The following is a 52,500-nucleotide window of genomic DNA, read 5'->3' as shown; positions in this document are numbered from 1 at the left end:
GGGCGTGACAGTGCCGCCTCAACTTTCACGAAAAGCCGGATATGACGTCATCAAAGACATTTATCAAAAAAAAGAAAAAAACGTTCGGGGATTTCATACCCAGGAACTCTCATGTCAAATTTCATAAAGATCGGTCCAGTAGTTTAGTCTGAATCGCTCTACACACACACACACACACACACACACACACACGCACAGACACACACACATACACCACACCCTCGTTTCGATTCCCCCTCGATGTTAAAATATTTAGTCAAAACTTGACTAAATATAAAAAGGGATATATATCGGATTTTTGGAAAACATGATTTTTAATGGCATCAACTAGATCCTTAGCAGTATGCACCAGCACATTTAATCTATGTCTTTCTTACTTCAGAAACACCGAGTTAAATACCCAGGTTTCTGGGAACTCAACTCAGAAGGTACGACCCCCCCCCCCCCCCCCCCCAAAGGTTGTCACACGTGTCTATACATCTGCAACGAGAGATTTCATGAAATAAATTGACTGACAGGGTAAACGGGTCAGTAGTCCGAGAGTCTTTTGTCTCACAACCTACATGTGCAGATTGATTGATTGAAAAAGAAGTCATTGATTTACCTCAAAGCACTTATAGTTAATGCTGAATGTAATGATTGACAAACATTTATTGATTTCGATTTGGGAACTTTTTCTTAAAGCTGATTAAATTGATTGACAAGAAACTATTGATTTAGCTTTGAGCATTTATTGTTAACCCTGAATGCATTGATTGACAAGAAACTATTGATTTACCGTTGCCATTTGGGACTTCGCTGTGTGAAATTTTAATGCAAAATATTGATTCGTGTTTAGTTTTGCATACTGGTCCTGTAAGGTTTTTTTCTCACAAAAACGGTCACGTTGACATAAGGCAAAGGGTATATGACGGATGATTACGAGCGAGTCAAGGTTTGATCAGGTTTCAGGTATCTGAGTTTAAGGCCAAGATACACGATCGGTTTCGCCCGTACGTTTGAGACCGACCGCCCGAAACTGACCACAAACCGATCGTGTGGCATCCGAACCGTACGTCTCACACGCTTGACAGCATTCGCCTCGGCCCGTCCGTTCGAAATACAGCTGGATCTATTCTTAACGGATGGCAAGCATCCTCCAGCCAATGAGCTCACGTCTTTCAGTCGACACCCACTTTGCAAATGGCGGTCAGTTCAGCATGAAAACTTGCTGATTCGGAATCGAAATATCTCATCAACCTGAATCTTGGCGACGAGTTGGAATCTATGGAACCATGGCAGTAAAAACTACAAAAACCAGCAACATCGAGACCTGTTCTTGCTGTCCAAACAGCAGACTTCCACGTCAAATGTGGGGTAAAACGACCTTCACCTCGTACGTCTCAGGAGCATGGTGTGGCAAGCGTTCCGTTCCTCTGAGACGATCAGGTCTGACCCGTCCGCCTCAAACGTACGTGCAAAACCGATCGTGTATCTTGGCCTTAATACAGACTGTGAAAACACTCTTAATACAGACTGTGAAAACACTCTGACACGTCCGTATAGCCAATTAAATTTTCGCTAAAAAAAATGTAGTCTAGACATGTCTGCATTTCATTTGACAAAGGCATTAATAGGCCATTTTGAGCCAGACGTAATCCTTATTGGATCAAGTTATTAAATCTGGGAAATCAACTAATGTAGCCATCGTCTTTTTCAAACAAAATTAATAATTTTGTTTATACTATAAGAATGTTACGGTTTAGAGTGATAGATAGCTCTAGGCTGTTGACTCAATTGAATGACTAACGCTTAAATGATTTTCAATCTCTTCACCAACGTAAGTTCTCGTTTCAATAAGTTTATTATTTTTCCTCGTCTCGGTAAGCATACGTGTAATTTTTTTCCCATGTCATACTTCCAATTGTTTTGAAAAAATAGGTTTCTTCTATCTGTCTACAATCGAACGTTTCATAAACTCATTTTTCTTGTTTCGTCAGTGATTCTCGGCAGATTTGCTGATTTTTTACCTGAAAATGCTCAAAGCAGATCCATCTCTTATGATGGCCTTACACCCCCTCACCCCTACCCCCCACACATACAATCATACCTCCCCGATTCGACACATACCTCATCGCTTGCGGTGATGAGTTGGAATTATTCGATGAAATATTTTCTTCAAAAGCTGCAAGTGGCTTTTACGAAATTGATTACTAGAAAAATCCCTTCTGAAAGCAGAGAGCACCAAGGTTGTTCATGTTTGTATGTGAACAAGTGGGGAGGGGTGGTTTTATCCCATGTAAAATCCTGACCAGATCTTCTTCTTCTTCGTTGATAGGCTGATCGTTTTTTCCCCGCCATTGTGGCAGCCACACGCCGCTTTCGGGGAAACACGCTTGGTATTTTCGTGTTTCTATAGCCAAACTCTGACATGGGGTACAGGATCTTTTCCGTGCGTACTTGGTCTTGTGTTTGCGTGTACACGCGAGGTGGTATATAGTAGCAGGTCTGCACATAAGAGAGATTGGAAAAATCTCCACCCTCCACCCACCAGGCGCGGCCGCGGGATTCGAACCCCCGACCTTCAGCTTGGGAGGCCGGTGTAACACGAAATTTTTACTCCACGAAAAATTTTCTCCGGAGTAAATATTTCGTACGAAATTCTTACTCTGAGTACACTTTTTGTACGAGAAAAGAACTCCCCAAGGCACGAAAAAATTACTCCCTCCACGAAATTTGTACTACCCATTTTTTTTACTTCCAGTAAAAATCTCGTACGCAAAAATGGGATGCGGGCGAAGGGTTAATGCCAATAAGTGATCTCGCGCACACGAATGTCGCGCTACCCTCCTTCCACGCCTTCCACCACCAAGACTAACAGGGGACAAGGGAGTAAAAATTTCGTACACCTGGCATGGGAAGTTAAAATGCTCGTGTTGGGGTGAAGTAATGTATTCGTTATTTATTCGTCAGGGGAGTAACATTTGTGTACGAAATGTTTACTCGGAACTCACCTGTCTTGGGGAGTAATTTTCTCGTGCAATGGGGGAGTGCTTTTTTCGTAAAGGGAGTAACTTTTTCGTACGAAATGTTTACTCCGGAGTAAAAATCTCGTGGGAGTCATTTTCTCGTGTTACACCGGCGTCTTATACACTTGGCCATTGGCCGAACTTTCATCACGGGAAGGGGTGTGCATTGAACACTCAGCGGCAGCAGGGACAGGCTTGTGGCAATTAATTACAGATAGAGTTCATTATCTCTCGCTCACTCGTAACAACTTAAATGAAAAAAACTTACACCCTGTCCAAACCATCATGCAAGACATATTCAACGCTGAATCTTGTAGTCTTGTCATCTTGTAATTTGCACTGTGTGGGTGGCGGTGGGGGTGGGGCGGGGTGTACACAAGTGGTAGTTGGTGTTTTGAAATAGTAGAGAATGCAACACTCATAACCAGAACCATCTTCCAAGGCGTGTTTAACGCTGAAATCTCTCACAGTGGTGACAGAAGGAAAAACAAGTGTTGGGACATGCATGTTTAACACCGAATTATATCCCAATGTGCACCCCCTGGGGTGGTGGTGAATAGGTTGCGCGCGCGTGTGTGTGTGTGTGTGTGTGTGTGTGTGCGTGCGTGCGTGCGTGCGTGCGTGCGTGCGTGCGTGCGTACGTATGTATGTGTGCGTTCGCGCGCGTGCGTGCGTGCGCGTGTGTGTGTGTGTGTGTGTGTGTATGTATGTCTGTCTGTGTGTATGTGAGTGTGTGCAAGTGTCTGTCTGTTTGTATGCGTGTGTGTGTCTGTGTGTGTGTGTGTCTGTTTGTATGCGTGTGTGTGTGTGTGTGTGTGTGTGTGTATGTGAGTGCGTGCATGAGTGCGTGCGTGCTGGTCTGTCTGTCTGTGACTGTGTCCCTGTCTGTCTAGATTTTTGTCTGTGTCTGGGCTCGTGGGTGAGTACTGTAGGTGGCTGCGTGGGTAGACCAAGGAGAAGGAGAGATGGGGGGAAAGGGACGAGGTTGTCGTCAACACACAAAATCCCGGGTGGCTTAACGCCCCAAAGAAGGGTGGAGAAAGGGGTGGAGCCAGACCCTACACGGGACAGGGTATGAAAAAAGTGCAGCGCAAGGCTGGGTTGGATAGGCGCTCCTGCAAACACGACCTATTCATTGATCATTGTGAGCTGCACAGCGCTCGACCAACATTCGATACGATAACCCACTGCGCTGTTTGCGTCCGTGTTGTGTCGTGAGCAAGACTCATTGTCAGCAGATTCTTTCAGCGGACGATATCTTCATATATCACCCTTTTGTTGGTGGAGGGATATTTGTATGATATTACCCTTTGTCCGGTTCAGAAGACAGTGACAGAGGAAGGGGATTATTACACTGTGGAAGTGATATAAGAGGTGACGAATATTGGGTCAGCGGAAGTTTGGGAAGCTTTCAGTTGTGTTCGGCTTTGGAAGTTGCTGTGTGGAGTGTTACGAGTTCGCTGGCGTTTCCACGGTAGGTTGACCACGATTTGTTTGTTTGTTTGTTTTTATCTATTTGTATATGCGTGGGTTTGTGCGTGCGTACACGTGTTTGTGTGTCTGTCTGTGTATCTGTGTGTGTGTCCGTCTGTCTATCGGTCTGTCTGTCTGTCAGTCTGTCTGCTTGCCTGCCTGCCTGCCTGCCTGCCTGCCTGCCTGCCTGTCTGTCTGTCTCTCTTTCTCTCTCTCTCTCTCTCTCTCTCTCTCTCTCTCTCTCTCTCTCTCTCTCTCTCTCTCTCTCTCTCTCTCTCTCTCTCTCTCTCTCTCTCTCTCTCTCTCTCTCTCTCTCTCTCTCTCTGCCAGAGAGAAAGAAACGAACAGACAGCGACGGAGAGAATGATATTGATTTTGCAATAAGTTTATCTCAGAAAACCGAGTTTGTTTCATGTTTGTATATTTGTACAAATTATGTTCGTGATTAATATATCAACAGTGGGCTCAAACTGATTTCCACCAAACTCGCTACACTTGCTTTATAGTCGCTGTTATAAGTGTGTCGAAATCCTACTTTGGCCTTTGGCCATACATACTAGTGTTATGTCGGATTAGGAATGAAAACAGTTGACTAATTATTTTGGGCAATCACACAAGCACGATGACTATTAACATCGGAGTCGTTGAACTTAAGTGTGGATCAAGGCCATCGAGTTGCTAAATCACTCTAGTCCCCAAAAAACATTTCTACACTCTATTCGCACAACTGACAACCAGACGTTGGGCTAACACACACAGCCATCAAAAATGTCCCTTTTTAACCTGTTAATGGTTTTGACAGCCTTTTTGTGATTTCCGGCGTGTGTGGGAAATTGTGACTTTTCCCATAGCGCGGCAGAAGAAATATCTCACTGAATCGCTGAATTGTGACGGCTAAATTTGGGTTAATAGTCAGTTTTCATGTCGCATGGAGGGGGCAGTTGTCTTAATGGTGAAAGTTTTCACATATCGTGCTGGCTGGCTGCATATGAATCGACGGGGAATTTACACGTTTGTGACGCTGTGAAATAGTGAAATAAACTACAGCAATGCAAAGAAAGAATCTTATCGATTTGGAAAACATTACATAGCATTGAATTTAGAGCCAAGCCCTACCTTTGATGTCTGTTTGCTTTGCCCTTAATAGAATGAGGCACTTTTTTTTTTTTTTTAATTCTGAGATTGTTTGCGCAACGTGCAACAGAACTAGTGTTAATATCTGCAGTCTTATCGATTTAATGAGATTCACATTGATTTATAAACTAATCCTTATCTTCTATTTTTGTTTCTTGCGCTTGTAAAATGGAGTGATACTGGAGTGTATTATTTTGAGATCCCTTACACAGCATGATTATAACCGTGGCAGTACAGAGGTAACAAGTAAATCTCATTTTCATTTCTGTAGAAATCGCTTGTGGCTTCGTGAAGTATTCTGACATAAATGGTGTTGAATGAATCGTGTCACTGTGTCATAGACAATAACTTGCGGAATCAAATATCCCTGCAAATAAAAAACACGGAACGCATGAAGTATAAGTACAAGAACAAGACTCGAAAAACCAGTGAGTGGAGTGTTCTTCTGTTTGTCGTCACCATGTGTCTGTTGTTTATCTTGTCAGTCCACTTTAAACTTGATAGATCGATATGGACCTGCTATCTGTGTCACTGCGCCCTAGATACCTGCCACGTGAGTTTGGACAGATATTCGTCACGGTTATTTATACACCGCCGCAGTCCGACCCTGCACGTGCCGCTTCACAGATCGCTGACGTAGTGCGCGAACTCCAGATGATCTCCCCTGATGCACCGAACTTTATTGCCGGCGACTTCAACAGTTGTGACCTTTGCACTTGTTTGCCCTCATTTCACCAATATGTCACAGTCCCTACACGCAAAGAAAAAACTATTGATCATCTGTTGTATGGAAATGTACCTGATGCTTTCAAATCATTTGCACTGCCCCCCATTGGTAAATCTGATCATGATTCTGTCCATCTTGTCCCATCATACACACCCAAAATCAAATCTGGAAATGTTGTGAAGAAAACCGTGAAAGTGTGGTCTGAGGATAGCATTGAACAGCTGCGTGGATGTTATGAATGTACTGACTGGGATATGTTTTTAGAGTCTAGTGACAGTGTGAATGAAGCAGCGGATGTGATTACTGACTACATTACTTTCTGTGAAGATACAGTTATCCCAACCAAAACTGTCAAAATTTTCCCCAACAACAAGCCCTGGATAACGAAGTCGTTGAAGGCCACGCTCAATGAGAAGAAAATCGCCTTTCAATCTGGTGATAAAGACGAGCGTAGGCGTGTGCAGGCAAAACTTAGGAAAGAAATTTCAGAAGCAAAAAAAGCGTACAAAGAAAAGGTCGAAGAGCAGTTTCAGCACGGGAATATCGCTGATGCGTGGAAAGGGTTGAAAACTCTGTCAGGTCAAACAAAACAGAAACCCAGTTGTACTCTCCCTTTAGAAGACCAACAAAACATGGCACAGGACCTGAATACGTTTTACTGCCGATTCGAACGCGACGATGTAGGGAGTGTTTTAGATGACACCATTCTAAACTTAAAAGAGAGAATTTCTGACGACGACGACTTCGAGATCGAGGGTGATGTGGTGCAGTCTGTTTTTCAGAAACTTAAGGTGCGTAAGTCTGTTGGTCCTGATGGTCTTGGGGGCAGGACCTTGAAGTGGTGTGCAGCACAGTTGTCTGTAGTTTTCAGTCAGCTTTTCACTTGGTCACTCAGGGACTGTATTGTTCCTGATGTGTGGAAAAAGTCAACCATCTGTCCCGTTCCTAAAAACAGTAGACCCAAACAGCTCAATGACTATCGTCCAGTTGCCCTCACTTCGGTAGTAATGAAATGTTTTGAACGCATCCTTCTGCCTCGTCTTCTCAACTGCACACAACCTTTCATGGACCCTTTTCAGTTTGCCTACAAGAAAAACAGAGGTACAGATGACGCCACACTCACACTTCTGCAACAAGCATATAGTCACTTAGAAAAACCTGGTTCCTTCGTCCGTATTCTATTTATAGACTTTTCATCTGCTTTCAACACAATACAACCTCACCTGCTTGTTCAAAAACTGCTTTCTTACAACGTCACTCCCAGACTCGTCCTTTGGATCACACAGTTTCTAGTGAACAGAACCCAGTCCGTCCGTTTCCATAGCGCACTTTCATCCATAGTTAGTACTTCTACTGGAGCCCCTCAGGGCACAGTATTGTCTCCAGTTCTGTTCACATTATACACTAACGATTGTCAAGGCACTGTTACGACCCCTCTTGTGAAATATTCTGACGATTCTGCCCTTGAAGACCTGTCTGACTCTGATTCTGTTTATTTTTCTGAAGTTCAAAATTTCAGCTCCTGGTGTAAAGATAACTATTTAGCCCTAAATGTAACAAAAACAAAAGAGCTAGTTATTGACTTTCGCAAAAACCCAGCTACAGTTTCAGATTTGTACATAGATGGTGTGAAAGTTGAGCGAGTGACTGAATACAAATATCTCGGAACAGTCATTGACAACAAACTAAATTTCTCCTCAAACACTAAAGCTATCCACAAGAAGTGTCAGTCAAGAATCTACTGCTTACAAAAGCTCAGAAGTCTGAACATCAACAGCCGCATCCTCCAAACATTCTATACTTCATTCATTGAATCCATTCTCACTTTCTCTTTCATCTGCTGGTATGGAGGTCTGTGTGTGAAGAGTAAGAATGTGCTTGGGCGGGTGGTGAACACATGTGGTAAGATTGTGGGGGTGAGACAGGAAGGATTGACTGTGCTGTATGAACGACGTGTGGTGCGAAAGGCCCGTTGCATCATCCAGGATAGTAGTCATGTGCTCGCTCACCACTTTGAGGTCCTGCCCTCAGGACGTCGCCTCCGCACTCCCAGATTCCGCACGCTCAGAAATAAGAACAGTTTTATTCCAAAGTCAATTGGCTTTTTAAATACCTAAGTTAATTAAAACTAGTATGTGTGCCGGTGAACATATGCACTGATTTATGTGATGAATATTTTTTTTTTTTTTTTTTTTTTTTTTTTTTTTATGTGCACCCTTATGCTGAGTGTGATAACCCTCGAATGACTAGTCCTGTGATAAATATTGTTCAATGACATATCTAGTCCTGTGATAATGATAGTTTTTAGCGTTAAACTTTTAACCTATTTGGAATCATGTTACTATTCCTGTTAGTGTACATATGCGTGCGCGAGTGTAGTATGCTTCGTATGGTATTTTTATCTGCTGTCTTATTATTTGTTTTGTCTTTTAATGTGCACCACACTGAAATTTCTCTGTATGAGATAATAAAGTATTCGTATTCGTATTCGTATTATGGAACGTTGAATTGACAAAACGAAGTATTCGCTGGAACCTCGATCCATATCGATCTATCAAGTTTAAAGTGGACTTACAAGATAAACAACAGACACATGGTGACGACAAACAGAAGAACACTTAGCTTCGATTGTTGGGTTTGTTTCTTCAAAGATTACAGGAAGCGCAAGAACCAACGCTAGGTGTTCCTTTCATTATTCAGGGCCGGACCTAGTTGACTTCTTCTTCTTCGTCTGCCTTCATGGGCTGGCTGAATTTCCCACGTATACTCTTGTTTTTAGCACGAGTGGGTTTTTACGTGTATGAACTTTTGATTACCCCACCATTAAGGCAGTCATACGCCGCTTTCGCGGACGGGGGAGGGGGGGGGAGGGGGGTGTGTGCGCCAGTTTACGAGTGGGAGGGGCTTCCAAAATGAGGCAGTGGCACAGGTGCAGTCCAGGCTGCTGTTGACAGGGGTATTTTGGGTCTTCTCCTTGAGAAAAGAAAGGTGCATTTTCTGGGTAAGGTGTGTGTGGGTGGGCCGGGAGTGGGCCGGAACTCAGTACCTCGACCCCCCCCCCCCCCCCGCTCCCCTTAGGTCCAGCGCTGTAATTATCATTTTTATGTTGCTTTAAATAGTGTTTTATTCAACCATTCATAGATACAAATATAATTAGCATTTTTAGAATCAACAACAAGCTATGCAGCTTATGGTGACGATCCTAAAAGAAGAAACAATATACAAACGACAATATCTTGCGGTGAGACTAACATTTTGCTCTTTAAACCAAAACATAAACACAATTTGACAAAAAGAGATAAAACAACGGGCACGTGGCATTATTCAGGGCCGGTGTAACACGAAATTTTTACTCCACGAAAAATTTACTCCGGAGTAAATATTTCGTACGAAATTCTTACTCCGAGTACACTTTTCGTACGAGAAAAGAACTCCCCAAGGCACGAAAAAATTACTCCCTCCACGAAATTTGTACTCCCCATTTTTTTTAGTTCCAGTAAAAATCTCGTACGCAAAAATGGGATGCGGGCGAAGGGATAATGCCAGTATGTGATCTCGCGCACACGAATGTCGCGCTACCCTCCTTCCACCCCTTCTACCACCAAGACTAACGTACAGGGGACAAGTGAGTAAAAATGTTGTACACCTGGCATGGGAAGTTAAATTGCTTGTGTTGGGGTGAAGTAATTTATTCGTTATTTATTCGTCAGGGGAGTAACATTTTTGTACGAAATGTTTACTCGGAACTCACCTGTCTTGGGGAGTAATTTTCTCTTGTAATGGGGGAGTGCTTTTTTCGTAAATGGAGTAACTTTTTTGTACGAAATGTTTACTCCGGAGTAAAAATCTCGTGGGAGTAATTTTCTCGTGTTACACCGGGCTTAGTTTATGCGTGGGAGGGAGGGGCTTTGCATATGTATACATTTTTTAGTGTATGAAGAATACAATATAATTGTATGTTGTAAACAGGGTTTTATTTACCTTAAAGATCGATAGGCTGAGGTTCTAGCAGGTTTTGTTTGATCAATTCCACGTTCGATAAACTTACCATTCTTTGTTTCTTTGATTTTGTTCTACGGATTTGTACCCGAATAACAAATGTTTTCAGACTTCCGGATCATATCTTTACCGACGTTCATCACACAAAAACGAGGTACTCAAACTGACTTTACTGACCTTGACCCAACCCCAACAGTGATGTAGGTTAGACAGGAATACAAGAACAAGAACAACAACAACAACAACAACAACAACAACAACAACAACAACAACAACAACAACAACAACAACAACAGCAACAACAACAGCAACAACAACAACAAGAACAACAACAACAACAACAACAACAAGAACAACAACAACAGCAACAACAACAAGAACAACAACAACAACAACAACAACAACAACAACAACAACAACAACAACAAGCCAAAATCAAATCTGTTGATTGTCTCAGGACGCCGTTCCGGTGAATACTTCGTTATTTTATGATTAAACGTTTTCAATAACTTTTTTTTTTAATTCATGGCTAAGCCTAGATTGTCGTTGGGTTTGAGTCAAGGTATACACCGTGGTTATACTCAGAAACGAAAATTCTGCACTAAATCTTTAGAAACAAGATCAATTCTTCACACCGTAATTCATATCCAGCAGCAGAAGCTTGCTATAAAACATATTAGGGGGGAATAAAGCTTGGTCTTTAAGCGCATCGCCAGTTAATGACCCTAATAGGCGGTTTCGAGGTCTGTCCCCGGACGGAAATAATCATGTCGGTTTGTTAGCGGGGTACTAAAACCGGTGTGAGTCCGCTGGAGCAAGGGGTACGAAAAGCGGTGTTAATATTCTTGAGCAAGGGGTACGAAAAACGGTGTGAATATTCTGGAGCAAGGGGTACAAAAAGCGGTGTGAATATTCTGAATTAAGGAAGGGGTACGAAAAGCGGTGTGAATATTCTGGAGCAAGGGGTACAAAAAGCGGTGTGAATATTCTGAATTAAGGAAGGGGTACGAAAAGCGGTGTGAATATTCCGGAGCAAAGGGTACGAAAAGCGGTGTGAATATTCTGGAGCAAGGGGTACAAAACGCTGTGTGAATATTCTGAATTAAGGAAGGGGTACGAAAAGCGGTGTGAATATTCCGGAGCAAAGGGTACGAAAAGCGGTGTGATTATTCTGGATCAAAGGGTACGAAAAGCGGCGTTAATCCGTTAGAGGAAAGGGCACGAAAAGCGGTGTGAATCTTTTTGAGCAAGAGGTACAAAAAGCTGTGTGAATCTGCTGGAGCAAGGAGTACGCTTGGAATCGATGCTCTATAGGCGACTGAAGAAACGCTAACAAGGAATTTCTCTTCTTCTTTTCTGACCTAGTCAATTGTTATCGGGCGTCGATTCAATTTTGTCTGTCTTCTTGCAACTGCATATGCATGTAAATATTTTATACTAACCGGTTAAACCTGCTTTCAACTGAAGCAGCAGTCCAATTGTTTCTTTATCTTGTTGTCGAGTCAGGGCGAACCCACAGTTACAGTGTTGTGGTAACCATCTCAACAGTTTTCCTCTCACTTTTTTTAAAACTCTTAATGGGGATGCCAGTTGTTTTGTTATTTTTGTTAGGGTTGTGTATGTAAAGAGTGGGCGATTACGAACGCCAGCGCTCCATGAACTTGTAATATTAACAGTTTTAATCTCTTGAAGCTGCGTGGTCTTACTTCTGCAAGTATATACTGCTTACAGTCTATGTGGACAGGCATCCGCCACCGCAGATTGTGTTTATATGTAAAGTGTGTATTAGGCCTGCATGTTAATTGTATGGGGAGATTTATATAGCGCTTGACGTGACGTTTTCTCTAAGCGCTTTACATATTAATTTCTGCCGTGTGAGATGGAATTTTTTACACAATATATCACGCATTCACATCGGCCAGCAAACCTCAAGCCTATTAGGGCGAGCATTCACCTTTCACGGCCTTTATTCCAAGTCACACGGGTATTTGGTGGACATTTTTAGCTATGCCTATACAATTTTGCCAGGAAAGACCCTTTTGTCAATCGTGGGATCTTTAACGTGCACACCCCAATGTGTTAATCATTCACAAACATTATAATCTGTTATTGCCATGTATCTCTGTTGTCGTTTTTATGTTAGTACACGACTCACAGCCTATGTTGGTATGCATCACAGTTCATGGGAATGTGTGCACTTTTCAAAAAGTTTCACAAGTGCTTTTTGTTTAGCTGTTGGTCCATATCACTTTGAGGGTAGCAACAACTACTACACACAGACAAAAGAGAACTCACGCAGGCACTACGAACTATAATCACTGGAAACAAAGCACAAATCAATGAAAATTACCATCACGGCTAACAAGAAACAAAGTAGCCACCTATATAATCAATATCACTCGTCCTTCTCTCTCTCTCTCTCTCTCTCTCTCTCTCTCTCTCTCTCTCTCTCTCTCTCTCTCTCTCTCTCTCTATCTCTCTGCCTCTCTCTCTCTATCTCTCTCTCTCCCTCTCTCTCTCTCTCTCTCTCTCTCTCTCTCTCTCTCTCTCTCTCTCTCTCTCTCTCTCTCTCTCTGTCCCTCTATCAGTACTGTAATCGGCGTGTTGTATGTTCCGTTATAACTTCTAGGTGAATGTTATGTTGTTTATATCTGTCTGTTCTGTCCTAATGTTGTGAAGTACATTAGTATGCCTTGTAGTTGTCACTTACATCAGAAAGATGTCTTTATAATGAAAATGTCAGAATGTATACCAAATGAGTGTGGTCAATTATGTATTTATATATCCGTAGATGCCTTTTATTTGTTTCATGGATCCTAATAATACAAAAGACTTTTGTGAGTGGTAAATGTTGAAGGATGAAAGAAAATATATTGTGAGTGGACGGATGCATGTTATTCATTAAAAGTCCCACAATGATGTGCTTGGCAACATAACAAAAATAAAAAAATATCGCTCTTCCTAGTTTCTTTCATGTTCAGAGACTGTGATGCTTTGCAACAGTTGTGCCTTTTTCTTGTCATTCAGCAACGTTCGATTCCTGGGGAATCACGTATGTAATATCACTAAACCAGCAGCATAACAAATACATTTTTGCAACAAATTGGTTTGTTTTTTGTTTTTTCCTCCCCGTCTTTACACCTGTTCCTTGTCCCGTTGTGTTCTCACGCCGCCCCGTCCCTGCATTTACTGCTCCATCCACATCTGAATTTTTTTCCGCTGCCAGACTTGTCGATTTTAAAGGCTGACATAGTCCTATTTAATAATTTTAATTACTTCCAGGGTTTTTCCCATCGTTGCGGGGATGTATAAATTAAGCTTCCTGCAAAGTTTTAGGTTTGAAGTCCTTACCAATTACGAAAAATAATTAATTCTTTATAAAGTTTATTGCTATGATTAGCAACAGTTCTCCAGGACTTGGGCTATTTTTAGACCGTCAACACAGACAGTACAGCTTCGTCAATCCCCGCGTGAAGGAAATCGCTCACCTTCCACGTGCAAAACGTAGTGATATTGACACGCCAGATTAGCCCGGTAGCGTATTGTGCTAAGCAGGAAAGTGCGCTTTTCTGTATTCTTGTTAACTTCGCAATTTCCGGAAAACATCCACTTTCACTTTGAGACTGTTTACATTCGACACTATCAACACCACTTTGCAATACTGAAATAATTTTTTCTGTGTTCGAAAGCTACAGCCAATCGTTATTATATAATAATAATAATAATAATAAGAACATTTATATAGCGCTAAATCAAAAACTTTCGTTAAAAAGGCTTGCTCCAAGCGCTTGACATCTAAACTAAAACGTCATTCACACTCTTTACAATGATGTACAAGAACTTCATGTCACACTCTTTTATTCAGTATAGCACCATTCACACAGTTGTTATATTATATCCCCTTAGGTACAGTTTTATAACATTATTGGCACATGTGAACAATAGGAATTAATTAATGAACGCTACGAAAAGGGCAGCCTTTAACACAAATTTAAAAGACGGTCAGAATGTCAAAGAAAGAGAAAACAAATTGCCCGCTACACACAGGTGATACTACAGTTGTGTCTTTTTTGTTATCCAGCAGAGTAGGCTGGGAAGCGTTTGGATGTGTGCGAAGTAATTGCTATAAATTTCATTTTAGGTGCAGTTGATTCATTTCAGTGTGCCTGCACACATCTAATCGAGTTGGCCGGGAAAAAACCATGCGATGAGTCCGAAATATCGTACATTTTATTTTAGTTTTCGGAGCGACAGTTTTTCACAAGCTACCCAAGGAAACTATTCAATAACATCACACGATAGCTTAATCAGCATGGCGTAAGCAGTTTATTGGTCTCATCTATGTATAGATATATTTGTTTGTTTCCCAGGGGCGCATTTCACTGCTCGCATTATAATGATTATTAGGCGATTGCAGATTCAGTCTTTGTCTATGTGCCTTGTGAAATTATGTCCATTGAGAACAACGTGGATCGTGCATGTGACTGTTAGGTAATACGTTTTTTTTCCATGTTCAGCTTCACCTACTTACGTTGCGTTTATTTATTAATCTGTGCATTTGTTAGTGGGTATGTACATGTATTTCTTTCAAGGTTACCTAACATTATATCAGTGCAATAGGACAAGCAATCATTCAGCTCAGTAGGCCAAACACTGTTATTGCACCATAGCAGTTTGCACTTGGCGTGCAAATGCACCGATCATTCGGTTCACGGTTTCTGATCGATACCCTCAGCCACCTTGGCTGTAGCTGTTCTTAAACAGAGGTACGGAAATTTGAACTGAATGCTGCGCAATCATATGGCATTGATCTCCCACCTACTACTGTGTATGCCTGCCTGTGCAGAAATCCCCGACGCAATGCAGTCTGTCACAGACGTTGCATTCCATTCTAGCGAGCAACAAACGCAGCACAAAGAGTTGAGCGTGGCAAGGCAGAAGCGAGATCACACAGACATTCAGCTGATCTTGAGATATCTGCTTGATAGGAACCCTTTCACTGTGGATACAGCCCTCCGATCCATTTCAAGCGGAAAAGAAGCTGAAGCTACTGTGAATGCAGAACAAGCAAAAGGCGTAGGAAACAAGATTCTGAGCAGCATGATCGGAAATAATGTTGTGGATTTCACCTTTAAAAAGAAGGATCAAGCTGTAACCATGGCTCTGAAAGCCAAGTCGTCCAATCTGCACGATGATCTAGTACATGTTCACTCCATGCTGTTGTTCCAGAGACTAGTGACAACTGTGAAGAACACCAACGGATGTCTTGAGGACGCCTTTGCCTTTGAGATGTGCAGTGTCCCAGCATCGCTGTTTGATTCGGGTGGTCTGCCAAGACAAGGTACCAAGGCTGCACTGGCAACTTACATCTGGACTTCAACAAAGCAGGTAAATGGTGTTATTCCTGATGATGTAACATATGTCATCGATGGTGGCTTGCTGTTGCACCTTCTGCCCTGGTGCCGTGGTTCAACATACAACCAGCTTACTCAGAGTTACGCAGACTTTCTCATTCGTCATTTTGGCAAAGGAACTATTGTTTTTGATGGATACAGCTGCGGACCTACCACCAAAGATGCAGCCCATTTGTGAAGAACAAACAGAGCCAATACAGCATGTGCCATCACTTTTGAGGGTGACATGGTCCTGTGCGAACCAAAGGAGCGCTTCCTGACGAATCCAAACAACAAACAGCGGTTCATCAACCTCCTTAGTTCCCGTTTTTCACAGCACGGCTTTGACACTGTCCATACAACTGCTGATGCTGATAGGCTCGTCGTAAAGACTTCTCTGGAATTGGCAAGGAAGGGAAACGTGATTCTGGTTGGCGAGGACACCGATCTGCTCATCCATCTGTTGTACCATCTTACGCCAGATCACTGCCCCGTCTTCTTCACATCAGTGAGATCATCGACAGCAAAATCAGCTGCAAAAGTGTGGGACATCAGAAAAGTCCAGACTGTTCTTGGATCTCAAGTTTGTGAGAACATCCTGTTTGCGCACGCCTTTGGTGGATGCGATACAATTAGCAGTCCATTCGGGATTGGAAAACCAATGTTTAACGAAATTGACCCAGTCAACAGTGTTCGTGCAGCAGGCCCATGTCTTCAGCGACAGTCCTTGCAGAGACACTTGTGACAGGGGAGGCTACCGCTCCTTTCACAGCAGACTCTGCACCCGAGTTGTTGGCCTTTAAAAGTCAACACCGGTGTATTGTAGAATTCTGTTTGTGATGGGGTCTGGTGGTTTCCGATTGTCTGTATGTTCATGGAAACCTTCGGGTTTGCATAACAGTTTTTATAAGGCTAAGAAATTAGCCCTAACATTTTCAATCCTGTTTGATTGCACTTCGCCTCCCGAGGTGATCGTAGTGTTTCGGCACTCGGTTACATCTGGTGCTTGCGAGCAGGGATGGGACTCGGCATGATATGTTCAGGTAATGGCATAATATGACCACTGAACATTTTCGTGCTGTTCCCATTCTGCGAACTTGGGATGGACAGTGGTCCCCCGGTTCGGAACTTCGGGACGAAGTTCATTCAAACGGGGGCGATTGTGACAGGGGAGGCTTCCGCTCCTTTCACAGCAGACTCTGCACCCGAGTTGTTGGCCTTTAAAAGTCAACACCGGTGTATTGTAGAATTCTGTTTGTGATGGGGTCTGGTGGTTTCCGATTGTCTGTATGTTCATGGAAACCTTCGGGTTTGCATAACAGTGTTTATAGGGCTAAGAAATTAGCTCTAACATTTTCAATCCTGTTTGATTGCACTTCGCCTCCCGAGGTGATCGTAGTGTTTTGGCACTCGGTTACACACTGATGAGCTGATAGGAGCAGGAGAAAGGGCCTTTGTAGAACTCTATGGGGGGGAAGGAAAGAGACACTTTGAACTTCCTCCGCTACATCAAGTACATTCAGAAAGTCTCTACATGTACCTCATCGTTTCAGCCCTGCAAACTCCCACCTACATCAGCAGCAGCTAAATTCCATTCCATGAGAACATACTTCCAGGTGCAAGAATGGATGCACTTGCATCAAGAACAGTTCCTCCTGGATCCGATGGACTGGGGATGGGAGATTGTTCAAGGCGCCATGCTTCCTATTCTCATTGACATTGCTGCTGCTCCTGGTGATCTACTCGATGTCATCCGATGCAATTGCAAGACAGAGTGTCGAACAGCAAGATGTTCATGCCGAAAACACGGCCTCGTGTGTACGTCTGGCTGTGGAGAGTGCAGAGGGGAGAGCTGTGCCAACACTGTGACCGAGGTTGCCTGTGTAGGTACATCAGACGATGAAGACGGGCTTTAGCGTAAGTACGAGGTCATGTTGAATAGAGTGTGCGTGTGCATGTTCACATGTGTAATGCAACAGTAACGGGTAAAGGAGGGAGAATATCAGCACAGTAATTGTCAACTCACATACCTGTCAAACGCGACCCGGGAGACGCGCCCTGTGAACCCACACCGAATGCGCTAGATTTGAGCTTCGGCTACGTTATTTCGCGCTAAATAAATGCAATTGAACCTATTTATCAACTGAATGTGCTTTTCTTGCATACTATATGAGTGACATATGGCACATCCCTTAAAATAAGACATGTTATAGACGTGAGAAGTGAGGGACGGAGCATATTCGGAATACCGTTAGTGCGCAGTTGTCATCATTCTTTAAAAGCTTCAAAAATATAGTTCGCATGGGAAAACGTTGGCCAACTCGGTTTTACCTGATCAATGGATGCATGTAGAGTACAACAAAGGTGAAATAAATTTTATAGCAATTTGTTCACACAGGAGGTGAAATCTGATGAAATCTGCCTAGCCTAGAGGGCTTCCATCAGGGTTTATGGACACCCATCAAGTTCCTCCCACTGCAAGTAGGCTTCAGTTGTGAGCTGAGCTGTTGAGCAGGAGCGCTGAGCGCTGAGCAGTGAGTCAAGATGGCGCAGACACTAATAGAGAAGCCAGTATTGTTCTACGGCATATGGAGACCTCGACATTCCGTGGATGACAACTTTCTCAGGTTAGCATACTTATGCACTGATGTACACACACACAAGCAGGCAGGCAGGCACGCACGCACGCACGCACGCACGCACGCACTGACGCACGCACACACACACACGCACTTATTCTCATGCACGTGCGCACGCACACGCACGCACACACACGCGCGCGAGCCCGCATGTACACGCACACACTCAAACACATATCTACATAATAAAACACACAGTTGTTTAAAGCTTGTCATATCAAGCAGATTGTGCTAGTAATTTCAGTATTTGTTCGCTTCATTGTAATTTACTGCTTCGCCTAGGGAATTCTTTTCTGTTAAACTCATTTCGTGGTGGAGGGTCACATATTTGTTTCTGTTTTCTTTATTATTATTATTATTATTGTGATCATTTTTATGCGCCTAATCTAGATATAGCCCTAGGCGCTTACATATTAATTTCTGCCGTTTGAAATGGAATTTTTTTACAGACAGACAGACAGACATTTTTTACACACAATATATAACGCATTTACATCGGCCAGTAAAGCTCAGTAGCCTATTAGGCGAGCATTCACCTTTCCCGGCCTTTATTCCAAGTCAAACGGGTATTTGGTGGACATTTTTATCTATGCCTATACAATTTTGCCAGGAAAGACCCTTTTGTCAATCGTGGGATCTTTAACGTGCACACCCCAATGTAGTGTACACGAAGGGACCTCGGTTTTTCGTCTCATCCGAAAGACTAGCACTTGAACCCACCACCTAGGTTAGGAAAGGGGGGAGAAAATAGCGGCCTGACCCAGGGTCTCCTTTTTCACTCTGTCGTATCAAAGTCCGAGCTGAAATCAACACTTTTACTCTCAAATTGGGATTAACTTTAATGTCTTCTATCTTCGTCAGACTGAGTGCCTAGATAGAGTATTACATTTGTTAAAGGTATAATCCCTCCCGTTATACTGCTAGTTTTAGTGAATGCATTTTTAAATTAAATTTATCCTGTCCAGTGTTGTTTTTAAATTGATGTTGTTGATCAGTTTGTATAAATGATGCGTGTGTTGGTGTATATGGCTGGATTGAAATGTTTCTTAACCGCAATGTCATCACAAATTCCCAACCTTGGGCAATTAAAGATTCTGTATTCTGTTCTGTATCCTGTATTTCTGTGAAAGAAATCGTGTTAAAAATGTGGACGATCCTACCCGTGTAGACAATACGACTCTTCATCTCTTTCACATGCGATGAGACCTTGCCTCCACTTGAACAAGTACCAAAAACCAAGAGCCTGGATACTCTGTGCAGATTGGGATTTATGTTGTTGTTGCACGCACACACGCACGCACGCACGCACGCACGCACGCACGCACGCACACACACGCACGCACACATGCACGCACGCATGTGCGCCCATACACACACACACGCACGCACACACGCACACATACACACACACACACACTCACACTCACACACTCACACACACACACACATACACACACACACACACACACACACACACACACACACACACACACACACACACACAACATAGTTCATTCATTCACATTTCGATCTGCGTGAACTCGTCTCTTCTATCGATTATTAAAGTCGCGTGGACTCTTCATCTCTTTTACATGCGATGAGACCTTGCCTCCACTTGGGCATGTACCAAGTTCTCTGTGCAATTTGAGCAGTGTTTGATTAACTAATTTCTTGACGTACACAAGCGGCTTTTATAATATTTCCTCAAGAAATTTCACTCTGCACCAGAAGCAGTCAGGACCTTGATGTTTGGTATGTGTCCAAGTTTAGGAATTGCCTCATCCCATGTAGAAACCTTACTCAACCCTTACTTGCTCAAGCCTCTTTATCACATTTACATTGGGGTCTATTACAGAATATACTGCGGTTAAAAACGCACCGACTGAATTATAAATGTGTGAATATGAAAAAGAGTCTTGTTTCAACCGAATGCAATTTAACGAATTAATGTGTTTATTTCGTCGACAGAAGCGTGAGCAGAGAGTTCAAGCAGAAACCGGGGGCCCGCGCCGTGTGGAAACTGACGTCAGAAGGACTGACGTTATTCGTGACGCAATCGCAGAGCGGGCGTCAGGGCCAGACGGACCCCATCGGCGTGCAGAACATCAAGGAGGTGACGGTGAACCGCCACAACCCGCTCTGCCTTATCACACTCTACGTGGACCAGTCACGCCGCTACAACGCCTTAGTGTGTGGCTGTGACAGCCCTCAGGACGCTGCGCACGTGGTCGACGTCTTCCGCAAGCTGCAGAGGTCACTGAGCGACGAGGGATACCACGTGGATATCAAGCAGCCCCAGGGCATTAACTGGACGCTCAAGACTCGCCACAACGGGGATAGAGTGGGGGGAGGAGGAGGAGGGGGGCTGAACGGTCACGCGGACAGCCTCAGCAGTAACGGCAGCGTGAGGAGCATGGAAGGAGCCCCTGGTTTCAACAACAACTACGGCGAGGTGGTGGTGGAGAAGGATGAGGAGGGGCTGGAGAGAGAGTCCATAGAGGTGGATGGCAGAGAGTGTTTCAACGTGGGCGTGCAGGCCGAGCTGGGCGGGGACGACGACTCTGACCGCGGGTCCACCAACACCGATATTTGCTACCCGTTCATGAGGCACCAAATGCCAAATACAGAAAGAATGAGGGACGAGCTCGTCAGCCTGTCAAACGAAGTGCGCGACATCAAGCTCCTGCTGGTGCAGACGACAGGCATCAGCGCCGAGGAGTTCTTCAGGCGCCAGAGAGACCCCAACGCGCCACAACTCGTCCCGGTGAAAAGACTTCTCTCTAACGACAGCGAGGGCAACGGTGAGCGGAGAGTCAACTTCACCGATGCGGGAGACGAGGTATGGGAGGAGGAGGAGGAGGAGGACTTTGACATCCGCAGCGTGGGCATGCAGACCCTGGACAGAGGCTCGCGACGCGGGAAGTACATGAAGCGTGTCCGCCCGGTAAACAACACGCCGTCACGCTTCCAACCAGGCGGACTCCGCTCTCGTTCAATGTCCAGCAGTTCCTCCCAGCCTTCGCCCTCCCCCATTTCCCCCAGTCAGGCCAACGTCTTCATCTACGACCCTCGCCGCGACCCGAAGGCTTCCCTGTCCCGTGCCAGTGTGTACAGCTCTGGCGGCACGGTGGTGCGACCCATTGGGTCAGTGTACCACGCGGCGCAAGGGCCAAACTTCAAACACAAGCGGCGGCAGGTGATCGTGCTGCCCGCCCACAGGTCCTCCAGCGCTCCTAGACAGAGAAAAGTGTCCTCGGACTCCGCCCGGAGGCCCGTGTCCTTCGTTCAGATGCCACACAGCCCGCCAGCTGCTGCTCCTCAGAGTGGTGCGTCTCAGCACAGAGCTGGTCAGAATGGAGACTCGTGAGACTGTGTGTCAGAACGCTGCGAGTGAGTTGTTTACAGGGCAGGGGGTTGTCTCAATGGACTCGCAGTCACATACCTCGCTGTGCCAGCTGGAGTATTGTTCTGCTCTCATGGGAACGTGTGTCGATGGAACCTCGTGATATAATCCATGTGCATGTTCAAAAAAGGAAACCCTAGCAAATCGTGAGGTACTTCTTGCAGACATGGCAACAGATCGAGCTACATTTCTTGCTTTCGGACTATATAAGATCGTTTTTGCGCTGCACAAGATTTGTCGATGAAACAGCGTGACATAATGTGCCGACATGATGCTTGTCGGTGAAACGACGTGATATAATCAATGTACAAAAACGTGAAATGCTTCATGCAGGCATGGCAAAAGATCGAGTTACTTTCCTTGCTTTCGGAGAATGTGACATCGCTTTTACGCTGCAGAAAAACTGACTGTGTATATGAAGCCACGTGATATAATCAATGTACAAAAAAGGATGCATAGCAAATCGTGAAGTGCTTAATGCAGGCATTGCAAAGCTGTTGGAGTCTCTGACGTCGTTTTTGTGCTGGAAAGAGCTGTCTCGATGAAACGACGTTACATAATATTTGTGCAGAAAGGATGGTCAGTTGTGAAATGCTTACACGGAGACACGACAGAATGTGCAGAACCATGCCTTGCTTTTGGAGTATGTGACAACTTCTTCTTCTTCTTCTGCGTTCCCGTTTTCTTTTGTTGGGTTTGATGCGTGCATGCCTGGTTTTCTCCTGTAGATGGGTGTCGGCACAGAAGGTCTGCCCGCTGTCCTCAGCCAACATGCTCCGTCTTCGTGGCAGCTCAGATTTTGTATCGAGGTTCTCTCCTCTAGATCCGCCGTGTTTAGCTTAGGGGCTTGCGCTGCCTAGTTGATAGGGTCACCTCGTAGAGGATGTGGTCATAGACCACGCACGGTCGGTCTTGGGATAGGGAAACGTTATGCTAGTCCGGAGGGATTACGCCACAATGGCCACCTCGCGAAGACCCAGGGTCCTAGACTAGGGAGGTCCAAGGGGGAGCACCGGAAGGGCTACCCCTCTACCCGCACCTCCAACACAATCCCTTCCCCTGGTAGCTTCATCCCCAAGGAGGAAACAGAGCTACCTGCAACACCCCTGTGACAACGTTTTGCGCTGGGAAAAAGCTTTCTCGTAGGATCTAGGACCGTGACCTGTATCTATTTACGAAAAAGGAAAGAGAACTACAAAGTCTATGGAAATAAGTTTGAAGCGAAGCACTTGATTGAATATAGCAGACTCTACATTTCTCGAGTTGTCATTGCGGCTGTAAATAAAAATGAAAATCACGCTGCTCTTCAATGAACTGAGATACAACATGACAGAGGACGCTGATATATCGTTTATATCACCCTCTGGGTCAGTAGATTCTTTCACGAGTAAAGTTATGTCTTCTAGAATATGTGACCCTCCACCACGGAATGAGTCGCATGTCACCTTGCGCGGTTCTGCGCTAGGCTTAACATAAGTCCGGGGGGTGTCTTGTAACAGTGTGAGGGTCACCTTAGTCACAGGTTTATAACCAAAACATTGTTCGCTCTTTTCTAAAACGGTTTTCACCACTGGATAGAGCATACAAATCTCTTTAGGAGAATGTAAAAATATGAAAATCATGCAAAGGTGACATATGGGGTGTATGAAAGTCTTCTTTACGTAATCCGTTTTTTGAGAGAGGCGTAAACCACTTAGGATCTACAGAGGAAGCAGATAATTATCTCATCTCTCGAAATGACGAGATACTTACTGAAACTGTGTCTTCAAGAAAATGCAGTTTTTAAGAACCTTCTTTAAGTAATCTATTTTGTGAGAGGTACACACTGTTTTCGGTTGAATCAGATCCAGGTGATGTTTTTTGATACTCCACTAAAACGTTTTGCAATGAAACTCCATTACTCCAGGAGCAGAGGATTTTAAGTTATGGAAAAAAAAGTGTATATCACCTTTTAGAAAGACAGATGACTTGCACAAGTGACGTTATGTCTTTGGAAAGGAGGAACTGAGGATTTTAAGTTGGTGAAGAAATAGTGGATATCACCTTCTAGAAAGACAGATGCCTTGCACAAGTAACGGAATGTCGTCGGAAATGAGAAACTGAGGATTTTAAGTTGAGGAAGAAAAAGTGTATCAGCAAATATTCAGAGTACACGATGGAAGATGTGTCTGTTCAGAGGTATGTCAGTGTGCCCCCCCCCCCCCCTTCTCCCCGGAGAAGTCTCTGTGTATGACGGACATACATAACAGATGCATGTGTATATAATAATGGTGCTCCAGCAAATGTGTCAGGTGCTCTGCCAGTGCTTCGGAACAATCTGTTCTGAACAAAACAATACGTGTGTATGGGAAGTGGACGATTCAAAACGCTGAGAGTGAGATGCTTACAGTACTTCCTCTTCTCCTGCGTTCGCTCAGACAGGCACTCCGGTTCTCCTGACAAATGCTGCTGTCCATCGTAGGGTCTCCACAGGGCCGTAGAGCTTGTCCCTCACCGGTGTGTCAGCAGGCCAGATGTTTGCTCTCAGGTTCTGGTGGGTTGAACAGTCTTGCAGGAAATGCTCCACTGTCATCATTGGTGCACCACACAAGCACGCATATGACTCCCAAATAGGGAATTTGGTGAACATGTGGTGCTTGGGGCGACAGGTTTACAGTGCGGAAGGATTTCTCAATGATCAGGGTACAAAGAAGTATGGGTCTATCAACAAACTGATTGATTCAGCGCTTCGACATGACTTTGTAAAACTGCGAACGACGGTGCTTGTACGTAAAGGCTTCTGATAGGAGAGTCGGTGACAGAAAACGTATGCTGCTCATCTCAGCAAACCTAACTTCAGAAATGAAAGACAAAACCGTTTTCATCGGATCACAACATAAAACGCATTTCTGTAAATATTAAGCTGCTCAAACAAAAATATGTGTATGCATACTTGATACTACAGAAGCATAACCAAATCATATCAAGACAATGTGTCGTGCCACATTGCAAATATTTAACTGTGAAGACCAATCTCTTTCATGTGAGTAGCACTGTTATATGACTTAATGTTTGTTTGTCTTAAAACCATGTGCTGTCAAATATAAGTTTTTGACTGTCTTCACATCATGTGTTGTGTGTTTGTTCACATCATGTGTTGTGTGTTTGTTCACATCATGTGTTGTGTGTTTGTTCACATCATGTGTTGTGTGTTTGTTCACATCATGTGTTGTTTTAAATGTGTTGTTCTCTGTTTTGACATCATGTGCTGTTTTAAATATGTTGTTCTCTGTCTTGTAATCGTATGTGATGTTTTTAATGTGTTGTTATCTTTCTTGACATCATGTGGTAATTGTTTTAGATGTGTTGAAAATAAAAGAAGCGTTGCATTTATCGAGAGAAAAGGATAAACTCCCGTAACAGAACCACGCACTGCTGTTTGTATGATCTTATAATGATAATCTTCTTTTTTTTCGGGATAATTACACTTACATATATTTATATCTGTTTGTCCGAGCGTTTGCCATTTAAACACGTTCACGTTTTTGTTGTTTTCGTACGTTCATTCATTAATATATGCATTAGACATGCAGGGCCGGACCAAATGAGTTGTAAGGGGGGGGGGGGTTCCTCCTTTTTTGGGGGGGATAATCAGCGAAGTGGCGAAGCCACAAGCGCGCGCCTGCAAACTGGCAGGCGCGCGAACTAGGGGGGTCCGGGGGCATGCTCCCCCGGAAAATTTTTTAAAAACGGTTAAAATCTGTGCAATCTGGTGCATTCTGGGCCTTGTTTTGAGGGTTAAGAACAGCATTGTTTTGGTGCTAAAACTAGTAAAAATCAAAGCAAGGTACATGCTTTTTCCAGGGGTGGGGTTCCGGAACCCCTGGAACCCCCCCCTGGGTCCGGCCCTGGACATGTAAAGAAAGAGCAAGGTGAAGAAAGTTTAAGAGAATAACTGACGCGTTTCATGATTTGGTAAGCGTTTTGTACGTTTGTAGATCTCTATATCTTCGTTAACGGTCAAAAGCAAGCACGACTGGACTGTCTAAGCGTTCATGTCCTATTTGCCCCGAAAACAGAGTAAGACTGCCTAGCATGGCGGGTGATGGGGGGGGGGGGGGGGGGGGGGGGGGCATACCCGTAGAAAAAAAGCCCACTCATAGAAAAAATAGAAAAAAAATAGTGCACTTGAAAGTCGCAACCCGCGAACACAGAAGTAGATGAAGCTGTGATGCAGTTCAATAACCGTCTTGGTCCGGCAGATTTATGTGGTGCAGTATGGAGAATATATAAAGAATCATATGAGAATAAAATGAATACATTGTTGTTTCTACTTATGGTCGTGTATGACTCAGTAAAAGCTTATATCTATATATAGAATCCTCGCGATTGTGTAAGCTTAAAGATGTCAAATCACTGCTTATACGGTTAACTTCGCAAATGAAAGAATTGTCATTGTCATTGTCATTGTCATTATCAAATAATTGTCACACCTTCCTTCCCGTGTAAATGATCACGTAAACTACCTGAGTTCTGTCCAGGCATTAACATTAGGCCTAAAAAAAAAATAGGTGTGGTTACGGTAACCCGACCTACCCTATTTTTAGGGGCCGATCCTATAACTTTTTATTACATTTGTCACAACAACAAAAAAAAACGAGTGCAAAAAACGCAATGAAAGCGAAAGCGCCCGTGTCGCACACTTATTTCCCTGTCAAGTAGGTTTAATTTGTACACATTAGAAAAAAAAGTAAAAAAAAAAAAAAGTGATTGCCTACCTACCTACCCTATTTTTTTTGGCTATGTTACCGTAACCACACCTTTTTTTTTTTTTTTGCCTTAGATAAGAGCATCCGACGGGCACAATGGCCTTGTGGATTTTTTTGTTTGTTCGTTTATGGGCTGAAACTCCCACGGCTTTTACGTGTATGACCGTTTTTACCCCGCCATTTAGGCAGCCATACGCCGCTTTCGGAGGAAAAGGCCAAGTAGATAAGACGCCAGCCTCCCAAGTGGAAGGTCGTGGGGTTCGAATCCCGGCCGCGCCTGGTGGATTAGGGGTGGAGATTTTTTTCCGATCTCCCAGTTCAACTAATGTTTAGACCAAGTGCCTTATCGCCCTTTTGTGTACACGCAAGCTCAAGAGCTCAAGAGCATGTGCGCACGAAAAAGATCTTGTAATCTATGTCAGAGTTTGGTGGGTTATAGAAACACGAACATACCGAGCATGCATCCCCTGAAAGCGGCGTATGGCTGCCTATATGGCGGGATAAAAACGGTCATACACGTAAAACCCGTGGGAGTTTCAACTCGCGACGAAGAAGAAGAAGCAGAACAAGAAGAACAAGAAGAACAAGAAGAACAAGAGAATAAGAACATCTATCCAGTTGGTCGCATGCCAAATAACGGTAAAGATGGCTGCTATCTGTGCAGATGAGGGTTTTTCTGTTGAAATAATGTCAATAGTGACACATGTTCATTTAAAATATACATCAGCAAACATTAACAGAAAAAAACTTTGCATGGAGCAGACAGGCTGTAGACCTTTGCTCCGTATCCCAGAGGAAGTATGCTCTTATCCAATGTAAAAGCCATGCAGTACAGACTAATAATTATTTTTTGTTGTTTTCGTACGTTCATTCATTAATATATGCATTGGTTTGGTTGTTTGTTTAACGCCCAGCCGACCACGATGGGCCATATCAGGGCGGTGCTGCTTTGACATATAACGTGCGCCACACACAAGACAGAAGTCGCAGCACAGGCTTCTTGTCTCACCCAGTCACATTATTCTGACACCGGACCAACCAGTCCTAGCACTAACCCCATAATGCCAGACGCCAGGCGGAGCAGCCACTAGATTGCCAATTTTAAAGTCTTAGGTATGACCCGGCCGGGGTTCGAACCCACGACCTCCCGATCACGGGGCGGACGCCTTACCACTAGGCCAACCGTGCCGGTAATATATGCATTAGACATGTAAAGAAAGAGGAAGGTGAAGAAAGTTTAAGAGAATAACTGACGCGTTTCATGATTTCTGAGAAAAGGTGCACAAATTGGTAAGCGTTTTGTACGTATGTAGATCTCTATATCTTCGTTAACGGTCAAAAGCAAGCACGATGATAATAATTATCTGTAAAATTTTAAGGCCTGGTAGCTCAGTTGGATCGCGGGTTCCAATAGGGTCAACTTTATGTGCAGGCTCAGAGAAAGTATCCATGGTCCATCCTTGTGTCACCACTGTGGCACCTAAGACTTTCAATAAGAGACCTCGGTCATTCGGCTACAAGTGTGGGTGGCTGATCACACCTAAACACGGAGACACATGGGTAACGCGACTATGTTCCTGCTAGCTTTCCCAACAATAGGATAATAAAGTCGTGAAAATGAAAACAAAACACATTTCCATCACACATGGTGGTTTGCTTGATGTTTACACAAGAAGAAAGATATTTTTGTAGTCAAATACGAAAGCGCATCATATTTACTTATAACACACACAAAAACAATTTAAGAATATATTTGTCATGTTATGTTGAATGTTATCATTGCAGGTACATTTTATTTATAATCAGGAATGTTTTAACACTTTAAAATCTACTCATCATGTATTGCTAACTCTATTACATTGCAACAATTCGAGTTTCTTATTTTGTGCTGATGCCTACCCTGTGTTTATTATTATTATTATTACATGTTTTGTTCTGCTGGTTTCATGATTTAACCGTTTATAAGGACTGCAAAATAAAGGAAAGATCGTTCTGGAAAATTGATTCATGAGTGTGTGTTTGTGAATGTCTTTTTGAGCAAACAAATTATGATTTATCATATCCATATCAGGGCCGGACCAAATGAGTTGTAAGGGGGGGGGGTTTCCTCCTTTTTTTTGGGGGGGGGGGCAAATCAGCGAAGTGGCAAAGCCACAAGCGCGCGCCTGCAAAGGTCCGGGGGGGTCCGGGGGTATGCTCCCCCGGAAAATTGTTCAAAAACGGTTAAAATCTGTCCAATCTGGTGCAATCTGGTGCATTCTGGGCCTTGTTTTGAGGGTTAAGAGCAGCATTGAATAAAATTTGTTAGAGACACACACAAAATTTATTTTAAAAAAACAACAACACTCAAAGCAAGGTACATGCTTTTTCCAGGGGTGGGGTTCCGGAACCCCTGGAACCCCCCCCCCCTGGGTCCGGCCCTGCATATCTTTGGTCATTTGAAACGGTAACTTAGTACTGCAAAATATCATTATGAAGCAGCTTTATTTTGCAAGAAATATCACAGTTTTAGGACTATGTGGGTTCACGTTTGAAAACATATTTCGAGAGTGGTATCTACTCAAACAATAATTGCTCGCTATGTTAAAGTTGAATCTATTTATGAAAGAAAAAAATGAATCTTGATATGTCTTTGACAAATTGGCTATGATTGTTGGTATTGAACTGTTATGCACAGCAGAACGAAAGCAGATAAGAAAGAGCGTGTGAGTATAAGCTGGAAAATATAATTTGGAAGAAAGCTATTTCTGCCAAACATCTATACATCAACGCGAATCATACACTTGCCTTTGGTTATATAATCGGATCCAAAACCACAGCAGTGAAATTGAAAAGCCCTACTGCATAGAGCACGAAAGATCAGAAAAGCCACATATCACAGTTCACAAAGCAAAGAGCGAACTAGCGGTATGACAAGTTAATGGAATGTTTTTCAAACCGTACTCTTTAGCAAAGCGCCCCTGAACAAAAGCAGAAATATTGTGAATTGCAGAGTATAAACGGTCGTCAAAAACAGTTCAATAATCTCAGTGCCAGTGGGGTCGCAGAATTCAGGTCCTCTGTACGGAAAATGTTTTTATTGCTGTGTTTGCTAACATGACCTGGCAAGTTGATTTTATTGTGTTCGTACGTGGGAAAGTAATATATCATTATTATGTGTGTTTTGTGATAAGCGTGTATTTGTGTGTGTTTGTGTGTGTGTTTGTGTGTGTGTTTGTGTGTGTTTTGTGATAAGCGTGTATATACGTATTTGTGTGTGTGTTTCTGTGTGTGTGTGTGTGTGTGTGTGTGTGTGTGTGTGTGTGTGTGTGTGTGTGTGTGTGTGTGTGTGCGTGTGAGTGAGAATGTGTGTGGGTGGGTGTGTGAGTGTGTGTGTGGGGTATGGATGTTGGTATGTTTTATATGTGTGTGAGTGCCTGCGCTCGTGCGCGCGCTCGTGCGTGAGTCTGTCTGTCCGTCCGTCCGTCCGTCTGTCAGTCTCTCTGTCTGAGTCTGAAAATCTCTGTCTGTCAGTCTATGTCTGATTCTCTGTCTGTCCGTTGTCTATGTTAAAATATCAAATGTATTTAATATATCTGTCGTGTTTTTGTCAGAATAAGACTGAGTAAAACAAAGCGAATTAATCGAGTTTTCGTGTATTTATACATGTTACAGAATTAAAAAAAAACCAACTGAAAGCAATGTTTTTTAAAAATAAACTCGCTCACGGTGCTTAAACCAGACTGATTTATCATTTATTATCTTCGCTTTCATCGCACCACTAGAAATTCGTGTTTATGACTCAAGCCCACCAATTGAGAGAGTTCTCTATATTCCACCGTGGCATAGAACTACCTTTTGAACTGATCTCTATGCTTCTTTGTATCGCAAGAGCAGCTATTTGCAGAAATCTCTGTATAACACCTGTCTTAGTACAAGTTTTGTTTTTTTAATATTGAAATGTTTCTGTTTCACCAGTTTTGTTGCATCTATCTTAGGTCCAGGTTTTTACCAATTGTGTTGCTTTTGACCGTGTCATAGGACCAGCTCTGTACAGAAATATCTGCATAACACCAAGTCTAGAGTCCAGATTTCATCGCAGATATAAAAATTATGTATCATACTATAGTTTTTTTCTTAGCTCTTTATAGAAATCTTTTATAAAGAAATCTTTTATGACACCGTGTCTTGGGTCCAGCTTTTTACAGAAATCTTTCTTTAACACCATACCGTAAAACAAGCTTCTTTTGTTTTTAGAAATATGTGTTGCATTACCGTAGAACCAGCTTGTTTGTTTGGTTATTTGTTGTTCTTGCCAATAGAAATCACATCGTGTCATGTGATCAGCTCTTTAGCCAAGCGTCCACATTTCACCAGAAAAACGGTGTAGTAGCATGGTGAAATCTGTTTACACAGGAAAAAGGGTCAAGACAGACACACAGGCAGACATATAGACAGACAGACAGATAGACAGACAGACAGATAGACAGATAGACAGAGAGTTGTGCAATATGCTCCCCACGTTCATCAGACGTTCGCACCATGCCTCACAAGAACAAGAAATTCCTCCGAGGTAGGAAAAACACCCCCGTTGGTCAAAGGGAAATAACCATTCTCACTGCCACCAACTGAGAAGGTTATTTCCCTTTGACCATTAATATGTCCCTCTATAAGTCCTTGTAGAATCTTAATCCACCAATAACTCCCTAACCGTGTGTTTGACTGGTCCCAATTTTTGTAAGGACCGTCTCAGGAATGTATAGAACCTGTTCACCAAGTTTGGTGACGATCGGTCCGTTCATTCTTGAGATCTATATGCGAACACAAACACACAAACACACAAACACACAAACAAACAAACAAACACATCGACCGAATCCTATACACACCCCTATACTGGGGGTGTAATTACACCAAAGTTAGAGAGAGATTTGAGTTCTCTTGCCAGACTTCTACTGCCACTACCCAGTCTTCCACAGTTAATATCACAACTATAATAACAGCACGGTACCCCAGCCAGCCTTGCCTGACACAGATAAGAAGTGCTAAGGTCGTGTCAAGGTTAATCACAAAACTAACATGTCCCTCGTAATCCCAAAGTGTTGACCTCGCTCACTGCGCTGGCGATCGATCGCTTTGACCACTAAGGGGCTCCGCTCACATGTGTAACTTCAGCAGGACCGACGACGCACTGCAGCTTATCCCAGCCCGCTACACGTTGCATAAAAGGAAAACAGGCCAAGTACTCGTCATAATCCCTATCGCGGCATAAATAATAGGCCGTGCGTCGTCTGTGCCGCAGAAACTGCGCAGGTATATTCTGCCCATAAGGCCTGGCGCTCACCGATGTAACTTCAGCAGGACAGACGACGCACTGCAGATTATCCCAGCCCGCTACACGTTGCGTGAAAGGAAAACAGGCCAAGTACTCGTCATAATCCCTATCGCAGCATCAATAATATGCAGTGCGTCGTCTGTGCCGCTGAAACTGCGCAGGTATATTCTGCCCTTAACCACTGATAGAAGCAAGCAGATGGCAGGGCTGAACACTTAATCGGTAGAAATCTCTTGTTGAGTACACGTAACCGGCTAGCTTGGTTTTGTAAGCACGTGTTTTGGTTTCATTACTGGTGTTTTGGGGTTTTATTGTTTAGGCCAAAAAAAAGGTCTGTTTACAGTAACATAGGCCAAAAAAATAGGGTCGGTAGGTCGGGATTTTTTTTTTCCAAAAAACCATATTTTTACGTTATTTTGCCCAAAAAAACAGATTTTTTTTTTTTTTCCCAAATGCCAAAAAAAAGTCTAGGGTCGCGCAAAAAAACTAGGGTCGGTCGGGTTACCGTAAACAGATCTATTTTTTTTTCCTTATTATTTCACATGGCAGGGCTGGACTCTTATCGATAGAACTTTCTTGTTGAGTACACGTAACCGGCTAGCGTGACTTTGTAAGCGCGTATTTTTGGCTTCATTACTGTTGTTTTGGCTTTCATTCTCATTACTGGTGTTCAGGCTTTCATTACTGGTGTTCGGGCTTTCATTACTGGTGTTTTTGGTTTTATTACTGGTGGGGTTTTGTGTGCTTTTTGACTGCCGTTTTAAGTTTCATTACTGGTGTTTTGGTTGTAATACTGTTAATGTTATGGTTTCATTACTGGTGTTTTGGCTTTCATTACTGATGTTTTGTGTTTCATTACTGATGTTTTGGCTTTCATTACTGGTGGTTTGGCTTTCATTACTGGTGGTTTGGCTTTCATTACTGGTGTTTTGTGTTTCATTACTGATGTTTTGGCTTTCATTACTGGTGGTTTGGCTTTCATTAATGTTGTTTTGTGTTTCATTACTGATGTTTTGGCTTTCATTACTGGTGGTTTGGCTTTCATTACTGGTGGTTTGGCTTTCATTACTGGTGTTTTGTGTTTCATTACTGATGTTTTGGCTTTCATTACTGGTGGTTTGGCTTTCATTACTGGTGGTTTGGCTTTCATTACTGGTGTTTTGTGTTTCATTACTGATGTTTTGGCTTTCATTACTGGTGGTTTGGCTTTCATTAATGTTGTTTTGGGTTTTATTGTTTTGTTTCCGGTCAACGATTCGATGCACAATGAAAGTGAAAATATGGATATATTACGACCAACAAATATTCCCGTGAGTCCAGTATTTTTTGGTCGTAATATATCCCGCTCTCGCTCTCAGTCACCATTGTTCTGCTTTTTTGAAAATATGGGTTAATAGTTTATGTTGGGCTCTAACGGCTAGAATTAAAATGCTTGTGAGGTGGTTTACCATTTCCAGATACAGTCGACAGATTAAAACGTCTAATTGATAGCTTTGTTGCGGAGGGATTTTCTGGGACCTGATCAATTGTTCGAGCGTGGTGCACAGCGATAAGGATAACAGTATTAATTGTGTCAATACCTACCGTGTGTATAGGTCCTTATCAAACTCGAATAGTCAGTCTGAAAGAGGAAACAGTCAAACATATATAGCGTCATGATTAATTTTGCGAAACGTGCTGTGTTAAGCGTCAAAGATCCATTTTGATTTCTGCATGCACCTCTTTGAGTCCCATTCCGCTTTAAGTTTTACCCTTGATATATATGTAAGGCCTAAAAAAAACAAATAGGTGTGGTTACGGTAACCCGACCTACCCTATTTTTAGGGGCCGACCCTATAACGTTTTGTTACATTTGTTAAAAAAAAAAATTTAAAAAAATTTTAAAAAAACCGAGTGCAGAAAACGCAATGAAAGCGAAAGCGCTCGAGTCGCACACTTATTTCCCTGTCAAGTAGGTTTACACATTTGTACACATTAGAAAAAAATTAAAGTTTAAAAAAAAGTGATTGCCTACCTTCCTACCCTATTTTTATTGGCTATGTTACCTTAACCACACCTATTTTTTATTTTTTTCCTAATTAACCAGTTAACGAAGGGAAGCCGAGAACACAGTACAGTAGTGAGTGAGAGTGGTGAACAGGAGTGAGAAAGTCGCTTCTTCTTACCTATAATAGTGTTGATCATTGTCCATTACAGGGCAGAAACTCAGACGGTTTTATTCCGGGATGTTCCCCCGGACAAGAGTTTTTTTTTATTTTTTTTTTAAAGGAGATCAAGATTTGTAAGAAGATTTGAATTGACTAATGTGAAAGTAATGAACTCTGAGAACCTTCTTTGTACAGTGATAGACCTGAGTGTAAATAGTGTTAAGCCTGAAACCAGCCATGTGAACTGAGATAGGAAACAAATTTGCGTCGGCCTCGGATGTGAATGTGTCTTTTTGTTTAGTTGCTTCAGCTTTGATTGAGCCATAGGGTTGTGTATGAAATTTGCATTTAGTCTTTCTTTTTCTTGCTGAGTGTATGTACAGGCTAGAGAGGAGACGGACATGGTGTGAGCTTGTCCAGGGGGGTATATGATCATCTCAGTGGCAGGGGGATGGAAGCACTTGCTAATGAGTGGGAGTGTGTATGCGCGTGGTGTGCACGAGGATGTATGCACGTGAGTGATATTTGTAAATGTGTATTATGATAATATCATCTTTGTATTTATATTATTGAAATTGTTATATCTCGATGTACAGCGCTAAGAGCATAATTAAATTTGTGAAGCGGCGCTATATAAGCTATCTTTATTATTATTATTATTATTATAGACATACCTGCTGAAGAGACGATGAACATAATTATAGATGTATCGATTGAAAACTGGATTTCCCTTCTTTGAGCCATGTGACTTTAGAAGCCGACAAAACTTCATATTTTTAGGCGGCCAGCCGAGACGACAAAATAGTGCATGTAAAAACTAAAAGGAATTCTAACCAGAATCGATCGATACATAAATGTTATTTGTATTTTTGACCAAAATATGACATTTTACACAGATCTCGACAGTCATTGTTCACCTCGACTGCTGGCGCGGTCTCGGAGGAACACTGACTGTCTCAATCTGTGTAAAATGTCATATTTTGGTCAAAAATACAAATAACGGATAATAACCAATCAACCAACTAGTCATTGTCCAAGGTGTCCTTTCATTAGTTTCATAACTCTCGCTCAAGTGCTTACTTCCCTTTGTGATCTGATGTTCAAAACAGCGTTCTCTCCTCGCTTCTTTCCCTTCAAGAATTCCTGGGGAATTTTAAAGGGAGATGTATGGATTTCTCTTCTTTCAGCCATGTGGCGTCCGTGGCAAACTAACATTTAAATGTAGGCGGCTGGCCGAGACTACAAAAGAGAGCATAAGCTTGTGTGCTTTCAATCGCAAAACAAAAAGAATAAAACAAGTCGCGTAAGGCGAAAATACAATATTTAGTCAAGTAGCTGTCGAACTCACAGAATGAAACTGAACGCAATGCCATTTTTCAGCAAGAACGTATACTCGTAGCATCGTCAGTCCACCGCTCATGGCAAAGGCAGTGAAATTGACAAGAAGAGCGGGGTAGTAGTTGCGCTAAGAAGGATAGCACGCTTTTCTGTACCTCTCTTTGTTTTAACTTTCTGAGCGTGTTTTTAATCCAAACATATCATATCTATATGTTTTTGGAATCAGGAACCGACAAGGAATAAGATGAAAGTGTTTTTAAATTGATTTCGACAATTTAATTTTGATAATAATTTTTATATATCTAATTTTCAGAGCTTGTTTTTAATCCAAATATAACATATTTATATGTTTTTGGAATCAGAAAATGATGGAGAATAAGATGAACGTAAATTTTGATCGTTTTATAAATTTTTATTTTTTTTTACAATTTTCAGATTTTTAATGACCAAAGTCATAAATTAATTTTTAAGCCACCAAGCGGAAATGCAATACCGAAGTCCGGGCTTCGTCGAAGATTACTTTACCAAAATTTCAACCAATTTGGTTGAAAAATGAGGGCGTGACAGTGCCGCCTCAACTTTCACGAAAAGCCGGATATGACGTCATCAAAGACATTTATCAAAAAAATGAAAAAAACGTTCGGAGATTTCATACCCAGGAACTCTCATGTCAAATTTCATAAAGATCGGTCCAGTAGTTTAGTCTGAATCGCTCTACACACACACACAGACACACACACACACGCACGCACGCACATACACCACGACCCTCGTTTCGATTCCCCCTCGATGTTAAAATATTTAGTCAAAACTTGACTAAATATAACAATTGTCAGTAAGTACTGGTGTCACATGACTGATGTGAACCAGTTGATTGGCTAATGGTGATGCGCTTAAATCTGTTAGCGCACTCTTGGAGTGCGCTAACTTTTCCACAGAGCGTATTCTTACGCCCTTTGCCAAAGGCAAAGCGAGACTGTACTCTCATCCTCAGAATAAATTAATGACATGTAGCTTATATTCTCCACAATACCAAAATACCATAAATTGCCTGCTTCTCAATTAAAGCAGAAATGGGTTTTTTTCTGACAGATTGCATGTGCCAGTGCTATAGTTGCCACTGATCTAAAAATAGAACCCGCCGTGTCTAATTTTTCAGTTTCGATTTGCGAAGATTCTTCTCATAATTATGCCGTAGCTTATTATCCACAGTACCAAATATGAGTTAGTATACAATTCCCAGCAGCTAACAGAAAACACAAGTGTTATTCCGATAACGTACCAGCATTTGGAATATACGTAGCAGACTACACTGAAATACGACTGCATCAGTTCAGTAAATGAATGGTTTTCGAATTATTATTTCAAGGCAACAACAATCGGAATCGAAAACGTGTAGGGTTTAGAACGTCCGTACCATATATAAGACTTATTAGCCTGCCTCATGCGTGCAGACTCAGTGCAACGTGACGAGCAATTTTTGTTTTTGGAATGAGGCTTGCAGTGGTTCGATTGCCCTAGCCTAGCAGACGATATTAACCCCGCCCAGCAAACTAACATGTTGGGCAAATGTGAACGAAAAAACGATGGGGATGTAATACGTGTAGGGTTCAGAGCATTCTTACCGTTCATATTTAGTACCAGACTCCCCGATGAGTGAAGATACCACACGAGAAACATGCCACATTTATTTCAGTTGAAAATGTGCTAACCGTCGACCTTGGGGGTCAGCCAATTCAAGGGGAGTCACTCTGCACAGTCAATCCGTCGAAGCTCGACTAGAGGTTTCGAATCGTAAATAACTAAGAACACAGTCCTTTCTCCGAGTTCAAATGAGGTCTCTCTGAAAGATCATCACTGTTTAGCTTAACGCTACACTGGAATTTACCAACAGAAATTAAAACAAGAGTTTGCGTGTGATGAAAGCACGACACACTTGAGACAGCCCACACAAAAGTAGATCTTCTACGAGCTGACCACACAGTTATGCCTATTCAAATGCGCGTAGCAAAATGTGCGTGTTGTATCTTCTTTTTTCTCTGGCGGTACCGACAATATCGTTATTGAAACAATCCCTTAGTGCACTGGGATGTCTCAATAACTTAAATTGTAATTGTAATGAATCGATACAAAAATGTTATTTGCAATTGTTACCAAAATATAACATTTAACACAGATCTCGATATTCATCATTCACCACGACAGCTATAACGGTCTTGGAGAATAAAGGCTGTCGACATGTCCCGATCTATGTAAAATGTCATATTTTGGTCTAAAATGCAAACAACGTATGTTGTAGTTTCCGACTGAATTAGTTAGTAAAGCAGCTTAATACAACACCCTCAGATTTCTTCTGAAGTGCCGACTCACTGATGACTCATTATGGCCGAGTGGTAACGCACTTGCGCTCGGAAGCGAGAGGTTGCGTGTTCGACCCTGGGTCAGGCCGCAATTTTCTCCCCCCTTTCCTAACCTAGGTGGTGGGTTCAAGTGCTAGTCTTTCGGATGAGACGAAAAACCGAGGTCCCTTCGTGTACACTACATTGGGGTGTGCACGTTAAAGATCCCACGATTGACAAAAGGGTCTTTCCTGGCAAAATTGTATAGGCATAGATAAAAATGTCCACCAAATACCCGTTTGACTTGGAATAATAGGCCGTGAAAGGTGAATGCTCGCCTAATAGGCTTGAGGTTTGCTGGTCGATGTGAATGCGTTATATATTGTGTGTAAAAAATGTCTGTTTGTCTGTCTGTCTGTAAAAATATCCATTTCAAACGGCATGTAGAGCGCGGAGAGCACAGTTAATTGTGGTTCGCGCTATATAAGCTCTTCATAAATAAAAATAAAGAATTATTGAAACATCAAAATAACTGAAAAAGGAAAAAGCCTTTGATTTTGAAATGGAAAACCTAACCCGTCATTTGATATTTGTGTAGGCCCCTACATTTTTGAGAAGGAATGCAATTTTATCTTGATTTTCCAAGCCACATACCTCTACGGATTACGTTCAATGATGCACATCATTTGTGAACTTGCCGTAGGCCGATTTGGATTTGGCCTTTATAAATCTTTATAACTTCAGCTTTTAGGACGTCATAGAGTAATTTCTCAGGGATTAGAAAGGCCACTGTTCCTAATCCTAGCTGTGGATTTCAAACGCTCTCTTTACACCGTGTAACTTTACACTGTGAACTTGAAATAGAACTTAATGGCATTGTTAGTTATTTCGAAATTTAAGGATAAGTTCTTGTGTTTAAAAGAAATAAGACACAACAGCTTAAGCGAGTTTCTAACGCTGATTTTTAAAGATCAGGTCGGGTAGTCCGTGCTCATGAAAACATATTTGAGGTGTTATGAAGATCTGTGACAAGAATTATTTATTAGCTTTTTCAATTTTTATTTTACTTATTAACTTATTTTCTTATTTTCTTTCTTTCTTTCTTTCTTTCTTTCTTTCTTTCTTTCTTTCTTTCTTTCTTTCTTTCTTTCTTTCTTTCTTTTTTTCTATTTTGTTTTTCTTTTTTCTTTCTTTCTTTTTCTCTTTCTATCTTTCTTTCTTTCTCCTTCATCGATTAGTTATACGTTTTAGTATTTCTTACTTATTTCTTTGTCATTTTATTTCTTTGTCTAATTAGTAATTGTTTATTCCTTTTTATAATTCATCTTTCTATGTATTGACTTCGCAATAAAGTCAAGTGTTGCATTGTTGGTTTAAACAGTGTGTTTTTCTCTCAACAATTCATAGATACACTATATAAGGCCAAAAAAAAAAAAATAGGTCTGTTTACGGTAACCCGACCGACCCTAGTTTTTTCGCGCGACCCTAGACTTTTTTTTGGCATTTGGGGAAAAAAAAAATCTTGTTTTTTTTTGCAAAATAACGTAAAAATATGGTTTTTTGGAAGGAAAAAAAAAAAAAAAAAAAAAAATCCCGACCTACCGACCCTATTTTTTGGGCCTATGTTACCGTAAACAGACCTATTTTTTTTTTGGCCTAATAATGTTGCATTGTTACAGTTGCAATCAAACTACCAAACAGCAGACGGTCAATCGCACTGTTTACACTGCGCAGAATATAAACACTGGTTTGAGTACAGCAGCTGTACATTCTTACACAGTTTACCTTGATCTCCTAAGAAGGTGAAAGCAGTTTGGAAATTGGCCAGAACCATGATCGCACACACGAGGCAAGGCATTTATTTTGAACGGCGTTATTGAAGTTTCTAAGGGTAAAAGGTGAACACACTTCCAGCGGAGTTGGTTTAGTAGTATGGAGTTAAGCACTGGGTTTTGAAGGGGTACGGGAGAGGTGAAGGTGACCCCTTTCGGTTTGTGCAGATTTGTGCGGGCGATACCGTCTTCTGTGTGTTGGGTTATCGTTAGGGTGGATGTGTGTGTGTGTATGTGTGTGTGTGTGTGTGTGTGTGTGTGTGTGTGTGTGTGTGTGTGTATGTGTGTGTGTGTGTGTACGTGTGTGTGTACGTGTGTGTGTGTGTGTGTGTCTGTCTGTCTGTCTGTCTGTCTGTCTGTCTGTCTGTCTGTCTGTCTGTCTGTCTGTCTGTCTGTCTGTGTGCGTGTGTCTGTGTGTGTCTGTGTTTTGTAAAGCCTACTTATGTTTGGCGGCCCTCATGATCTTCAAAGGAATGAGATTTCCTGCATAAGGGAGTTGCCTGTTCGCAACCTACACTGTCTGTGTGATATTGCTGAAGTGTGATTTATATAAACTTTTTTTTTTAGATCTTTTGGTTACGGAGATCAGTTTAAAACATTTTCATATTTTACTCCGTCATGTTTTAAGTCAGAAATGTACGTGTGCGTGTCCCCAAAGGAGTAGGCTATATAGACTCCGTTGAAGATGTGAAGGAGCTCAGTAACAGAGGAACTTTGACCCTCGCCTCACCTGAGCCTAGTTATCAAGGTAGCTCCCAACGACACAGTACTGCAGACTATTCCCCCATCCCTAGCACGTCGACCTAGCCGTCTGTGGACCTTAAAATGAGATGATTTACAGAAAATGAACTTCGCGCAGTTAGCAATGAATTCCTTAATCTCGAGATGGTGAAAGTCAAAGAAGACACAAATCAAGGCTTCTAAGACATAAGTGCGGATTTAAGTAACATGATTACGCTGTGATCTTGTTGTTTTTTAGTTGCCTGAACTGTCTGCATTTTCTTTCTGTCGTCGGACAAAGAAGATAATAGGCGTGTAGGGAGTTCTGAACCAGACAAGCGTTCATTCTGAACCCTTATGATCTTTAGTTTCAAAGTAAATTGTCCCAAACTTATGTTAAGCTACTTCAAATGTGACTATTTGAAACATGCGCTTGCTAGGTTCAAAGTCGAACACGTCGTTCTTGTTTGCCGTAAGTTAGCACTCCACGAATAATATCATTGAATGACAATGATAAATGACAATGATAAATCTTTATTTCCGATGGTAATGGAATTCACATACTTACTTCTTTTCTTCTTTTTTTTACAAAATAGGGAAATACATTTTTTCAGAAATCTCTTTAGATTATGCATGTACATATTATTTTGAGATATTGTACATCTCTTCGTTATACCCTGTTTCAAATCGTATTATGTCAGTAGGGTGAATAAGAAGGCCAAGGCGATAACGGTTTTTTTCTTAACACATTTGATGTCTGACCTTTGAAATAAGAGAGCCCAGATACTTTTCTCGCTGGGCGTTTACGTTGAATTAAATTACTGTGTTCTGTTTTTCAATCCTGTTTTATTATTTTATACTTTACGTTGTCATATATCAAATCAGAGAAAGTGCAAAGGTAGAGTTTCTAATCTTAGTGCTTGAAATGTGATAGTGCCGTGGAAACATACAGCTCTGACGATGATTGTACTTATATATGTTCTGCGCGAACTTAGAATCCGGTTTCATTCTAGAATGGACCGGGTCCAGGTTGGAATTCTAACCCTGCGCAAGTACAGGGGTGCCATTCTAGAATGAAACCCTTGAATAAAGGGGGCCGTAATGTTTGTAGGTAAGACAGAGTTGTCTTCCCTTGAATTATCTCCACGTACCTGCACCTTCCCTTTGATAAAATGGGGCTGATTTGTCTACCCCTGAAAAAAATCCTTTGGCGATCTTGCGATGTCATGTCATGTCAAGAAAGTTGACACTCCTGAGTACGCAATAAACAAAGGCAGACCATAGCAAGGGGGACTACCAGGGCGGTATTGTTTGCAGGGCAGTTGTTTTTGTGATGAGAGCCGGTTGCGGCCGCTTGCAATGTCAGCGCTGTCTCCCTCTCGGAAATGTCCGGTTTTTTGACAATTTTTTTGACAGACAGACAGACAGACGGTCAGACCGACTAACCGACAGACAGACCAACAGAAGGACAGAGTGAGTTATAGAGCTGTTGTCACAGGTTTAAAAAAAAGTTGACATTATATCTTCACAATTCAGAAGACCAACTTCATGTATATGAATAAGATTAAAAGTTACAAGCGAGATCGGCAAAACACTGTCAGTCCGGAAATTTCCGTTCGTAGCGATCAGTGCTGAGTGTCTCTCAAAATCGTAATCACTTTCAGAACATCACAATCCCAATTCACGATGTCTTTGAGTAAAGTGTAAAAAACCCGTAAAAAACCCCAACCAAACACACAAAAAACAAAAACAAACAGAAAATCCACATTTGTGGCTTTGGCTGTGTGAAATGACTATTCCAACTTGGACCCAAATTCCAACCTTGCGCACGGCCGATTCTAGAATGGACCAGCAACAAGGGTTTCATTCTAGAATGGCACCCCTGTACTTGCGCAGGGTTAGAATTCCAACCTGGACCCGGTCCATTCTAGAATGAAACCGGATTCTAAATTCGCGCAGAACATATATATATATATACGCCACAGCTGACAGCTCTAGTGATGATGAGAACATTTCCAGCCAAGATTTCGTCTCCAATAATGGATATAATCTGGTTGTTTATGTCGTTGTATTTGCGTATTCTACATTGTCAAGGATGCTGCGAGTTAGTCACTGACCAAAACCAAACCAAACAAACAAGACAAACCAAACAAAACCAAAACAAAACAAAACCCAAACCAGCGAAACAAAACAAAACACATCAAAACAAAATTAAACGGAAAAACAAGCAAAACAATACAAACCAAAACATTCCATACAGTAAGAACTATTTTGGAAGTTCGAAACGAGTACCCAACATTTATATGGCAAAACACACTTAAAGAAATCGAGAAACGTTTGAGAACGTGATTCTAATTATTTTGTTCTGCAAACGAACAGGTTTAGCCACCAAACGTGATGATAATTCTACATTTAAGGTAATTAAGATTCATTCTCTATCAAATCAAATGTGGAAACAACAGCGTCCATTAGCACCTCTGTGATCCCCAAAAGAAATCCGACAGCAGCGGCGTTTCTACGGGACCTCCTCCTTTAAGAAAGTGAAACCTTGGCCAAAAAAAGGCGTTGTTTGGTCGACGGGATCAAGGTGGTTACTGGATAGCTCAGACGCTTGGTGAACCAAAAAGGGGGGGGGGTCTCCTCTGAGTAAATGCTCGTTTGCCCCCTCCCTCTTCTTCTCTAACAGAATCCCACCAACCACCGACTCCACAGACCCATCCCATCTGTGTCTGTCTGTGGCTGGCTGTGGCTGTGTCTGTGAGAGAGAGAGAGAGAGCGAGAGAGAGAGAGAGAGAGAGAGAGAGAGAGAGAGAGAGAGCGACAGACAGACAGACAGACGGAAAGAGACTGAGAAGGAAATGTACAGGGAAGCAGATAAGGAGAGAGAATCGAGAACGAAAGGTTTAATTTTTACAAAGAGGTCCAACAAATTATAACGTCTCGTCACAAGGTAGTGATGGCGGTTTAAGCACCAACTATTGCGCATAATCTGTCTCTCAAACGTTACACTCTTGAAAATGGTCACCCTAGCCCTCTGTATGGTGTTAACCACACCACCTCCCCCCCCCCCCCTTCACCTACAACCCCCAGCCCTACTCCTTTTTCTCCTACCCCAGGTAAAATGGTCAACTCAAGCTACTACATGGTAACGTGCCCGTCCCATTAGGTTCACAAAGGAAGCGCACTAGATTTTAACCTTAGAGCGGGCTGCAAAATCGACTGGTCTCTCAGGGCGTTTACTTTCCCTGTGTAACATGAAAACTCGATCAGCTGAACGATTTGCGTCTCTGCACGCTGTGTTGGCACTGCACTGCTCATTTGTTACCATTTTCTCTACGTTGAGCGCTGAGAAACTGTTGTGTGGCAGAAATCGTCGTAAAAATCGATCTGTTTAAAGGTATACTCCTGGCTAATAAAACAGTCACAAATCGCCTCAAGAGCTACATTACTGTTCGGTCTCTGGGGGTTTAGAACGATGATACAACACACTAAGACAATCTTGGACGTAGTGTTAAGATGCTCAATTATGACCCTCCACCACGGAATGAGTCGCATGTCACCTTTGCATGATTTTCATATTTTTACATTTTCCTCAAGAGTTTTTTATGCTCTATTTAGTGGTGAAAACCGTTTTAGAAAAGAGCGAACACTGTTCGAGTTATAAGCCTGTGACTAAGGTGACCCTCACACTGTTACCAGACACCCCCCGAACTTCTACTGAGCCTAGCGCAGAACCGCGCGAGGTGACATGCGACTCATTCCGTGGTGGAGGGTCACAATTATTCAGATAAATAAACACTGTGTTAACTCATAAAAAATAAAAATAAAAAAAAAGACTGCTGGTGATAAAAATAATGATGACAAAACATCAGAAAACTCTTGTTGAGTAAATATGTCTTGGTTATTTTGACACTGGGTTAAGGTAATATTTGCAGACAGTGCATTCGTCATGTCGCTCTAGCTCTGTCTTACTCTTTATATTACCTGTGTTGTCCTTGGCAGTCCTGGAACTTGCTCGCGTTTTCTAGATTACAGGTATCCGCCAGCACTAAAACAAATACGACGATGATTTGAATTTTTAAAAAAACAAAAAAAAACAAGAAAGATTAAATTATAAACGTTTAATTCAGAACAACATATTATGACATTCACAAAGGATAAGGATAAGGATAAGATTTTATATAGTCCATGAGGGTAACCTCACAGAAATTCGGGCTGCTTTCTCCCTGGGGAAAGCGAGCTGCCATACAGTATACGGCGCTACCCCTTTTTATATTTAGTCAAGTTTTGACTAAATATTTTAACATCGAGGGGGAATCGAAACGAGGGTCGTGGTGTATGTGCGTGTGTGTGTGTGTGTGTGTGTGTGTGTGTGTCTGTGTGTGTGTGTGTGTAGAGCGATTCAGACTAAACTACTGGACCGATCTTTATGAAATTTGACATGAGAGTTCCTGGGTATGAAATCCCCGAACGTTTTTTTCATTTTTTTGATAAATGTCTTTGATGACGTCATATCCGGCTTTTCGTGAAAGTTGAGGCGGCACTGTCACGCCCTCATTTTTCAACCAAATTGGTTGAAATTTTGGTCAAGTAATCTTCGACAAAGCCCGGACTTCGGTATTGCATTTCAGCTTGGTGGCTTAAAAATTAATTAATGACTTTGGTCATTAAAAATCTGAAAATTGTAAAAAAAAATAAAAATTTATAAAACGATCCAAATTTACGTTTATCTTATTCTCCATCATTTGCTGATTCCAAAAACATATAAATATGTTATATTCGGATTAAAAACAAGCTCTGAAAATTAAATATATAAAAATTATTATCAAAATTTTTTTTTCGAAATCAATTTAAAAACACTTTCATCTTATTCCTTGTCGGTTCCTGATTCCAAAAACATATACATATGATATGTTTGGATTAAAAACACGCTCAGAAAGTTAAAACGAAGAGAGGTACAGAAAAGCGTTCTAGCCTTCTCAGCGCAAGTACTACCCCGCTCTTCTTGTCAATTTCACTGCCTTTGCCGTGCGCGGTGGACTGACGATGCTACGGCCTTGCTGCGTTGCATTGCGTTCAGTTTCATTCTGTGAGTTCGACAGCTACTTGACTAAATATTGTATTTTCGCCTTACGCGACTTGTTTTTTCCTGCATGCGTGTATTCATGTTTCCAAGCCCTGAGACTTAATGCTGTGTGAGATGGAATTTGTTTACACTTTATTTCAAGTCACACGGGTATTTGGTGGACATTTTTATCTATGCCTATACAATTTTGCCAGGAAAGACCCTTTTGTCAATCGTGGGATCTTTAACGTGCACACCCCAATGTAGTGTACACGAAGGGACCTCGGTTTTTCGTCTCATCCGAAAGACTAGCACTTGAACCCACCACCTAGGTTAGGAAAGGGGGGAGAAAATTGCGGCCTGACCCAGGCCTGAACACGCAACCTCTCGCTTCCGAGCGCAAGTGCGTTACCACTCGGCCACCCAGACCACCAAACACTTCCACCTATCGGGATCGGCCTTTAAAGCAGACAAACACTTCCACCTATCGGGATCGGCCTTTAAAGAGGAAAAACGAGAAACAGAAGAGACACAAATAATGATGTTATGACTTAACATTGAATAATAATATGTTGTTCTTTTTCAAGATTGTCGAAGCAATGATACATAATTAGCACAGTTAAAGAGAATTATTCAGTAATTCATGTGCGTATGAATGGTACTACAGCACATGCCTATTGGGCATTTTAAGGTCGAAACCATCAGAAAAACTTTCTGAAAATAATGGCGTCCCCCGAAATACGTGTTTAATGTGTCCTTTCGTCAATGACAGGCACATTCTTTCCCGTGAAAACCATTCTGTGCTCAATCTCAGATCTGGTCAGGATTTGATATGGGGTCAGGCAATCCCTCCAAACAATCCCAGTGCACTAAGGGATTTATAGAGCAAATCTCGAAAATAATTATTGAACTCAGCGCTATGCGCTTCGTTCAATAATGAATTTTCTCGATTTGCTCTATAAATCCCTTAGTGCACTGGGATGTCTCAATAACTTAAATAATAATGCATAATATTTATATAGCGCATGTATCCAGGGTTTAACCCTGCTCAAAGCGCTGTACAATCAAAATACTACGACAACAAAACATTATTTAACGGGCAATCACACACACATACCAAAACTCCTGGTTTAAACAATGCTTTATTAAATCAAACATGGTACAACAATACAACGATAAACAATAGGGACACGAACTCAAGCGAACGCTTATATTACGCGCCCTACGTAGTTACAAATTAACAAAAATATGATGTCGGACAAACTTTACTTATAAACTATGGAACTATCTAGGTCAACAGCAGAGTTGAAGCAAACCAAAAAGAACAGGAAAAAGCTAGCAGGAGGAAGATGGGGAGGGTGGAGGTGGGACGAAAGAATGGTAGGTACATATGAAAGATGAAGGTGGTTAGCGCATACAAAAAGAATATACATAGTACATTGTAAACTGTAATCCAGTGGCAAATAAGCAGTAGTTCGCTGAATATATAATTGGAAAATGTATATAAAATAAGGGTTGTTGGCATGGATATGCGTACTGAGTCAAATTAACAAAAACGACCAGATTTACAGATAAACGATTGGACACTTTCAAAAATAAGCTCATCAAGCATGCTTCCTGTGCAGAGTGAGAATTTGTTGATAGATTAATTTTGAAGATTAACACAAGTGTCAGTAAACATAAACATAAAAAAGTTAAACACACTTTGAACAGTGTTGATCTTTGGTATGTGACCAGGAGGGATGGGTTTATCCCACGCAAAATGTCAGACAAAATAATTGATATTGTAAAGCGTTCTTTATATTGTCACATACTAGACTCTATCAGTAAATAAACGAACCACATAAAATAAAATAAAAGTCACGCAACTCATCAGACTGATCATAATAAAAATGTCTGCATTTGTTCCAGGTTGGACGCATGGGTGTGTAAAGTGGAACACTGTGTTGTCAAACTCGGAACACCGTCATACAAACACACCCTTACTCTCTTTCTAGCTCTGTCTGTGTCTCACACACACACACATATATATACACCCACACACTCTCATTCACACACAAACACGCACACATTGCCACACACACAAGATAAATAAATACGTCATAACATTTTGATTAAACCATTTTATGTAAATGTCTTTATTTCAACATCATATTTTGAGTTTTACCAAGGAAATAACAAATCGGATAACAATTTAAGCCTTAAATGTAAAACAAAAAGATAAATAAGTGCTAGGTCTAAAAAGGACTGAAAAACAAAACCTTTAAAAAAAAAGAGGAAAAAATAGGCAAAGAATCGATTTCGCAGACAATGTCGTTTGTCTTCTACTGTCAGCACTATAACATATCCTCAGGGGAGTTGGTGCCACATATGAAGCAGTACCACGAAATTTCGCAGCTTCATTTGTACCCCTCTTCTGTTGACAAATAGATATAAAATAGGGGCTACCTGCCCAATTGAAATGTAAAAATCATTACGCATAAAGTCTCAAAGCAAATAACTAAGAACAGATTTAAGAACTGATTTTGCAGACACACAAAAATTGCTAAGTACAGATTTCGAAGTCCTTTTGTCCGCTGCTGTCAGCGCAGTCCTCGTGTGCCCACTGTGTGCACCTCTGGCACTGTATCATGTTCTCAGGGGAGTTGGTGCCACACATGAAGCAGTAACAAGTGCTTTCCCCCGCGATAGAACGCATCGTCGAGAATGTTCTCCTTTTTTCCCTCTGATCAGAAGATATTCCCCTCTTGTTTCTCTGAGCAGAAGATTTTGTAGTTTCATTCTTTCCTCTTTTCTGTTGACCTGCACGCCTTTTTGCAAGTGAAATCTCCAGCTTTTGCTTGTAAGGAGAAGATTGGTTTTTTTTTTGATGATCTCTTCGACGAGCTTGTGGTTGTACGTTGCAGGACATCAGCAGCAGGTAAGCTTACATTTGCTGCTGACACCAAGCAATCATAATGACCAGAATCTTCATGTCCAGTGTACAAAACAACGATGGGGGTGACTTTGGCAAATTTATTTTAGCTTCAAGAATGCTATTGATTAGTTCTTGTTCTGTCTCTGGTGTTAATGTAGAAGGTCTTTCTGTGAACTTTACTTATTTGTTTGTTTCCTTCTAAATGACTTTTAAGAGTTGTGACAGTAACACCATATGCTCTTGATGCGCAACGCAAACCCATATCTCCGTTTTTCACTGCCGACAAAGCGCAGCCCATTTCTTCTGGTAACCACCGGCCGTTCGGGTCTCATAATACTGTCAAACAAATCAATCAATCATTCAATAAAACTTATAGAAAGGAAAAACACAACAAAACCGAAAAGAGAATTGAATACGTGAATAAAACAGCAGTGTTCTGTTTATTGTTTGATGAGGGTAAGATGGAACAGAATGCGGCAAAGCTGGAACACTGTTCCATGTTTGCCTCTCTTATGTGTTCCATCATTGCCGCATGGCACCTGCATGGATTTTGCGTTTTTCTGTTGGATACACGTGACGTTTCAAATCTTTTTTTCCGTTCAAGTTATTGCAAATCTATGAAGGTTTATCACAGCAATCAACATTTTACGTGAACGTACATAGATAAAGAGTAATAATACGAATTGTAGACGGTAGAAATAAGAAGAAGAAGGAAGAAAAGTTCAAAAAAGTACCATTTTTTTTTTTTTTTTTTTTTGCCGCGGTAGTCATTTGTTTTTGCTGGAATAATATCAAGGAATGTCACTAGACATTTCTGCAAAACAATTGTTCATGAATTGTTCCCCGTCGATCGCATATTGAGGTGTTCCAAGTTGGCCTACTGTTCCGGGATTGGCGACTTTCCCTTAAAAAGGAACAAATACAACAAAAGAATCAGAGGAGGTAACGGAGGGCGGAAAGGGATTTGACTTTAAATTACAACAATACTGGGGAAATTTAAGTCGGGAAAGTGGATAAACAGGGGAGGTTCAAGGAGGGGGGGGGGAGAGGGGGGTGGGGGCAGAGAGATGATGACTATTAGAGACTTGCCAACTCAATGTTCCTGCAGCAGCAATGATTTGATCGAAAATGTTGTCCAATTTGATCAAGCTGCGCTAAGTCATGTGAACACACAAACAAACCTTTAAGATTAAGTTTCACACAAACATAACCTTCAACAATCCCACTTTGAACAGTGTTGACGGTTGGTATATGAGCAAGTAGAGGAATGGCCTTAGCCCACGCAAAAGTCTAAGCAGATATGAGATGGACCAAGGTCGAAATCATCAGAAACCGTTCCCAAAATGTCCACTCAGAAATTAAAGAACCTGTTGAGCGTGTCATTTTTTCGATTAAATGAGCTGCGATTTATCGGTTCCGCCTGAATCGTTCCGTAGGTCCCAAAATAGGTCAAAGAAAATTCTACCCTTCTCTGTCATGTGCAAATGTTTAAGAGTAAAAAAATAAAATAAAAAAATAAAAAAGGTCTATTCCGCTTGCTCAGTGGACATGTACAAAACATTGTTTTTTACGGTTGGTCGGATCGTTAAGGGGGATGGCATAAATCTGTCATCGTGTTTGTGCGTGCGAGCCTCAGGACTATGCTATGGTCGGACTGAATGAGACTCAGCTAGTAAAGAATGTGAATGAAGGGAGTAGCTGTGTATATGTATACAGCATTTGAATACGCACATATTCTTATATAAACAGTGGCACACCGCACACATACAGACATGGACATACACCCAGGTACACCAACACACACACGAGCGCGCTCGCACGCACGCACGCACGCATACACGTACGTAAGTACGCACACACGTACGCATGCACGCACACACGCACACACACACGCACACATACATACACACACACCCACACGCACGCACGCACGCACGCACGCACGCACGCACATATACACATACGTACGTCCACAGACAAACACATACACACAAAAACACGCACACTTACACACTCAAACCAACACACACACACACACACACACACACACACAGTCACACAAAGTCGTCCGAAAAAGTTCTGTTACTGTGTAAACCTGTTTCTGTGCTCTCTCGGTGGCAGACACTGCTCATTTTTCATTCACAGAAACCTATAAAACTGGAACGCTGGTAAGTGAGTCTTACCACATCCTCTTCTAGTAAATTCAAAACAAAATTAAAGTAAAAGAGTTTCGCTTATGTTTTCAAACGTACATCTAGCCGACGGCAGAAGGGCTTAGTTTAAGACATGAATATTTTAAAGATTACTCAAATGTTTTCAAAATGTATAAACCAAAAATACCAGTCGGGTATTGTATGAGGCATTTTTCCGTCCAAGTATATTCTTCGTACCCACTGACTGTATCCTACACGCTACAGGTAGCTGTATTCATTACCTGAATCAGGCGCGTTCTTTTCAATTGATTTTTAAAAGCCGTAATATGAACAGTTACTCTAGGTCGCCTTTACCGAAGCGAGCTATTCAACAAAACGACAATTAAGTTCATTGAAAGCAAGCAGCCAGCGACTGAAGTCCCCGCTATGACGTCAACAGTGCGTGACGCGACATTTCGTCACGGTAGATAATTCTCGTACATCACGTGATAATGTCTTGTATTGACTTCTTAGTTAGAAAATGATGCTTTTGACACTGGCATGCGCTGTGTCACTTTTTGACTTAAGTCGTTGATGGTGTGTTTTTCTGACACAATTTTTGACGTTGGATAGGGGAGAGGGGTGTTTAGGTGCGTGTATGTTGGGGGGGGGGAGGGGGGGGGGGTCTAATGATTGAAATGATGGGGACATCTCGGATATGTCTCCACGGGTAGATCCCAGATTGTACGAATATGAGATCTCAGCAAATAAAACAACTGCAGCTACAGGGCTTTTTATTTTCTGCATAGCTTTCTTTACTGCTGTAAAATCCAATAATGCATTGCAGGGCGAAATTTATGCATTCACCACAGCGCATTTGCAAATGGTGCAACGCGTCAGTCCTTGTACTTTTCATCCTTGGATTGGTTGAATTTGACATTAAATGCTAAAAAACCCACTTCACTGGGTCGGGCATTTATGGCCATGGAAAGGCTGCTTTGCTTTCACATGTCTGTTTCATTGTGCTGCTAAAAGGAATATTTACCGATGGGGCAATGTTTTCACGGGATTCCTGCTTCAAAGTCGTGTCACATGTGGTAAATGTACTCTTGTAGCTGGGATTTGTTCCTTTTCACGTTAGGCGCTGAAACTCTAATTCATTCAATGGTTTTATGAGTACAGAAAGGCTTTTTGTTTCTGCATAGCTATCTTTGTCGTGCTACATTACAAAAACACACTGAGGGACAATGTTTTCAAAAGGAAGATGTCACGGGTCCTTGTCTTCTTGATGCTTGGATTCGTTGCGTTTGATATTGAAAGCTAATAAAACAAAGTCACTGGGTCTTGCATTTTATTTTTACAGTTTGAAAAGGCTGATTTGTCTCTGCATAAGTGTCTTTACGGTAGTGGTTTACGAGAATACATTGGTCGACAATAGATTTACGGAGTCGCTTTTTCATTACGGTGTCACAAGTATTATAGTACTCTTGATAATTCGGGGGCTGTGATCGGATGGTCTCTTCCGATCATCAAAGCATAATGCTTCGGAAGTCGGCCATTTTTGCCAATATCCAAAAGCATATTGGCAATAACAAAGACGCATGGTTCCGGTTTACCCATCTGTGAGGGCCCCAAAGGGTTTAAAATCGTGATCGTGATTGGCGTTTTTACATTTGGTCAAGTTATGACTAAATGTTTTAACATCGAGGGGGAATCGAGACGAGGGTCGTGGTGAATGTGTGTGTGTATGTGTGTGTGTATGTGTGTGTGTGTGTGTGTGTGCGTGCGTGTAGAGCGATTCAGACCAAACTACTGGACCGATCTTTATGAAATTTGACATGAAAGTTCCTGGGTATGATATCCCCATACGTTTTTTTCATTTTTTTTATAAATGTCTTTGATGACGTCATATCCGGCTTTTCGTGAAAGTTGAGGCGGCACTGTCACGCCCTCAGTTTTCAACCAAATTGGTTGAAATTTTGGTCAAGTATTGTTCGACAAAGCCCGGACTTCGGTATTGCATTTCAGCGTGATGGCTTAAAAATTAATTAATGACTTTGGTCATTAAAAATCTGAAAATTGTAAAAAAAATATTTCTTTTATAAAACGATCCAAATTTACGTTCATCTTATTCTCCATTATTTGCTGATTCCAAAAACATATAAATATGTT

At 41.9% G+C, this 52,500-nt stretch overlaps 1 protein-coding gene and 1 long non-coding RNA gene across 2 annotated transcripts; both read left to right on the top strand.

Moving 5' to 3' along the window:
- Positions 1-4,046: 4,046 nt before the first annotated feature.
- Positions 4,047-25,345, top strand: LOC138975700 (uncharacterized). Its single transcript, XM_070348443.1, has 3 exons — positions 4,047-4,482; positions 18,166-18,361; positions 20,342-25,345. Exons 2-3 carry the CDS (start codon positions 18,279-18,281, stop codon positions 21,738-21,740), a joined length of 1,482 nt encoding a protein of 493 aa, XP_070204544.1. The 5' UTR covers positions 4,047-4,482; positions 18,166-18,278; the 3' UTR covers positions 21,741-25,345.
- Positions 25,346-25,440: 95 nt separating this feature from the next.
- LOC138975699 (uncharacterized) lies at positions 25,441-28,524 on the top strand. The gene is made up of 2 exons (XR_011458715.1): positions 25,441-26,309; positions 26,599-28,524. It is a non-coding gene; the product is annotated as an uncharacterized lncRNA (long non-coding RNA).
- Positions 28,525-52,500: the final 23,976 nt, after the last annotated feature.

Source organism: Littorina saxatilis, linkage group LG9 (genome assembly GCF_037325665.1).
Source record: "Littorina saxatilis isolate snail1 linkage group LG9, US_GU_Lsax_2.0, whole genome shotgun sequence".
In the NCBI taxonomy this organism is placed as follows: Eukaryota; Metazoa; Mollusca; class Gastropoda; order Littorinimorpha; family Littorinidae; genus Littorina; species Littorina saxatilis.
The sequence above is the reverse complement of the archived record's forward strand: the minus strand, read 5'-3'. Positions and strand labels throughout refer to the sequence as shown.

Excerpts from the sequence above, each read along its gene's own strand:
- LOC138975700 (XM_070348443.1), top strand. The coding sequence starts at position 18,279 with ATGGCGCAGACACTAATAGAGAAGCCAGTATTGTTCTACGGCATATGG. Across the intron at positions 18,362-20,341 it reads GTGGATGACAACTTTCTCAG|AAGCGTGAGCAGAGAGTTCA; the intron begins GTTAGCATACTT and ends TTTCGTCGACAG.